The sequence below is a fragment of the Elaeis guineensis genome, chromosome 8 (assembly GCF_000442705.2).
Source record: "Elaeis guineensis isolate ETL-2024a chromosome 8, EG11, whole genome shotgun sequence".
In the NCBI taxonomy this organism is placed as follows: domain Eukaryota; kingdom Viridiplantae; phylum Streptophyta; class Magnoliopsida; order Arecales; family Arecaceae; genus Elaeis; species Elaeis guineensis.
This window is the reverse complement of record NC_026000.2, coordinates 12,981,628-13,053,716: the sequence shown is the minus strand read 5'-3', so window position 1 is coordinate 13,053,716 and position 72,089 is coordinate 12,981,628. Positions and strand designations below refer to the sequence as shown.

The 72,089-nt window shown below is 38.2% G+C and overlaps 3 protein-coding genes and 2 pseudogenes across 4 annotated transcripts; 4 read left to right on the top strand and 1 right to left on the bottom strand.

The window, feature by feature from the left end:
* The first annotated feature begins 8,143 nt into the window (after positions 1 to 8,143).
* LOC114914455 (zinc finger BED domain-containing protein RICESLEEPER 2-like) lies at positions 8,144 to 10,409 on the top strand (annotated as a pseudogene).
* Positions 10,410 to 14,919: 4,510 nt separating this feature from the next.
* LOC140851103 (zinc finger BED domain-containing protein RICESLEEPER 2-like) lies at positions 14,920 to 16,479 on the top strand (annotated as a pseudogene).
* An 18,407-nt stretch (positions 16,480 to 34,886) lies between these two features.
* LOC105050155 (cysteine proteinase mucunain) lies at positions 34,887 to 38,076 on the top strand. Of its 2 annotated transcripts, XM_010930064.4 has the most exons (5): positions 34,889 to 35,456; positions 35,942 to 36,177; positions 36,256 to 36,396; positions 37,244 to 37,693; positions 37,816 to 38,076. In XM_010930064.4, the coding sequence occupies exons 1-5, from the start codon at positions 34,970 to 34,972 to the stop codon at positions 37,897 to 37,899; spliced, it is 1,398 nt and encodes a 465-aa protein (XP_010928366.1). In that variant the 5' UTR covers positions 34,889 to 34,969; the 3' UTR covers positions 37,900 to 38,076. The 2 variants fall into 2 exon arrangements, with proteins under 2 accessions (XP_019708079.1, XP_010928366.1); XM_019852520.3 differs by having other exon boundaries at positions 34,887 to 35,456; positions 35,942 to 36,396.
* Positions 38,077 to 40,407: 2,331 nt separating this feature from the next.
* LOC105050154 (uncharacterized protein At4g06744) lies at positions 40,408 to 42,072 on the top strand. The gene has a single exon (XM_010930063.4). The coding sequence runs from the start codon at positions 40,549 to 40,551 to the stop codon at positions 41,920 to 41,922; it is 1,374 nt and encodes a 457-aa protein (XP_010928365.1). The 5' UTR covers positions 40,408 to 40,548; the 3' UTR covers positions 41,923 to 42,072.
* Positions 42,073 to 70,203: 28,131 nt separating this feature from the next.
* Positions 70,204 to 71,426, bottom strand: LOC105050153 (protein IRX15-LIKE). The gene has a single exon (XM_010930062.4). It carries the CDS (start codon positions 71,319 to 71,321, stop codon positions 70,356 to 70,358), a length of 966 nt encoding a protein of 321 aa, XP_010928364.1. The 5' UTR covers positions 71,322 to 71,426; the 3' UTR covers positions 70,204 to 70,355.
* Positions 71,427 to 72,089: the final 663 nt, after the last annotated feature.

Below are 72,089 nucleotides of genomic sequence, written 5' to 3'. Positions count from 1 at the left end.
GAGACCGGAACAAGAGGAGACAAGAGAGAGACCGGAGGAGATTGCATTGGAGAGGGTTAATCTCATTTAAAGGGAGTCATAAGTAGCTAAGAGAATATAGAACTATGATCAGTGGGTCATATGGACCTAACAAAGATAGAATCATCAATGTAGGTTGTACAAACTCAAGAAGAAAAAGAAAAAAGGGCTAGGGTAAGAGGATCTTTTAAGTCTCAAGTCTATGTGATTTATACACGAATATGGTTTCACCAATGACATGGATTCATGCCTATAAGTATGGCATTCTTGTTCTTTCATTTTATTTATTTTTGAAGATTAGAAGACTACTGATAGTATTTGGGCAAAAAACTTCTGTTAATAATATTTGTCTCTGTATTCGTTATGATAGCTAAGATCATAGGTAGTTGTAGAGCTTACAGGACTGGTAACTTAATTATGCAAGGTACGTAGTTTTCTACTTTTTCATGTATAGATTATAATTTAAAGTAATAAAGTATGGTAGTGCTGACGATGTATTTGTTAAAAACTTAAGCATTTAAATAAACTGACATATTGTATGTATTAGTATATATGAACTTCAAATATGAATAGAAGTCTCTTTTTTTTTTAAAAAAAAAAAACTATTGTCATTCAAAATCTAAGTCATTAAGAGAGAATAAACCTACTGAACACAATAGTACCCTCTCAAGTAAAATTCTTGACCCCACCCCTATTTGTAAGAGACAAAATATGCAAACTCTTACCTTGTTGGCATTATAATTGACATGGATATAGCCTAGCTACAATAGGAACAAAAGGAAGTTGGTCCCCTCCTTGACAGCGTGTCTAATATGAATTCAATGTCGCCAGTGCATGAGACGCTTCCAACCGAACCATCAGTAATTTCTCAACAAAGACGAGCCTCTAGTAGCAGTTGCAGGCCATGGATTTAATTCATAGAGTGAATGCTTTGATTTGTCTAACATAATTCTTACTAGCGCGAGGGAATCCCTGGGTACCGTTGCTGATAGCTACCATTAATTAAGCCCATCAGTCCATATGGCAAACAGGGATTGATGCAATGTTCAATCAAGTTCACCAATATTTATGGCATGGAGGTATTGGTGCAATATATTGGAGGCAGGCTGGTGTGATGAGGTGGGGTCCAATTTCAGTTCGACCGTTCCACGAGCAACGCGTCGGCACTGCAAGAACGAGGGATGAAGTGGAAGTCTCTGGCATTTTTCCCGGTGCAAGTAACCCAACATGGATGGATGCCCGCAGCAAGCTCATGGGGCCTTTGCCTCTTGAATAGGAGCGACAATTTTGATCGATAAACCGGATATCCAATCTGATTGGATCCAAATAGAATGAATTTTATTTGACCTGAAATCTGATATGGATATGAGTTATAAAAAAAACATTCAGAATGGATTGTAATATAGCAATTCAAATTTGATTTAATATAATCTTAATATATATCTTATTTTTAAAATTATAATAATTTTATATTATTTACATGTATCCGATCTGATCTGATCAACTTCTCTTATCTATTCGATCCGTATTTTTACTTGATCTAATCCGATTTGATCTGATCTGAAATGAATGCAATGCAAATGTGAATATGAAATTTTTATTTATGAAATGAGTATGGATGTAGATCGATCTGATCTATATTCGATCCGTTGCTATCTCTATTTTTTAATTTTTTTTTTTTATATTCATCATTTTGAGAATTCTTTTTGCATAAGAAGATAACCCTCCATCAAGTACTCTTTCTACTGGAGTCTTATCATGCGCCACCTGCCAAATACTCTTATCCAACTAGAGCCAACGGTTGAATAATCAAGGGGGATTATGTGCTACACCAGATGCATCATGTCAGCAGTATGATGTCAATCAAATTTGTCGTTCCTATGAACTTCATCCATCATGCGGTTTGTCTTGAATTGTTGCCCCCTGACCTCCTCTCAAATTGCTCCCATGCTGCACCGCTGATGTGGCGCACCTGGTGTAGCCTTGTAGGGTATAATATCTCGTGAATGCGTATGCTTCTGTGGTTCATCACTTTATTAGGGTGATCAAGATCTTGCAAGATAAAAGAAGCCATGCTTTTCAATGTCCACAAGCCTAGATTGTGCAATCAAGCTTGGTTTGATGTATTGGAGAGTGCATCGCATTATGTTTCAATTGCTTTGTTCGACTCCAAACTATTGGTAAAAGCATAAGAGATCCACATTGGACGTCGTTCTGTGTTTGTAATTCTCGCATTCATATATTGGGTCAGTGAACCAATACGATATTGGATTGTAATCTGGTTTTATTTTTTCGTACATTGGCTAAAATGATTTAAAAACCTGGCCAGGCACGCAAAATCCTCATCTCATTCTTTAACCAACTCTGAACCGGATTGCTTGCTACAACCACTATAAAATCTTTTCCTCCTTAAAATTGTTCTATGGAAGGGTTTTGTCAAGGCCATAGTTTCGTAATATTTTTATTCACAAAAGATTGCTGTGTTCAAACTGTCACGTTAAAGGGCAACCCTAGCCCAACTCAGACCCAGCCCATGGCCGGTTTATTGAATCCAACCCAAAAATATCTTAAAAATTAAAGCCCAACCCATCGCAATGCCCAGCTTTGAGAAGCTTGTTAGGCCACTTTGTAGTCATGGGTGGCATCTGAGAGTCCTACAGGGGACTACCGGATCTAGGCCCTAAAATCCAACAAGGAATATATAATAATTGTATAATTATCATGCCTTTTTTTTCTTTTTTTTTTTTTTCTGGAGAAAAGAGCAGGGGGAGGGGGGGCTAGATTTTTTGAAAAAGTGAAATAGAATCTTTTGATAAGCAGGTCAGTTTGGGGTCAACAAATATTTGATCTGTCGAACCGATTACCACCCCTAACCGAGGCCATCTTGCGAAATAAAATCCAGCACCCTATTTTTTTCAGATTTAAAAGCTCTCAGGAAGGCCAACTTATGCAAGTCTCCTCCACTTTCTTCTCTCTGGTTGCTGCCCTCTACCTCCCTTTTGGTCAAAGGGAAAGCTTCCTAAACCTGCATCCACGTAGGACAATATTTTTTTATTCCCATCCTCCGTCAATTATACATCATATTAATTTTTTTTTTTTAATGCGTTAACGTAGCAGAACTCGATTCTGTTTGATTCGGGGGCATAATGCAAAGCAACTTGCTTTTTGATCATTATAAGCATCTTTGATTCGGGACCATAATGCAAAGCAACTTGCTTTTTGATCATTACAAGCACCTGAATATATTAAATCACAAACGTTCCATAATTCCATCGCTAAACGAGCACACTTCGCGGAGCCACGGAGAAACCGCGTACGTTTTGTTCTGGCTGGCAAAAAGATAGCCTTTCCATTGCTCTTGCCACCGCTACCTTGTGACTTCTGACAAAAGTTCATAATACCAGTTCTCATTTCTAATACATAGAAACCACATCAGCACGTATCATCTTCCAACAAGTTTAAGCCATGGTTTAAGAACTTTTGTTTTCTTGTGTCCGGGATGCAATGTAATGCTCAAACTTCTAAATAGGGGTGAGCATGATCTAATTTGAATCGATTTTATATTCAAATCTAAGTTGAATCAGTCCTAAATAATTTGACATTTTTAGAAATCAAATCGGACCAATAAAAAATTGAAATCAAACAAAACTAACATGGTTTAAACAGTCCAACTTGATTTGATTTACCGGTTTATATTATTATTATTATTATTATTTTTATGATTTAAAAAAATTATTTTCTTTTCACGTAAGAATATCACTAAGAGAATTCATCAAATAAAATGATTTAAATTGACATAAGGCATTATCACTTAACAAAATAAAATTCTTAAACAAACATCATCATTAAGGATTAAAATAAAGATCTCCAATACATTACAAAAAAGATAAGCAATCCAGTGAGTAAGTCACTTAGGATTTAAGACTAATCAATAAAATTAAATTGATAAACAATACCATAAATTCAGAATTATTTTCTAATATATTAATACTTCAACATAAATAAAATTCTAATCAAAATGATGTCATTTTATTAAAGCCAGCCAAGTTCAGTTTGAGAACGATTTTATTTACTAATAAATCTGAACCAATCCAAATCTATTTTTTATATGTTAAAAATTAATCAAACTAAATCGAATAAAATTTTAAACCAAACCAAACCTGTGGTTTGGTTTGGTTTCACCAATTTGATTGGTTCAGATTTGATTTTTGCTCACCTCTGCTTCTAAATGCTGAGCTGCTACCTTGACCGAAACAATCTTGCCTAACACAATCTCTTTTTCAAAATTTTTGATAAATATTTTTTTATTCAAATATAATCAATATAATACTTTTTAAAGGGACCGACTCAAAAATCCTACGTATCTTATAAAAATCAATTTCTAAGCTCCGGATTATGGTTTAGCCGATTTTCTAAATACTTAATAGGGCAAATTCCTATTCAATTGTTCAAATGACTAGATGGCAGAATCCACCATCAGTCTCAATTATTGAGTATTAGGATGGCAAGAACTTCATAGGACTTAAAATTTTGAAAAACCTTGTCCTAAGCAACCCGAACAACTTTACGTTGTTGTTTGGATGGCAATTTCTTGCAATCCAAGTGGGCTATTGGGCCTCTTTTGCATGCATGAAGCAAGGAAAGGGATGGCATCAGACTGAGTTCAGGATGGATTTCTAACTACTCAAACTCAAACCTAGATATCTAATAAATTATCTAAACCCATCCCAAACACTATCAAGATTATTTTTTTTTTGTCCAAGCAATCGGATATCGAGTAATGCAGATTTATCTTGTAAGAACCCAATTGAATCACATTGAGCATTTTTTTTTTATTTCTATCAACTTTAAAGCCATACCATCATTTCATAAATCATATTTGCCTTAAACAAATAAAATTCAATAATACTTAGTTCAACAATACTTAATTCTATGTTTAATCAAAATAAAACTCAAATTGTCTTATGCAAATAAAATTCAACAATATTTAGTTCAACAACACTTAATTCTAACAGTTCCGAGGTAAACCAAGACCGTGTACACCCCCTGGGTTAATGAATGAATAAGTTAGGATTTAATAATTAGTAGATGATAATTAATAAAATATATTTAATATAATATATATATTTTTTAAAATAGTAAAATAGTTTGGACTAGATTTATGTCGAGTGCATAACTATCCAGTGCCGGTCCGAACCCAAAGTTAAGCATTCGAGTTTTTTCCAAATCCGACCTAATCCTAGTCAATACGTTGACTATCTGACCCAATCGGGTCGGGTCGGGTCTGGTCGGGTCGGGTCGGATACCCACGAGTTTAGATTTTGTTACCATCTCTAAGATGGAGTGACCATTTTATCTCGTGGACGTCAATTTTTGATTTTTGAATAGATTTTGAGCTCATCCACCCGTGGAACATATAGTCATCACATATATCTTATGTTTAAACACTATCATCTTGATCCGATAAAAAAAAAAGAAGATTTCTTTCAACCCACTCAGCTTGAATCATATCATCAGATTGATATATATTGTCTCTATTCATAATAGTGAGATTCATCCTTGCATAATTTGGATTGGATTCTTCTTCTTAATTTCTAAATAAATTACGGCCTCGAACAATTCAGATCTGATTGAACTTCCCAATTCTAGTGAAATTCTTTTAACTAAAATAAAAATATATAATAAAAATAATTTTTAAAAAATTAAAATTCTTCAGAAGGTAAATCTCGATTTCTACATTAACTCTGCCTTTTGTAGCTCCATCAGATTCTTTTTGAATTGGAAGCTATATTCAATCAAAGTTTTACCTGAATGAAAAATTTTTGGTTTAATTTAGCTATTCGGGCCCTAAACGAAAGAATTTGGACTCGATCACTAGGAATGTCATCTCTTGAATAGGGTGGTGTTACATTAGAGATTTCAAAAGATTATTATATTTTTTTTAAAAAAAATCATCGAAATCGGACATCATATGATTAAGTTATAGCCTTTGAAAGTTTGATTTGTGACTTATCCTCCCAATGTAGTGGATCTTGCTTCTAAATACTTTCCAGTCCAATTATAGTTGTCAAAATGGTCCATATCGAGGCGATGATCCTCCTAGATCATATTTTCGTTATACTAACAATTTGAATTCATTCAAATTTAATCATAAGTACCATAAATTTAATCAAAATACTATGATTAGCTCATAGTCAACTCAGATGAAGCAATACTCAATATCTTCTAATCCATATGAACCATGATCAAGTCTATTGTAATTCCACATGCAACAACCCAAAGTCCCACCAGAGAGGCTAGTTACAAGGTATTACTTAAGTTCCATGACTTTATATAATTACCCAAAATTTGCACATCATATAGTCAATGTAGGGCTAAATAAGTGCCCTTCTCGGTCATCACACTCGCATTATAAAATGAGGCATCTCGAGGACCAATGATAAGTGGCGATCACATGATTTTAGCAAAGAGTATGGCTTAACATTGGAATTGAATACATGATTGAATACAACCTTCAAAAAAATATTGGAACTAAATACCATATGTGGCGATCTTCCATGGAAATTAGAGAGTGGTGCACTAGGTCCTATATAGTGTTACCGAGAAAAGAGCCCAAGTCTTTGCAAATGGGTCGGGTTGATCCGTGATCCGATCTGATCCAATCTAGTTAGATCTAATCCGAACTCATTCAAAAGACCCATGGAATCAGATCGGGTTAAAAAATTGGACCCGTTCTCTTTTTTGGGTCAGATCTGGATTTTCTGAATTTGGACCCGACCCGATCCGTGAAGATTTTTGGATTAATTTGGATCTGAAGATATATGATCCGATTCAATCTGACCCGACCCGGATCCAAATATAGGACCCGAACCTAATTTAACTATTTAAGTGGCTCATCCAAAACCCTCTCAGAATTTTCTATGATCCCATAGTCTTCTTCTTCCCCGTTAAATCCTAAAGGTTTTAACTATTTAAGTGGCTCATCCAAAACCCTCACAGGATTTCACCGAATAGCCGATAGTCTTCCTCTTCCCCATTAAATTTCAAATTGTTCCCTTCTGTTCTCCGATCTCCATGGAAAATTTTTTTCTCAAATTTGTTCAAATCTTAGTTCTTCGGTCGGTGTCTCCCTCAATTTTTCTCTGATTCTCTCGATCTCGACATCTCCCTCAAGCTCTCTCCATCTCGGCATCTCTCTTGAGCTTCCGTCTCGATGTCTCTCAGGTATGAATTCCTCCCCACCGTCCTCCTCCCCACCATCCTCCTCCAACTCCGCTGCTGACCTATCGTGGCCTCCTCGCATTTGCCACGATCAGTCCACTACGCCTGGGCGGCCCCATCGCTTCTGTGGCCTCCCACCGCTGTCGTGGGCCGACACATCCCCACCGCCGGCGTCCGATCTGCGTGCATGCAACCCCCCTACCCCATCGCCGCAGACAACCCCCTACCCCCCCACCTCCCTCAGAACTCTTCCAACTCTCCTCTCCCAGGTCAACAAGGCGGCCAACGGCACAATGGAGAATGGCATCCCCAGCATCTAGGAGCCTTTTCTCAAAGTCCCCAAGCTCTCGGATAATGGTGCCACCGTGGACCAGCACCACCTCACTCTCCCTCTCCCTCTCCTTAATAGGGCTCCACCTTCCTCCCCCGTCGCTGCAGGCAACCCTACCCCCTTCCTCCTCCACCCTCGGAGACTGATGCCCTCACGCCCCCATCCAACTCCTCTGCCTTTCTCTTCCTCTGCTTGGACGCACCTCCCTTGGGGCTCTACCTTCCTCCTCCTCTGCCCTCAGACGCCCCTCTCTCTCCCGACAATACCCGTCGCTTGCACTCCTCCGATTCCAGCTGCTACTTCCTCGGCTTCGTCGCTACCCTCTCCCACTCCATTTGTGGCCGCAAGCTTTTAGACCCGATTGCAGTAGACTTTTAGTTTCATTTATTTAATTATTTTAGACTTTTAGTTTTCATGTTCTTTCAGATCCGGTTGTAGTAGACTTTTAGTTTCGTTTATTTTAGACCCACTCCCTCTCTCAAGATATATTTTAGATTTTTAGTTTCCATATTCTTTTATGTGCCTGAAGATATAGGTTGATATAGGTTTTGTTTCATTTTATATTTTTAATATAATTAGTTATAATTTATGCTTATTTATTTTTATTTAATTCTATGTGAAATAGATTTATGTCTGTGATGGGTAGCAATGAAAATACAGTTGAAGTTTCAAGTGCACTTGGTTATACTAGTTCGCAACCGGTAGAGCCCTCTAATATAGATAGCTCTAAAACGAGCAAAAAAAGGAGGTCGGAGATATGGAATCATTATTCTGAGATAGAAAACCAAAAAGACCAGGCTAAATGCAATTATTGCTATGTTATTTTTTCAGCTGATCTTAAAAATGGGACAAGTCATCTTCACAAACATACAAAGAACTGTAAGTCAAAAAAAAATCTTGATAAGAGACAGAAACAGTTAATAGGTAATATAACATCAAAAGATGGTGTTGCATTGAATGAGTTAACTCCTTATTTGATCAAGAGAAAAGCTGTGAGGACCTTGCAAGAATGATAATTCTACAAGAAATGCCATTTACAACAGTTGAACATCCAGCTTTTCGGATATTTGTTAAAAATCTTAGACCTGAATTTCATATTGTTTCAAGGATAACATTGGCGTCCGATTGCTTGAAAGCATATGAAAGGGAAAAAAGAAGACTATATGAGTTCTTTAAAGCAAATTGTGGAAGAATTAGCTTAACATCTGACATGTGGACATCAAATCAGACATTGGGATATATGTGTCTCACTGCACATTACATCACTAATGATTGAAAACTTAAAAAGCATATTATCAATTTTAAGATGGTGCCTTCACCACACACAGGCTTAGTCATTAGTGATTGTATTGCAAACTGCATTTCATCTTGGAATATTGAAAGAAGATTAGGTTCAATCACCCTTGATAATTTGTCAGCAAACACAGTTGTGGCCACAGAACTTCAAAGACAATTTAGAAGAGACTTACTTTTGGATGGTAGGTTCTTTCATGTGCGTTGTTGTGCATATATTCTTAATTTGATTGTGAAGGATGGGTTGAAGGTAGTGGAGGGTGCTATTGTTAGGATTCGAGAGGCTGTTAAATTTATAAAGTCATCTCAAGCAAGATTGAAAATATTTATGGGAATTGTCAAACAATTAAAAATGAATGGTAAGAAAAGGATATGTATAGATGTACCTACTCATTGGAATTCTACATATCTTATGCTAAATGATGCTATGCAATTCAAAAAAGTATTTATGCGACTTGAGGCTCGAGATCCTAATTTTAAAAATGCACCAATTGAAGAAGATTGATCTCAAGGTACCATTATTTGTAACTTTTTAAAGGTTTTCCATCACATAACTGAATTATTTTTACAAACAAAAAATACAACTGCAAATTTATATTTCTATGAGATTTGGAGAATACAAATACTTCTAATTCAAGAATCTAAGAGTTCAAATGCAGTTGTGATGATGATGACCTTAAAAATGCAAGAAAAATTTGACAAGTATTGGAAAGATTGCTCTCACATTCTTGCTGTTGGGATTGTTCTTGATCCAAAACATAAAATGAAGCTTATTAAATATTGCTTTCAAAAAATCTATAGTAATGGTGATCGTGCTTCAATTGAGATAAATAAGATACGTGATGTTATTCAAAGTCTTTATGATCATTATACAATTTTGTATGGTGCACATGGCTCTCATGTTCAAGTGGAGGAGATGGTGTCTACAATTCAAGATAAAGAAGATGAGAGTATTTTTATGCAAGATTATGAAGAATTTATTCAAGAAGAAGAAGTTGTCCAACCATCTAAGTCAGAATTAGAGATCTATTTAGAATAGAAGGTATTTTATGATCTCTAATTTATATATTTGTATTAAAATATAATTCAATATTGTTAATAAAATAACTTGCAATGTAATTTTTTTAAAAAACAGGTTCATCCTCTAGAGGATCAAAAATTTGACATTCTAGACTATTGGAGAATCAACGAATCAAAATATCCAATATTATCTAAGATGATTCGTGATATATTGGCTATTCCAGTGTCTACTGTTGCATCTGAGTCTGCCTTCAGCACTACTGAAAGGGTTTTGAATGATTTTCGTAGTAGCCTATCTCCCAATACAGTTGAGGCCTTAATATGCACTCAAGATTGGCTTCGAGACACCTCACCTTATATTGCAGGTTCAATTTCTAAAACATTCATAAACTTTATCATATACTATGATATTAAAATTTTATAATTTTTACTTTCATTATTTTTTTATACATAGATACAAAGTACAAGATTGAAGATTATGAAATGGCTGTTATCATTGATGCTGATGATTAGCTCATGCTGGTAACAATTAACTTTATTATTATATTTATATTGTTAATTTTTATCTTACAAGTACTTGCATATTTCTTTGCCTTCTATATATTTTTATGTTTTACTTTTCTTTGGTTGTAGCAGGTGCTACATCATCTTAGGAGATCTTATTTACAGTTAGAGTGTGGATATATCATTCTGATTCACTAATGTTTCTTTTAGTTTATCCTATATTTTCTCAAGCAAGATACTGTATTTTCATGATACTGTATCTAATTTTACTATATTGTTACAAGCTGGTGCCACACTCATATTGCTACCGCATTTTATCTAATTTGATTGTTGATTGCTCAAGTTTAGTTTATGAATATTTTTTTTCTAAGGTAAAAATGAACATTGTAGCTTGAGATAATCTTGAGAGCAATGGATGTTGATATTAAAGGATGCATTGTGATTCTTGATGAGAAAAATAATTTTGATTCTTGATATTAAAGGATGCCTTCTTGGATGATTGGATGCTATATTTTGAGAAAAATAATCATCCTTCCCATCTCCATTTTGCTGGTTTTGAGAAAAATAATCATCCTTCCGTTCTTTCGAAGTTCTAGCAGATCGAAATGGAATTCGAGGATCGATACCGGTCGGCTTGGACACCTAAATATGATTGCCTTCTCTTTGGTATGTATTCTGCTTTGATGTTTTGTTCTGAGACGTACTATTTGAGCAAAGCAAATATTTACCAACTCTATGCTTTGTAACGACATATAGATCTTGACGATACTCTGTACCCTTATAGCTCTGGCATAGCAACCGAGTGCCGCAAAAACATTGAAAGTGTGCATCACTTCTCTGAATTTTGTTGATAGTTCCTCTGTATCATATTTAAAGAGTTTACAGCGGGCACGTATGGCTCACAACTATTGCTATTATGTTCATATTATATGGTCGAGAAGCTAGAGATTAAGGAGAGCAAGATCCCAGACATGTGTAACGCACTGTACAAGCACTACGGGACAACCATGGCCGATCTAAGGGTACGATACATAATATTTTCTCCTATTCCCAATATCTGAAATTACTATTCTACTTGTTTCCAAAACAATATCTTATCTTTTATTTATTGGCCAACTTGTGTATTGTATGATAATCTCTAGCAAATTCATAATTCATCTAGCACATTATAAAGAAAATTTTTTTTTATTTTTTTTTATTTATTTTTTTATCTATATGAATAATTTTTTTGCTTTATAATGCGCTCCATTTAAAAACTAAACAGGATTGGATCCAAATCGGATCCGACCCGAATCGGATCCGTATTTCATGGATTGGGACTGGATTATATATGAACCCGACTCGATCCGAATGATCCGATGGATCAATAAATTTGGCCATGGACCCGATCCGATCCGATCCAATTTTTTATCAGGATAGGTATGGATCCAATATCAAGATCCAATCAAGAAATCAGATCGGATCGAAATCACTCAGGATCCGATCCGACCCGACCCATTTGCAGGTCTAATATTTATCTTCAACTTAAGGATTCTTCTTCCATTGCTCTGCACCTGGGCAATATCTTATTCATCGATGCTTGCAGATGTCTATTCCCACGTTTCACATGCGATATTTTGAATGGGACCAACAGGTAATATTTTGTTATAATGATGGGTAACATTATCTTTGTGCCACAACAGCTCCTTTAAAATGCTTAGCGCTTAGTTTCTTAATGGGATGCTTTATTTTAACTCATCCAGCATATTTAATTTCAAATGCGGTCCAATAATCTTTTTATGGTTGCTTTATTGAGCCCATTAACCATGGTAGAGCTCAGTCCAACCACCATAAGATATAAAATGAGGCGAAGATAAGGACTTGCATGATTCATCCTCAATGTGCATCTTTAGTATGTTTGAGATGCAACCAAGATGGCCTGAAACAAAATTTTACCACTAGGCTATGATTGTAGTACCACCAGGGGTGGCAATCTCATAGACCAAGTTAGATACAGATTGTAGATCAAATTAAAAATTTATGAATGCAAATTAGATCTTTTTATAAAGATAAATTCGACCTAATCAACTAACTTATTTATTAAATAGATCAAATCAGATTAAATAGATTAAATAGGTCAGATTAAGCAGGTCGGAAATATGTTAAGCAAATTTAAAAAGATTAATCCGACTTATTTTTTAAATGAATAAAAATTAGTTAAACAGATAAAAATCTAAACTTGAACTCAATATATTTAATAAATAGATTTAGACGGATTGATCCATTTATGATCCAAATCTACTTAAAATAGATTGCTCCCGGATTAGAACGATAGATCAGATCATAAATTGCTACTCCTAAAATCAAAAACAATTCTTTTGCCGGTAGTATTTCATAGATTCAAATACTACATGAACAGGCGCTTCAATAATGATCGTAATGACTTAACATTCATTATTGGATTCTTACCCAACAAAAAAAAAATCAAACAAACAAACATTATTGTACAGGCCTCAAAATTTGCACATCATATAGTCAATGTAGGGCTAAATAAGTGCCCTTCTCGGTCATCACACTCGCATTATAAAATGAGGCATCTCGAGGACCAATGATAAGTGGCGATCACATGATTTTAGCAAAGAGTATGGCTTAACATTGGAATTGAATACATGATTGAATACAACCTTCAAAAAAATATTGGAACTGAATACCGTATGTGGCAATCTTCTATGAAAATTAGAGAGTGGTGCACTAGGTCCTATATAGCGTTATCGAGAAAAGAGCCCAAGTCTTTGCAAATGGGTCGGATTGATCCATGATCCGACCCAATCTGACCCAGTTAGATTCAATCCGAACCCATTCAAAAGACCTATAGAATCGGATCGGATTAAAAAATTGGACTCGTTCTTTTTTTCGGGTCGGATCTAGATTTTCTGAATTTGGACCCGATCCGATCTGCGAAGATTTTTGAGTTAATTTGGATCTGAAGATATATGACCCGATTCAATCTGACCCGACTCGGATCCAAATATAGGATCTGAACCTAATTTAACTATTTGAGTGGTTCACCCAAAATCCTCTCAGAATTTTCTATGATCCCATAGTCTTCCTCTTCCCCGTTAAATCCCAAAGGTTTTAACTATTTAAGTAGCTCACCCAAAACCCTCACAGGATTCGCCGAATAGCCGATAGTCTTCCTCTTTTTCATTAAATTCCAAATTGTTCCCTTTTGTTCTCCGGTCTCCACGGAAAAATTTTTTCTCAAATTTGTTCAAATCTTAGTTCTTCGATCGGTGTCTCCCTCAATTTTTCTCTGATTCTCTCGATCTCGACATCTCCCTCAAGCTTTCTCTCCATCTCGGCATCTCTCTCGGGCTTCCGTCTCGACGTCTCTCAGGTATGAATTCCTCCCCACCGTCCTCCTCCAACTCCGCTGCTGACCTATCGTGGCCTCCTCGCATCTGCCATGATTAGTCCACTGCGCCTGGGTGGCCCCATCGCTTCCGTGGCCTCCCGCCGCTATCGTGGGCCGACACATCCCCACCGCCGGCGTTCGATCTGCACGCATGCAACCCCCTACCCCATCGCCGCAGGCAACCCCCTACCCCCCAACCTCCCTCAAAACTCTTCCAACTCGCCTCTCCCAGGTCAACAAGGAGGCTAACGGCACAATGGAGAATGGCATCCCCAGCATCTAGGAGTCCTTTCTCAAAGTCCCCAAGCTCTCGGATAATGGTGCCACCGTGGACCAGCACCACCTCACTCTCCCTCTCCCTCTCCTTAACATGGCTCCACCTTCCTCCTCCGTCGCCGCAGGCAACCCTACCCCCTTCCTCCTCCACCCTCGGAGATTGATGCCCTCACGCCCCCATCCAACTCCTCTGCCTTCCTCTTCCTCTGCTTGGACGCACCCCCCTTGGGGCTCCACCTTCCTCCTCCTCCGCCCTTAGATGCCCCTCTCTCTACCGACAATACCCGTCGCTTGCACTCCTCCGATTCCAGCTGCCACTTCCTCGGCTTCGTCGCTACCCTCTCCCACTCCATTTGTGGCCGCAAGCTTTTAGACCCGATTGCAGTAGGCTTTTAGTTCCATTTATTTAATTATTTTAGACTTTTAGTTTTCATATTCTTTCAGATCCGGTTGTAGTAGACTTTTAGTTTCGTTTATTTTAGACCCACTCCCTCTCTCAAGATATATTTTAGACTTTTAGTTTCCATGTTCTTTTATGTGCCTGAAGATATAGGTTGATATAGGTTTTGTTTCATTTTATATTTCTAATATAATTAGTTATAATTTATGCTTATTTATTTTTATTTAATTCTATGTGAAATAGGTTTATGTTTGTGATGGGTAGCAATGAAAATACAGTTGAAGTTTCAAGTGCACTTGGTTATACTAGTTCGCAATCGGTAGAGCCCTCTAATATAGATAGCTCTAAAATGAGCAAAAAAAGGAGGTCAGAGATATGGAATCATTATTCTGAGATAGAAAACCAAAAAGATAAGGCTAAATGCAATTATTGCCATGTTATTTTTTCAGCTGATCCTAAAAATGGGACAAGTCATCTTCACAAACATACAAATAAATGTAAGTTAAAAAAAAGTCTTGATAAGAGACAGAAACAGTTAATAGGTAATATAACATCAAAAGATGGTGTTGCATTGAATGAGTTAACTCCTTATTCATTTGATCAAGAGAAAAGCCGTGAGGACCTTGCAAGATTGATAATTCTACAAGAGATGCCATTTACAACAGTTGAACATCCGGCTTTTTGGATGTTTGTTAGAAATCTTAGACCTGAATTTCATATTGTTTCAAGGACAACATTGGCATCCGATTGCTTGAAAGCATATGAAAGGAAAAAAAGAAGACTATATGAGTTGTTTAAAGTAAATTGTGGAAGAATTAGCTTAACATCTGACATATGGACATCAAATCAGACATTGGGATATATGTGTCTCACTGCACATTACATCACTAATGATTGGAAACTTAAAAAGCATATTATCAATTTTAAGATGGTGCCTTCACCACACACAGGCTTAGTCATTAGTGATTGTATTGCAAACTGTATTTCATCTTGGAATATTGAAAGAAGATTAGGTTCAATCACCCTTGATAATTTGTCAGCAAACACAGTTGTGGCTACAGAACTTCAAAGATAATTTAGAAGAGACTTACTTTTGGATGGTAGGTTCTTTCATGTGCGTTGTTGTGCACATATTCTTAATTTGATTGTGAAGGATGGGTTGAAGGTAGTGGAGGGTGCTATTGTTAGGATTCGAGAGGCTATTAAATTTATAAAGTCATCTCAAGCAAGATTGAAAATATTTATGGGAATTGTCAAACAATTAAAAATGAATGGTAAGAAAAGGATATGCATAGATGTACCTACTCATTGGAATTCTACATATCTTATGCTAAATAATGCTATACAATTCAAAAAAGTATTTATGCGACTTGAGGCTCGAGATCCTAATTTTAAAAATGCACCAACTGAAGAAGATTGGTCTCAAGGTACCATTATTTGCAACTTTTTAAAGGTTTTCCATCACATAACTGAATTATTTTTACAAACAAAAAATACAACTACAAATTTATATTTCTATGAGATTTGAAGAATACAAATACTTCTAATTCAAGAATCTAGGAGTTCAAATGCAGTTGTGATGATGATGATCTTAAAAATGCAAGAAAAATTTGACAAGTATTGAAAAGATTGCTATCATATTTTTGCTGTTGGGGTTGTTCTTGATCCAAGACATAAGATGAAGCTTATTAAGTATTGCTTTCAAAAAATCTATAGTAATGGTGATCGTGCTTCAATTGAAATCAATAAGGTACATGATGTTATTCAAAGTCTTTATGATCATTATACAATTTTATATGGTGCACATGGCTCTCATGTTCAAGTGGAGGAGATGGTGTCTACAATTCAAGATAAAGGAGATGAGAGTATTTTCATGCAAGATTATGAAGAATTTATTCAAGAAGAAGAAGTTGCCCAACCATCTAAGTCAGAATTAGAGATCTATTTAGAAGAGAAGGTATTTTATGATCTCTAATTTATATATTTGTATTAAAATATAATTCAATATTGCTAATAAAATAACTTGCAATGTAATTTTTTTAAAAAACATGTTCATCCTCTAGGGGATCAAAATTTTGATATTCTAGACTACTGGAGAATCAACGAATCAAAATATCCAATATTGTCTAAGATGATTTGTGATATATTGGCTATTTCAGTGTCTATTGTTGCATCTGAGTCTGCCTTCAGCACTACTGAAAGGGTTTTGAATGATTTTCGTAGTAGCCTATCTCCCAATACAGTTAAGGTCTTAATATGCACTCAAGATTGGCTTCGAGACACCTAAAACATTCATAAACTTTATCATATACTATGGTATTAAAATTTTATAATTTTTACTTTCATTATTTTTTTATACATAGATACAAAGTACAAGATTGAAGATTATGAAATGGCTGTTATCATTGATGCTTATGATTAGCTCATGTTGGTAACAATTAACTTTATTATTATGTTTATATTGTTAATTTTTATCTTAAAAGTACTTGCATATTTCTTTGCCTTCTATATATTTTTATGTTTTACTTTTCTTTGGTTGTAGCAGGTGCTACATCATCTTAGGAGATCTTATTTACAGCTAGAGTGTGGATATATCATTCTGATTCACTAATGTTTCTTTTAGTTTATCCTATATTTTCTCAAGCAAGATACTGTATTTTCATGATATTGTATCTAATTTTACTATATTGTTACAAGCTGGTGCCACACTCATATTGCTACCGCATTTTATCTAATTTGATTGTTGAATGCTCGAGTTTAGTTTATGAATATTTTTTTCTAAGGTAAAAATGAACATTGTAGCTTGATACAATCTTGAGAGCAATGGATGCTGATATTAAAGGATGCATTGTGATTCTTGATGAGAAAAATAATTTTGATTCTTGATATTAAAGGATGCCTTCTTGGATGATTGGATGCTATATTTTGAGAAAAATAATCATCATTCCCATCTCCATTTTGCTGGTTTTGAGAAACATAATCATCCTTCCATTCTTTTGAAGTTCTAGCAGATCGAAATGGAATTTGAGGATCGATACCGGTCGGCTTGGATACCTAAATATGATTGCCTTCTCTTTGGTATGTATTCTGCTTTAATGTTTTGTTCTGAGACATACTATTTGAGCAAAGCAAATATTTATCAACTCTATGCTTTGTAACGACATATAGATCTCGACGATACTCTGTACCTTTGTAGCTCTGGCATAGCAATCGAGTGCCGCAAAAACATTGAAAGTGTGCATTCACTTCTCTGAATTTTGTTGATAGTTCCTCTGTATCATATTTAAAGAGTTTACAGCGGACACGTATGGCTCACAACTATTGCTATTATGTTCATATTATATGGTCGAGAAGCTAAGGATTAAGGAGAGCAAGATCCCAGACATGTGTAATGCACTGTACAAGCACTACGGGACAACCATGGCCGATCTAAGGGTACGATACATAATATTTTCTCCTGTTCCCAATATCTGAAATTACTATTCTGCTTGTTTCCAAAACAATATCTTATCTTTTATTTATTGGCCAACTTGTGTATTGTATGATAATCTCTAGCAAATTTATAATTCATCTAACACATTATAAAGAAAGGATTTTTTTATTTTTTTTATTTTTTTTATTTTTATTTATTTATTTTTTATCTATATGAATAATTTTTTTGCTTTATAATGCGCTCCATTTAAAAACTAAATAGGATTGGATCCAAATCGGATCCGACCCGAACCGGATCCGTATTTCATGGATTGGGACTGGGTTATATATGAACCCGAACCGATTCGAATGATCCGATGAATCAATAAATTTGGCCATGGATCCGATCCGATCCGATCTGATTTTTTATCAGGATGGGTATGGATCCAATATCAAGATCCGATTAAAAAATTGGATCGGGTTGGGATCACTCAGGAACCGATCTGACCCGACCCATTTGCAGGCCTAATATTTGTCTTCAACCTAGGGATTCTTCTTCCATTGCTCTGCACCTGGGCAATATCTTATTCATCGATGCTTGCAGATGTCTATTCCCACGTTTCACATGCGATATTTTGAATGGGACCAACAGGTAATATTTTGTTATAATGATGGGTAACATTATCTTTGTGCCACAACAGCTCCCTTAAAATGCTTAGCGCTTAGTTTCTTAATGGGATGCTTTATTAACCCATCCAGCATATTTAATTTCAAATGCGGTCCAATAATCTTTTTATGGTTTCTTTATTGAGCCCATTAACCATGGTAGAGCTCAGTCCAACCACCATAAGATATAAAATGAGGCGAAGATAAGGACTTGCATGATTCATCCTCAATGTGCATCTTTAGTATGTTTGAGATGCAACCAAGATGGCCTGAAACAAAATTTTACCACTAGGCTATGATTGTAGTACCACCGGGGGTGGCAATCTCATAGACCAAGTTAGATACGGATTGTAGATCAAATTAAAAATTTATGAATGCAAATTAGATCTTTTTATAAAGATAAATTCGATCTAATCAACTAACTTATTTATTAAATAGATCAAATCAGATTAAATAGATTAAATAGGTCAGATTAAACAGGTCGGAAATATGTTAAGCAAATTTAAAAAGATTAATCCGACTTATTTTTTAAATGAATAAAAATTAGTTAAATAGATAAAAATCTAAACTTGAACTCAATATATTTAATAAATAGATTTAGACGGATTGATCCATTTATGATCCAAATCTGCTTAAAATAGATTGCTCACGGATTAGAACGACGGATCGGACCATAAATTGCTGCTCTTAAAATCAAAAACAATTCTTTTGCCGGTAATATTTTATAGATTCAAATACTACATGAACAGGCGCTTCAATAATGATTGTAATGACTTAGCATTCATTATTGGATTCTTATTCAAAAAAAAAAAAAAAACAAACAAACATTATTGAACAGGCCTCAAGTCTATTCATTCATGACCTTCGTTCATGACCGTTACCATTGCACCAATGATGGACGAACATGATTTAGCGAAGCAGCCTTTCCTATTCAATCCAAGCTGGAGAGCATCCCGTGTAGGGATCAATGGCACCATACGAATTCACCTATGATTTTTACTGTGACGGTGGCTTTCACAAACCCGCACATGCATCAACTACTCATGGAGTTAGAGGATGTTATGTGTGGGACAATAAACACCTTGCATTAGATGCCCATGATTGCCCAAATGTCTTCAAAATGTAAATTTAACAATATTATATTTATCACAAGGACAAGCGAAGGCATTGTTAATTAGAAAAGGTGGCTTCCGACATAAACAAAGACGGCCCCTATACTCAGCTGTAAAAGAAGTTAGAACATGAATTCACTGATTGACCTTTTACCCCTTAACGATTAAGTGTGCAACAAACGTCAAAGAGACGACGACCTTTTCCTTAACGGATAAAGACATGGTGGTGTTACTTGCCACCATCTCCACTTCCGTACAGAATAAATAAACTTTAAGCACAGCTCTTTATCCCTGACATTGAACCCTCACCATCCAAAAGACGAGATTCTCTCTTGTAAATCATTTGATGGTCCCGATCTATCAAATCGGCTTGATTAGAATCTTGATCAGCCAATAATTGATAAAGATCCTGGAAAGGAGGGATAATCGAATAATTTATAGAAAAAAAAATTATTGTTTGGATCAAATCCATCGTTGAGTTGGTAGATCGTTTATTCACTAAGATGGACAAAAAGAAAAGAGCATGATACATATGTGTTTGTGCTTGCTGCTTTACACGTAGATTGCTCCACCAATTCAATGATAGACTTGATCCAACTAAAAGTTTCAAGAAAAGGAGAGGTGATCAACCGAAAGAGTCGATGGCCACTTCATGATGTAGCATTTTTTTTCTTTTTTTTTTTTTCTTTTTCTTTTCATAAAAATAGTGCGTCTTCATTTATTTGGAAAAAAAATTCCAAACCTTTAGGCCAGCCATCTGATTCTCGCCGCATGGAACCATGATAGTCCCAAACTTGATTACGAATCATGCAGGTTGGAATTTGAAAATAGAAATAATCGGGTAAAGAATAAAGTTGTGTGGAATTTTTTTTTGGATGAGATTAGAGTGATAAAATAATTAATGATGGATCTGCCATCCGGGATAAACTATTAACACCCTCGGAAAAGACTTGCCGTCTTGCCAAGAATTCTATTTCCGGCGTCTGTAGGAATCGAGTCACCAAGCATCATAGTTAATAAGACATGATCATGGGACTTCATTAGATGCATAAAAGCACGAAATTTTGTGATTCAATCTTTGTTTTCTAAAGAGTGACTCTATTTCTTTAGACCGTGTTTGGATCGTGGAATCGGAACGGAATAAGCCAGTTATTCCATTCTATTTCTCCAAACACCAAAATTGGGAGGGACAGGTTTATCCTACGGTAGAGGATAAATCTCTGCCACATGATATAACCTATTTTGAATAAAGATGCAATTCATTAGGGGCCCTCTGATCTCCTGATTATTATTTGGCCTCTCTCGCCCGCCTCGTCGGTGAGAAACCCTCTCTCCCTTCCCCAAATTGTCTAGTTTTATAATTAATTATTTACTCAATAGATAATATTATTTATTATTAAAAATATGGATGTGATCTTGTTACATACGTTATCTCCACATATGGATGGAAATTTTTTTTTATAGTATTACTATTATTTTTATTTAATCATTAAAAAAATAATATTACTAGAATTATATAAATTATATATTATTTACTATGATGACTAATATAATATTAATTTATTATATAATTATAAAATAAAATATGTTTATATGTAATTTGAAAATGTAATTAATTTTAATATAATTTCTATAAATAAAATAAAAATATTATTATAATTAAATACTATTAATATTTTTATGTTTTTATATTACTATTATTTTTTATTGAAAAGATGAGGGTGTCGTGTGAGGTGCACCTTTTAAATCATTTACTCTGACACAACGGTATCGCATGAGAGTTAGTTCTAAACTTATCCATCCAATCAAACGCACGGAACTGTTATTGTATAAAATAATTTTACTCTTTCGAATTTATGCAAACAATTTTTTCTTCCTCCTCCAAACCCTATTGCTTAACCAGCTGCGGCCATACGTCAGCCTCCTAATGTTGGTCATCATTATCCACGAATCCCAGCTTTACAATCTCCTCTATAATCACGCAATTAGGCATTATCCCCGTTCAAATTTGAAGAGCGGAGTAAAACTATCGGCACCTGTTTTTTCCAATGAGACGACGGCCTTTTTACCCTTCTGGATAAAAATTTTTAGGCACAGCTTGACAACTAACCCTCACCACCCATGAGCCGATTAGAATCTTGATCGATTGGTAATTAATAGGGGCCGTGAAGGAGAGGATTAGATCAACCGGAAGAGTCGGAGACTATGTAGTGCTTCTCTCTTTTATATATATATATATATATATATATATATAATTTAATAAAAATAGTGCTACTTTTTTTTGTTTGGGGAAAAGAGTCGCAACTCTTCATGCCAGCTATTCGTTTTTCGCCGTGTGGAACCATCACAGTCCATCGAAACTCCAACTGTTGAGTGCCTGAGTTTCAAACTTATCTATGAATCATGCAAGTTAAAATTTTGAAATAGAAATAATATAGAGATTAAAATTGTGAGATTTTTTTTTTTTTTTTTGGGTGAGGTACGGGGATGGATTAGCGAGGTAGAAGAATAGACTATGGACCCACTATTCAGGATACACTGGAGATTTTTATATCTAGCGTCCCTGGGAATTGAATCGCCAACGGTCAAGGCTAATAATGTACAATCAAAAAATTTCATCTTCAGCAAATTTGGTCAGAGAAAATCAGATTTTGAAATGACAATAATTAATTTTATCCTAAGTATTTGATTGAGAAGAGTTCCATTTATATTTCAAGGAAAACCGAAAAATCTCCAAAATCCGATCTGAACTATCACTTAGTATTTAAATCTTATTCTGAAATCTATTTCGATTCTAGTCACGAATCAAATGTATCAAAAAAAATAAATATTTCATTCACATTCCAATATATTCTGATTTTAATTTCCCTATTTGTATAAATATATGAAATTTTATGGTGTAATCTTTCTTCCTGAAGAGTGGATCTATTTCTTTAAACCATGTTTGGATGGTGGAATAGGAACGAAATAAGCTAGTTATTCCATTCTGTTTATCCAAATGCCAAATATAGGATGAGGGATAGGTTTATTCTATGGCAGGGATTTACCCTTGCCACATGGTATAACCTACTTTGAGGAAGGGCACAGAATTGTTGAAAAACCTCCCTCCATTTCCCAAAAATTTTCAATTATTGTTTTATGATTAACTTTTTACTCAATAGGTAATCTTATTTATTGTTAAAAATGTGTATATAACCTAGTTATATATATTATCTCCTTATAGAGCACATATTGTTAACAATATTATATAAATTATACATTATTTACTACAATAAATAAGATAATACTAATTTTATTATATCAGTATCAAATAAAATATATTTATACTTAATTTGACAATATAATTATTTTTTAATGTTATATATGTTATGGGGGTTATTCCACCTTAGCTTATCATAAAATCGATCTTAACTTTGGTCACCAAAAATCTGATCTGATTAGAAGACCGAGGTCATTAGAAAGTCGATCTGAATTGGAGGCTGAGTTCATATAAAGTCAATCTGAATAAGAAAGTAAGCTCATAAGGAAGCTAATCTGAACCAGAGGTTAAGTTTATATAAAGTCGATCTGAATTGGAGGCTGAGTTCATATAAAGTCGACCTGAATTGAAAGCTGAATGTCGATATGAATTGGAGGCTGAATACTGATCTGACTCATCTCAGCTCATATAAATACTGGCCTGAGTTATCTGAATTGACTTATGATGAAGTATTATGATCAGCTCATATATATACCGATCCGACTTATCTTAGGTCATATAAGTACCAATCTGATTCATTTCAGCTCATATAAATACCGATATGAAATAGAGTATACATATATCTGAGATGTTCAGGGTCTCATATGATACTTGATTTCATCCTGATATTTTATCGAGGTGAACTATTACATTGATAACCATAGTCATCCTATTAAAGCCTGCTATAATCTTTACAACTAAGCTATAATTAGCCACGATCTCACTTACAGTTGTGCTACAATTCATCCCCAACTAGCACATACAGCTAAGTATGACCTCATTTTCAGCTAATATATACAGCTATGCTCTAGCTCATTTACAGCTAACCTTCAACAGCCTAACAAACTCGACAGCTAGCCTTTAACGGTCTAACAAACTCTTCCAACGATCTCATCAATCTCTCTATAAATAGAGAGCCAGGGGATCCTCCAGATAAGTTCTGACTCTCAAGTTCCAAGCTCAAACTAGAGAGAGACTCTGCTGCTGGGGCTCTAGCTCCTACGAAGTTATAAACTCTCTAGCTTCTCACTAACCCTCCTGCTCTCTATTCTTCTATTTTTCCATCTTCTGTTCTCGAGGCTCAAATTGACTTAAGCATCGGAGGATCAAGAACCAGAGAATCTCCATCCGATTTTTTGAATTATTTTGCAAGATTTCTCGAAGGAGACTCGAATTGGATCACCATAGCCATTCCAGCATGACTTAATATAATCTCTCCACTTGAGATTTTGAGCCTCGCAGCAACAGATTGACGTTAGAAGGAGGGTCTGAACCTCCATTGTCAAAAAAATTTTATAAAAAAATGATGAATCAGAGAGCACAAAATGACTCTCTATCTTCCCGCCTCCCCTGAGAGATATGCCAGAAGCAATTTCACCTCCATTCTGATGGAGATTGGGGGGCAGATGAAAGCTCTTCCCCGAAAGGGCAGTACTCTGCAATAAGCCTTTAGTGATATTTTCTTTAATATCTCAATTCTTATCTACAGGAGATCAGATTCCTTTGTGTAGTCTTATCAGGTCACATCACTTCACTATACCATGCTTAAACCCTTAAGTTACCAACTCATGGCATTATTGGAGATGGCCCCCATGTATTGTGAAGTGATATCACTCACCAATTCAAAAAGCAAAAGAGCCAGGCTCGGTGCTCGAAAACATGACAAGGGCAAGAATGTTATTTTTGGTCTCCTCTTCTTCTAAGACCCTCAAATAAAACTCATGATTTCTATGGTGATAAACTCTCAAACTCCATCTATTATTATATTTTTTTCTTGCAGGTCAACGAGTTCTTGAGCATGTGAGCCGGCCTTGGATACAGTCGAAGTTTCCTGTAAGCAATCTTCCATGACTTGATCCTCCCGCACCCACTGGATACAATGAGGCCTGTTGCATCATTCTACAGGTAACATAACCACATAAAAAAAAAGAGAGGATATAGTCCTTGTGTATCTGACCTCAGATATGGTCGAGATCATCTGTGACTAGCCTTTCACTATTTGGCTTTCCTGTATCAAACAAATACAACGATGCTCTTCACGTCACCTAACAGGTGACATATAATTAAAAAAAAAAAAAAAGAAGAAGGAAAAGAAAAGAAAGAAAAGAGAGGCGTGAAGGACAAAGGAGGTTGGTTTCCCCCATTCAAGATCTCATATACACCCGTGCGACCCCCGGTGACCAAGACGCCGTCCGATCGGCAATCCTCCACGCCCATGAGCCTTTTGGCATTTCGACAAGATACTGACGTCCAAGCACCACCCCGCATCCGAGAGCTTCCTGATGTCCGAACGTCGCCCAATCAGCGACCTCTCAACATCCAAGGGCCTCCAGGCATCCAAGCACCGCCCGATCAGGTGACCTCTCCACGCCCACTCATCTCCTGGCATTGATTCTTTTGGATCGGAGGCATCCTGATGGTGGACTACGTTGGATTGACGACCCCTGAGACTCTAGATCTCTCCTCCGCACCTACGTGCACTCCTGTGCACCTCTCAGTGCCTAACTCTGGTGGCCCAGTGGCCTCCTGATGTCAACTCTTCCAGATCGACATCACCCCAGAGCCAAGCACCTCCGGACTGGCCTTCTCTGATGTTGCCTGCATTGAATGTGCCATCCGATGCCAAACCACCCAGGTCGGTAGTTTTCTGGCCTTAAAGCTCCCTCAAACCCAGTTAGGTCAGCATTCTTCGAGCTCCCGCGCACTTGTGTGAGTTCTCGGGGCCAAGCACCGCTAGGTCAGTAATCCGTCAGCCTCAAAGCTCTGCATGTCAGTGGCCCTGCTCCTGTATGTTTCCCGACAAAAAACTCAATCAGCCCAATCGATGACTTTCCAACACCGGCACAACTCGATCAATAATCTCCCATCACCAAACCCTCTTAGATCGGCCTTTGTGTGCGGCACCCTCGGACCCTTTCAGGGATTTATCAGAGTGAAATATTGCTGTCAATGACAGCGGGGGAAGGCTTTGGCCTAGAGAGGATTAATGGTGGAGAGATATTATCTGACGCAAATGAACGTGGCTTTCTCCCCGAACCTTAAGTGGCACCATCACCTCTCACCGCTCACCTCTCTCTCCTCTACTCCTCTCCGTCCTTCCTTATGCTCCACCATCTTCTACCACTGCACTGGTGGAGCAATAGATAGAGCCCTCGCCATCCGATTCATGACCTCTGCTTCTTTTAGTTCAAGGCTGAAGGAGTTTGTTAAGAAGACGATCTCGGAAAACCCCATCATTATCAACTCCCAGGCCTGGTGCTCATATTTGATGGAGGTGAGGTCATTCAAGAGGATTGGGATGGGGCCTCTTGTCACAGAGCTGGATCAGCTTGGTCCCCACAGGCCCCAATTGCAAAAGGTATTGGAAAGATTGACAGGACAATACACAGTTTCAAATATTTTATTATGAAAAGTGCCAGAAGGAATGACTTCAGGTTGAAAAACAAGGAGAAATTCTTGGACAGTAGTCCACCGACCTAACACAAAATGTCTATGTATGCATTTAACCCCAAGCAACTCTAAGGTGATCTATGGGCATCTCCAAAGTCCAGATCAAAACTGATCAAAAAAAGAGAGAGAGAGAGAAAGAGAGAGAAAAAAAATTAAAAAAAAAGAAAGGGAGAGAGCTTGATCTCCATCTAAAATTAAAATGATTCAAAGCACAGATCAAGCCTGAGCCGAACAACAAGGAGTCAACCAGAATTAGCGAGCTCTCAAACAAGAACCTATGGTAAAAGACTCCTAAGCTTTTACTTGTTATTTTCTCTCTTTTCCTTCTTACAGGATCAAAGGAGAAAAATATGACCAAGTCAGAATCAAAATTACGATCGAACCAAAGTCAAAGCCAAGCCAACATAAAGTCAAAACAAGTCCTAGCCAGGATAGAAAATAAGGAGTCTACAAAACCAAGAGGCTCTCAAACAGAATGCACAACCTCCATGGTAATAGACTCTCAAGCCCCATCTACTATTCTATTCCTTTCTTACAGGATGATAGGTTCTTGAGTATATCAGTTGAAACAAAAGAGTATCAAACCCAAAGATAAGAAAAATATTAACCAGAGGCTCATCAAAAAGTTTAGCTCATCAAAAAGTTAACCTCATTAGAAGGGTGAAGGCTGAGCTTATAAAAAAATCGATCTTATCAAGAGGTCGAGCTCATCAAAAGATCAGAGAAGGACCGACTTCATCAGAAGGTCGAGATCATCAAAAATTCAATCTTCAGATGGGTAAAGCCCCGAGAGGTCAAAATGAAAATGAGATCTTCCTAAAATCCATTCTCTAGATTGGTAGAGCCTCGAGAGGCATAATGGAGATAAGATCTCCCAAATATCGATCTCAGGGTCAAAGTTATCTTGATATTCCATCAAATATCGATCTGAAGATCGAGGTTATCTATCAATACCGATCTGAAGGTCGAGGTTATCTTTCAGCTCTATAAAATATTGATGTTAAGATCAAGGTTATACCAATCTCAGGGTCGAAGTTATTTTGAATTTCTATCAAATACCGACATGAAGGTTGAGATTATCTTTCAGTTTCATAAAATATCAATCTGAAAGTCGAGATTTTCATTCAGTTTTATCAAATATCGATTTGAAGGTCGAGGTTATCATTTAATTCTATCAAATACAGATTTGAAGGTCAAGACTATCTTTTAATTCTATGAAATACTGATCTGAAGGTCGAGATTATCTTTCAGCTATATAAAATACCAACCTTAGGATTGAGGTTATACCGACCTCAAGGTTGAGGTTATACTGACCTCAGGGTCGAAGTTATCTTGAATTTTTATTAAATATCGATCTGAAGATCGAGGTTATCATTCAGTTCTATCAAATACGGATCTAAAGATCAAAGTTATCTTTCAATTCTATGAAATACTAATCTGAAGGTCAATGTTATAATTTAGTTCTATCAAATACTGACCTAAAGATCGAGATTATCTTTCAGTTCTATAAAATATCGATTTGAAGATTGAGATTATTTTTTAGTTCTATCAAATATAGATCTAAAGATCGAGATTATCTTGAATTTCTACCAGATATCAACCTCAAGATCAAGATTATATTTCAGCTCATATAAATACCGACCTCACGGTCGAAGTTATTTTTTCAAATCTATAAAATACCGACCTCTAGATCATGATCATACCGACCTCAGGATTGAGATTATCCTATAAAATATTGATATCTAGATTGAGGATATCTTTTGATCTACACAAGGTTGTGAGCAATTCATTTGAAAAATCAAATGGTTCAAAATTGCCACCTCGAACAAGTTGAGAACTTATTTCTTAGACTACTTCTTTCATCCAAAATAAATTTTTGAGACTCAAAAATAGGGGCCAAGTGTTATGGAGGTTATCCCATCTCAACTCATCATAAAATTGACCTCAACTTGAAGTCACTAAAAATCCAATCTAATTAGAAGGCCAAGGTCACTAGAAAGCCGATCTAAATTAAAGGCTAAGTTCATATAAAGCAGACCTAAACAAGAGACTGAGCTCATAATGAAGCCAATCTAAACCAGAAGCTGAGTTCATATAAAGCTGATCTGAATTGAAGGTTGAGTTCATATAAAGCCAACCTGAATTGGAGGCTGAGTTCATATAAAGCCGACCTGAATTAGAGACTGAGTGCCGATCTGAATTAGAGGCTGAATGTAGATCTGACTCATCTCAGCTCATATAAATACCAACTTGAGCTACTTAAATTGACTTCTGATAAAGTATTATGATCAGCTCATATATATATCGATCTGACTCATCTCAGCTCATATAAGTACCGACCTGATTTATTTCAGCTCACATAAATATTGACCTGAAGTAGAGTATTATATATATCCAAGACGTTCAGGATCTCATATGATATTTGATTTCATCCCGATATTTTATCGAGGTGAACTATTACATTGACGGCCATAGTCATCTTATTAAAGCCTGCCATGATCTCTACAACTAAGCTATAATTGATCACAATCTCACATATAGCTGTGCTACAATTCATCTCCAACTGGCACATATAGCTAAGTATGACCTCATTTCCAGCTAATATATACAGCTATGCTCTATTTTACTTATAGCTAACCTTCAATGGCTTAACAAACTCTACAACTAGCCTATAACGATCTAACAAACTCTTCCAACGGTCTCATCAGTCCCTCTATAAATAGAGAGCCAGAGGATCCTTCAGGTAAGTTCTGACTCCCAAATCTCAAGCTCAAATTAGAGGGAGACTCTGTAGTTAGAACTTTAGCTCTCACGAAGTCATAAACTCTCTAGCTCCTCACTAACCCTCTTGCTCTCTATTCTTCTAATTTTTCACCTCCTATTCTCGAGGCTCAAATTGACTTAAGCATCGGAGGGTTAAGAACCAGAGGATTCTCATCCAATTTCTTAACTTATTTTGCAAGATTTCTCGAAGGAGACTCGAATTGGATCACCACAGCCATTCCAGCATGGCTCAATCTAATCTCTCCATCTGAGATTTTGAGTCTTGCAGTAATAATATATTATAAATAAAATAAAATATAATACTAAATTATAATTAATTATTTTAAAATATGATATCAATCGATACGAGGAAAAAGATGTGGGTGAAGTGGCAGATGCTCCTTTTAAAGCATTTACTTCTTCCATAAAATATTGTCACAAGAGAATAGTCCTAAACTTATCCATTCAATCAAACACATAATTTTTTCAAAAAAAAAAATCAAACACATAAAACTTTTAGTCCATGAAAGAATTTTATTCTTTCAAATTTATCCAGAAAATTTTTTCTTCTATCTTCAAAATTTATTCCTTGACTAGCAGCAATTAGGGATGAAAATAGATTAGATAATATCCATGCGAATCTATTTACGTATTTGAATCTAGTCGGATATGGATAAAAATTTGAACATTTAACTAATGTCTATATCCATATCCATATTCGTTAAAGAAAGATATGGATAGGCAAATATCCGATTCTGATTCTATTTATAATTGGAGGTACAATCGAGTTGAGCCAAGTTGAATAATTGAAAGTTTGAACTCGACTCGACTCAAAATACTCAGATTCAAAACTTGGCTCGAGATCGACTGAATCTTAATATCTCAAATTCGAGCTCAGTTCGATGAAGCATGGTAGGTGATGTGCATGCATTTTTAAAATTTTACAGCGGAGCATATGTAGATTAAACAATTTAATCTATAAAGCATGCTTAGATCAAATCTAAATCACCATATAGGATCTATGACATGAACTAATATGCATATATGTATATCTGAAATCTAAAATCAGCATATACTGAACATATCTAAGTGTAATTAGATCATATCTAATTCATATTTAGATTACATCTAAAAATTAATTTAGATCAAAATCTCATACCTGAGTATGGGTAGCAGATCATCGCATCTAAAATTTATGGTAGATGGTTCTTCATGATGCTTGACAGCAACACACACATCCGATCTCTACGGATATCCACACGAAGTCCTCGTGCTAATTGATCTCTCCGAGAGTGCTAGCTCACGAAGACACCATCCATTGATTGATTTGAGAGGAACATGATGGAATTGAAGAATAAGGAGACCCTCTCTTTTTCTTTCTGGATCTATGCATCTGATCTCTACAATAGAGATCAAGAGAAGAACCCTTTCTTCTCAATTTTTCATGTATAAGAGAGAACCTTTTTCTCTTTCTTTCACGTCCTTGAGAAGAACTTTTCTTCTCTAATTTTCTATGATAAAAATCAAATCTAATCTGATTTCTCATATTAAAAATCATATAAAATCTTGAGATCCAGAAAAATTCAAAAGAAGAATCCAAGAGAAGAACGGTTCTTCTCCCTTTTTCTTCTTGATTAAGAACTCAAGAAAGCCCCAAACGTCCAATCAGATTTTTTTGATATTTCTTCTCCAAATTCTCATGTTAAAAATCAGATTATATTTAATTTTTATTTTAAAAAAAAATCTAAAAAAAAAACTTCTTCAAGACTGCGCGCAAGAAAGAAGACCCATCTTTTTTCTTGATCTAAAACTTCAAGAAGCCTCAAAATCAAACCAGATTTTTTTTTGATATTTTTTTTCTAAATCTACATATTAAAAATCAGATCTAATCTAATTTTTATCTAAAAAAAATAAAAAAAAAAAATTTGAAAGAAGAACTCCTTCTTCTTCAAGGCTGCACGCAAGAAAAAAGACCCTTCTTCTTTCTTGATCTTTCTCTCCTTGGGAAGAACTTTTCTTCTCTAATTTTCTACTGTATAACCAGCAGAAAAGCCTCTCTTTGATGTCTAAAAATTAGCAAGAAAAAGATTAGAAAATATACCAATAAGAAGAGTAGAAACGGTTCTTGGCGTGTGGAATGTTGGGGCGTCCAACCCTTGGACGCCCCCTTCCTTATTTCTTTTTCTTTTGGGGCGGCAATCAAGAGGAGATTGGGGCACCTCCTTTTCCACGGGAGGAAGAGAAGAGATGGGGCGGTGCATCATAATAGGGCGTGAGGTATTTTTCACCGCATGAAAAGAGATGGGACACGTAAATAAATATCACATGGGGTTTGGGTTTAGTCCTATTCCCTAATAGGATTCAAGATCTTGTTCTACCTTTAACTAATCCTTGGTTCCAATCCTAATCAATTTAGGAATTAGTTATAACAAACTAACTAATTGGATCCTAGTCCAATGAGGCCCCAACCCAATTGGGAATTAGTTAGATTAAAACTCTATTGATCTAGGGATGGAGATCAGGTGCTTCATTTGATATTAGGGCTTGATCCAATCAAGCCTATTATTTAATAGGATTAGATCCAATCCAAGCCTATATAAAACTAATTGAATTATATTCAATTTAAAATAATTTCAAATTCATGCATCTCTGAAATCAATTGGAATAAGCCCTGTTATTCAATAGGGCTGCATCCAATTAATCCAAAGCCAATCTAATTGAATCCAATTCAATTAGATCTAATCCAATCTCCATTGCTCAATCAAATTGAGTCAATAAATAATCATATTGTTAATTAATTATTTCTCTAATTTACTAACTATTAGTAAACAATTTATTACAATCTTTGCATAAGATTAATCATCAATCAAATTGATAATTAAACCTTTCAACAATTCATAATTGTTGAAAAGCCATTTGATCAGACAAGTACTTCTATGTGTGTGACCTCATAGGTTCGAACTTAAACTGATAGCACAAGAATAATTCTTGTACTAATCGATGTAACCATCTAGCAATGGGATCCGACGTCCGGATAGGACGAATGTATGCCTAGCAACACTCTAGAACCCATGTGGATATAGTTACTGTATAATTCATCCCTTTGACACTTGATGCTCAAGGACGACTAAGGGTAAACTATCAATCCAGAAAGAGTGATCTACATTATGTCTCAACCTCAAAAATTCTGTGATTCTTCACTAGGACTATTTTGACCAAAGTTTTATTGAATTGAAACACAATGATGCATCATCTCTAATTTTACTTGGAGTGGTTAATCCCATCTTGACTCGCACTCAGACTTCACAAGTACTTGACTGTACCCAAAAATCTTTCATCATCGAATTAAAAATTCGAATAGCCCGATACTAAAATATAGTGAGTTGCTTGTAAGTCATCGAGACAGTCTTAGGTCCGAGGGACACATATACTCATATCCCATCAGAGCAATCCTTGACAGCAGAATGCTCCGAAAGTAGTCACGCTCAGTGAAATATACTCCCACACATCACCCGTATGCTATACCCATATCACCATACATCTTGGTTAAGAAGACAACCAACTAATATGGTATACAACAACCTACACTTGATACAATTATTATTTTTGTAATAATTGTATCATTTAATCGCGAGCAAGATTTAAAAACCACATGATAAATCCTCCTTTATCATTTTGAAAGTAGTTCTAAGGACTTCATCATAACATATGAGTTCTATTTTAGAAGATATATTCTTTATGATGAATCTACCAGATCATATTTATCATTCTATAATTTATATACTTATATGAAGTATAATCATCTACAACCTAGATGATTGACTTTATGACACATTTTTCAACAGTATCCATATTCGTTAAAGAAAGATATGGATAGACAACTATCTGATTCTGATTTTATTTATAATTGAGGGTGCAATCGAGTTGAGCCGAGTCGAATAATTGAAAGTTTGAACTCGACTCGACTCAAAATACTCGGACTCAAAATTTGGCTCGAGATCGATTGAATCTTAATATCTCAAATTCGAGCTCAATTCGATGAAAAATAGATAAAATTCGAGATTGACTTGAATATCAATCGAGCCATGGTCGAGCTCGAAATCAAGCTTAATCTACTAATAATATATATATTATATATTATAAGTAAAAATAATATTATTACAAATATGTATAAATTTGAGTAGGCTTACAAGCTTTCGAGCCGAATATTTTGCTACTCGAATTCGACTCAAAAAATTATTCAAGTTACTCGAGCTTGATAATATCCAAATCGAATCAAGCTTGGACTCGAATCGAGCTTGAGTAACTCACGAGCGGCTCAACTCTTTTGCACCCCTAGTCGTAATCCTATGTAATTTTATATAGTACTCATGATTTTTTAAAAAAAATAAATGATTATATAATTATATTATAAATTTGATTTATCATCCACTTAAGATGCATTTAGTTATATTTTTTGATTTTTAATTTTTAAAAAATATTTTTTATTTTTTTTATTTTTGCTATTGAGTAAAAGTAGAAAAGCAAAAAGTATGTTTGGTAACTATGTTGCTATAAAGCAAAAAGCAACATTTGGAGATTGCAGGTGAAGAGCTTGACGAGGGAGAAAGGTTCGAAAAGGAAGGAAAAAGAGGGTGGAGAGGTGAAGAGTTTGACAAGGGAGAAAAGTTCGGACTCTTTACTTTTTGATTTGACGTTTCAGATGTGGGGAAGTAAAAAAAATTGAAAAATAAATTTTGAAAAGTAAAAAATTTTTACTTTACATATAAAGTAATTATTTTAATTTTTTTAATTTTTACTTTTCATGTTGTTATCAAACATTACTTTTTAATTTTTTTTTTTAAAAATTAAAAAATAAAAAATATTTTTTTAATGACTAACCAAATACACCGTTAGTTATATCTTTGATTTGATGACTATAAAATTTAATCATCTTATTTGAATCATATTTATATCTATATTATTTTAAAATAAATATAATTATAATTTTTACAGTTGATTAATATTTATATCCATATTTGATGCCGATGTATTAGTATCAATCCGTTCTCAGCCCTGGCTGCAGTTTTGGAACGACATCCTCCTGCTGGTCACGATTATCCACGCGTGAATCCCGGCTTTACCGTCTCTTCTATAATGACGCATTACGCACCATCTGCGTTAAAGTTTGAGGAGCGGAGTAAAGCTCTTTGTGCCAGTTTTTCCTTTTTTTTTTTTTTTTGGTAGGGGGTGAAATACTATCTCTCCGGCGAAAAAAGCGTTAAAATCTGAAGAAACGGAGCACAACTCTTTCAAGCTGTTTTCTCCCTTGTTTTGGTGAAACACTGCGTGCTTGGAAAAAGGAAAGTTGCGGACACGAGATCACCGTGGAAAACGCACTGGACGGCGATCTATATTCCGGCATGTAGATATTACGTGCGACAGAGCATCCGTACATGATGCATCTCGCCTACACGGCAGCGGGTAAAAGCCGTAGAGTTGACCGGTCAACGAGTCGCCCAGCGTTACCTCGTGCCACGAGTGGCGGAGAAACGATTCCAGTAGTCCTCCCCGCTTTGACGGGTAGCTTTGGTTGGCCCAGATCTCACCGACTCCTATTCCAACCCTACTTATTCCACTTATCCCGCCTCCCAATAAGCAAATCCGAGTTGTTTTACAGATAGTTCACCAGCCTTGATTATTATTCCCACGGACTAATTATCGAGGATATTCCCTTTTTCCGTTTATTCGCAACTAGAGTCCTGGCTCATCCATACCTCCTCTCCTCCGCCTATAAAACTCCGTCCGGGCCCCTCCCTGAGAGAAAGAACAAAAAAAAAACCCCACGTTTTCTTTTCCTTCCTTTCTCCCCCCTGCACTAGGATCTACGAGTATGGTTTCGAAGGCCGTCGCCGCCGCGCTCCTCCTCTTTTGCCTGGCCGCGGCCGCCGTGGCCGCGCCGGACATGTCGATCATCAGCTACGACGAGGCCCACGGAGTGCAGGGGCTGGAGCGGAGCGAAGAGGAGATGCGGCTCCTCTACGAGGGGTGGCTCGCGAAGCACGGGCGGGCGGACAACGCGCTCGGGGAGAAAGAGCGGAGGTTTGAGATCTTCAAGGACAACGTCCGTTTCATCGACGCCCACAACGCCGCCGCCGACTCCGGCCACCGCTCCTTCCGCCTCGGCCTCAACCGCTTCGCCGACATGACCAACGAAGAGTACCGCGCCGTCTACCTCGGCACCCGCCCCGCCAGCCACCGCCGTAGGGCCCGCTTGGGGAGCGATCGCTACCGCTACAACGCCGGGGAGGAGCTGCCGGAGTCCGTCGACTGGAGGGACAAGGGCGCCGTCACCACCGTCAAGGACCAGGGCAGCTGCGGTCAGTTCCCCTAACCCCTCCAATTATTCCCCTTAATCTCCTCTTCATTCCGGCCAAATAATATAAATTTACTATTTTACACTTGGCTGGTTCGCGGTGATTTTTTACTTGTACCTACCTTGTTGAGGGTATTTTGGTCTTTTTAACCCTCCCTGTTGGTCTTTTGTTTTCCTTGGGGTCTCTGTCTCGCGGATTCTCTGGACAGAGTCGATGGTACAGGATTGTTGTTCCCTCGGAACAGTTTAATCGATTAGTTACAGGCTTCGGATAAATCGCCGGATTTCTTGAATCTGTCTTTATCTTGTGCCGAATTTATCGGGCATATAATATATTATCTTTCAAATAGAAAATTTTGTCTCCTGCTAATTAAGATCAATTTTAAAAAATTTGCTTTTATTGGGAAGATTGCCATCTGTGGTTGATCGTAAAACTTTTAATCCATTATTGGGAAGTGGGTTCTGATGGACCATGTATGATTCTTGAAGGGAGTTGCTGGGCGTTCTCCACCATTGCTGCCGTGGAAGGGATTAACAAGATCGTGACAGGCGATCTGATATCCCTTTCTGAGCAGGAGTTGGTGGACTGCGACAATGGCCAAAACCAAGGCTGCAACGGTGGCCTCATGGACTATGCCTTTGAGTTCATCATCAATAATGGCGGTATTGACACCGAGGAGGACTACCCCTACAAGGCTCGTGATGGCAAGTGCGACCAGTACAGAGTGCGTCTCTTGGTCATTCTCTGTAAGAAATCGGTGCTTGGTTTGGCTCTGATTGATTTCAGTGTATTCTTTGTGCAGAAGAACGCCAAGGTTGTCTCCATTGATGGGTACGAAGATGTTCCTGTGAATGATGAGAAGGCCCTGCAGAAGGCTGTCGCAAACCAGCCTGTCAGCGTCGCTATTGAAGCTGGTGGCCGGGAGTTCCAGCTATACCATTCGGTGAGGCTCTGGTTATATCGCTTGATGAGTGTTGATGGGCTTTGGTGCTATCTTTTTTAATTGAGTCTTATTTGATTGAAATCTTCCCTGTTATGATTTAGGCTTAGAATTCTGGTGGTGGGCCCAAGAATGATTTTGGGCATCCTTTTAAATTAGTGGGTGTTGATTTGATTACATTCATAATTGGCCGGTTGCTGGATCTAGTTTTCCTAGATAATTATAAAAAAATATTCGTTGCAACGGTGATATCATGTCAAATTTGTAACAAACCAATGAAAGCCTTTATATTTCATCGATTGCTATGTATTACATCGATTCCCATGGATAATACCCTACATTACCCTGTGTATTCCCAATTTTTCATTGGTTTGTTACAACGGTGACGGAGTATCACCGTTGCAACGAATATTTTCTCGATAATTATGAAGTTGAGCATCTCTTATATCGGAGACCCTTGATTACATTCATCTTGGAGTATTTTGCTGTTGAGATTATACATGAAAATGAGAATTAAAGCATATGTATGTACAAATCCAACATATACCTTGGATTTTGTTCTCTTTGAATGTATCAGTGTTATATGCCTCAAACTGCTAGAAGCACACCTTTTCTTATCAGAAAACTGGAATATAAAGGATATTTGTGGTGGTTTCCAACTTTTCTGATGATACTGATCAAATGGCTTCATTCTGCTTTGACTGATTCATTTGCATTTGATTGGTCACTTTTAAAAGCTTAAAGTCTATTACACAAGGATACAATTATGTCCAACAGATGAAAGTCATATTCTCATAAGAAACTAATAGAGGACATAAGCATGTTAAACTCTTTTTTTGTTTATTATTAGGGAATTTTCACTGGAAGATGCGGGACTGATCTTGACCATGGTGTTGTTGCGGTTGGCTATGGCACTGAGAATGGCAAAGACTACTGGATTGTCAGGAACTCATGGGGTGGTGACTGGGGAGAGTCTGGGTATATCAGGATGGAGCGCAATGTCAACGCATCCACCGGCAAGTGTGGGATCGCCATGGAGTCGTCTTACCCTACTAAGAAGGGCCAGAACCCACCCAACCCTGGTCCATCCCCTCCTTCTCCTGTGAATCACCCTGCCGTTTGTGACAACTACTACTCTTGCCCATCTGGCACCACCTGCTGCTGTGTCTATGAGTTTGGCCGCCGCTGCTTTGCCTGGGGATGCTGCCCTCTTGAGGGGGCCACCTGCTGTGAAGATCGCTACAGCTGCTGCCCTCATGATTACCCAGTTTGCAATGTCAAGGCTGGAACTTGTCAACTGGTAAGCGTCTCTTCTTCACAAAATCATTATGTGAAAACGCTTGTGAAGCATTATATCCTGATATTGGTTCTGAATTTTGTTTTGTGACTGATTTTTTTTGGTTGCTTGATGTGAATAAACAGAGCAAGGACAATCCACTTGGAGTGAAGGCTCTGGTTCGCATCCCTGCCAAAGCTCATTGGGCATTCTCCGGCACTGATGCATGATAAGTCCACTGATTGTTGATGAGGAGAGGATGAAGGGTTCTTTTGTTGAATACCCCACCATTCCTCTCCTTTAAGAACTTGAAGCATAGCTTGTTATCGATCTCCTGTAAATAGCTATCAAATTCAGAAGTCAGATAAATGAAATGATATTGAACTCAGCTTTCTTATTTATGTAAATATTGATTTGCTTTGCATGCAGATGACTTTTAGTTTATAAAAAATCCAAACACAGTTGTCCATCTGCATACCATGGCCTACTTCAGTATTCACAATCTAAAACCATGCAGTTGCACTAATAACTGATGGTGATTGACTTATTGCCTTGTCTGTCTTGTACGTTCACGTATGGCCTAATGCTTCAGCTACTTGGAATGCCTCGCCGATCATAACTTGTGTGCCTATATAAGGCCAACGTCTTTTTTTTTTTTTGGGGGGCTCTCAGGAAGGTTCCACTTGTTTGTCTCCTTTGTTATTTGTGTTTTTATTGTTTCTATTTGTATTAGAACATTATTTGTCAAAGTGTCAGCATGAAGCTTAATTGACCCAGATCGCCTTCTGCTTCTGAAAGCTCGAATACAGGACAGACAGAGTCCTGGGAATCAAACATGCAATTTGTTGCTGCTAGAATCTGAATTGAGAAGCTAAGGTCAGCTAAAAGCCAGGTGAAGAGAAAGAGGTTGGTATTGAGGTTTTGAGCTTGGAAGTTTGGTTGAGTTTTAGCTGAAAGACACATATTTGAGCTCAAGCATAATGATTTACCTAGTACTGACTGATCTGAAAATATGAGAAAAACATCCCCTTGCCGGAATTTATTCAATACGGAATCTTTTGATGCTTAAATCAGCTAGATCCAAACCATCATGGTTAAGCCATTAATTGTCATGAACTGCTTTTGAATTGGAAATACATCGCTCTTCTCCATTGTTCAATTAGACCAAATTGGCACTTTGACCAATACCAAGATAAAATTGACTTCGACCTTTACCGAGGCTAGGATGGCTTCGGTTAATATCAGGGTCAGGTTGACAAACATACACCACATCACAATTCGCTTCTCTTCTAGTTCTTTGAATAGAAAAGGTACATCGCACAAACGACGGGCGACATATGATTAGCCCTGGAGTGAACCGACCAGCCATATTAGCTCTTGTCGCTTCTACATGGTCACAGTGAAAGTTGTAGTGTTCCAAATTTGGCCATATTAATCTGAGAAACCCCAAATTGATGATCTAAAGTTGCGTAATGAAACAGAGGCTTTTGCCGCTACATTTCCCTACATATTTTCTGCATTCCAAGGGACAACCGATTCTCTAACTTAGACAAAGGAAAAGAGCCCTTTGAGTAGAATGAAGAACTGGGAGACGGTTGAGTACAAAGAGTTACATGCTATTGGAATTATTCTCCTCTGTATTTTTTTTTTGATATAAGGAATTATTCCCCTCTGTATCCTCTACGTATGGTATGCCAATAAAATATATCCGCGATACTTCGTGCATTGTTTGGAGTTTTCAAACGTAGCTTCTCTAGGCTGGTACGGTGGAAGAGGAGCTTAAAACGACGACAAAGGTGATCTCATGTTTGGCTAAAAGTCCACTATAAGAGACCAATGAAGTAGACAAGTGGGTGGATGGGAAAATGAAAGATTTGAAAACACATCTACTGGGGTCTGCGAATCATGGGCTCTCGGAACCATGTGGCCGTCGCCCTCGACTATCCGGTCGAGTTGCTCGCACGTGGCATTTTAAGGTAGAAGGCTTCAAGCCCCCCACCTCTGTCAAATTTGTGACCTCAATTAACCGACGCACTCCTCGTGACGAAGACGGCACCACTGCCTTTCTTTTTTTTTTTTGCAATCCAAGGATTAGTGCGGCATATAGACCACCCCACCCCAAAACCTGAACGGTTTGAAAACGGGCACTGTTCCATCATCCGAAACTTTGCCCAACTAGCTTAATGGACCACTTTTTCCACTGCATCCTAACTAATTATCTTAAGCTGAAAAAATTGACTAGAGTGCCTGCCTCGGGTTAAAAGAGCTAATAAGCATCTAACAACCTACACTGCAAGACCTGCAGCACGGTATAGAATGGGTTACATACATTACGTCGACTGCATCACAACCGAGTCAATACGTATCACACATCAACTCCAACAGACGCCTCTTGTTGACTTTGATCTCTTATGAAGATTTTGTTTTCATATGGCAAACAGTAGGTGACACTACATTGGACTTGATTCAGGAATGAAGTGGAAGTTACCTGCCAAGAAAAGGAGATACAGAGGGCTATATGGTTTTCATTCAACCATCCGGACAAAATTGGTGCCCAACAGCCAGGCCTGGAAACTGGTCAGCAACCATCAATCATCTTGGCCGCCTCTTTCACCGGGACCCCCCAGCCGAGACCACCACCACAATATCATTCCCATTTTATTTTTTTTTAAAGCATTGTTGGATTCGCGTATCGCCAGCTTGCGCCCCCGCTATTTATTCGTCCCACTCTCCCTCCCCTCCCACCATCGCCACTCCTCTAATCATTCCTCTTCTTCCGGTTATAATCTAGAACAAAGAGCTAGCCTTTCATCAGCTCCTCTTCCACCTTCTTTATTAATTCCTTTCCACAATTAGTTATCAAGCAAAGAAAAAGTACGATGGCAACTGGGGAAAGCTGCTGCTACTGTGTAAAACTCCTCGTCCTCCTCATTACATTCCTCCATAGATCTTCCTTCCTCCATGCCCACTCCAACACTTCACTCCTAGCCCCACAAAGAGAGACCATAGAAATCGGCGTCGGCACCGGCTCTGGCACCGATATCGGCATCGGAGGTGGCGGTGGCGGCGAGGGCTCGGCGCCTCCCCTGTCGACGTGCGGCTGCGAACCCCAGCCATCTGACTTCCTCAACCTCAAGCAATACTACGCCTACATAGTAATCCAGCTCTTCAAGAAGACCATCACCTGCGACCCCAACAACGTGACCCAGACCTGGGTCGGCTACCGCCCCTGCACCTACCAAGGCTTCTACTGCGAGGCCCCACCGGACTCCCCGGACACCCCGACCATCGCCTCCATCGACTTCAACGGCTTCCACCTCTGCGCCCCGACCATCGCCGGCTTCATCGACAAGCTCCCCGACCTCGCCCTTTTCCATGCCAACTCCAACAACTTCACCGGCACCATCCCCGACCTCACCGGCCTCCAATACTTCTACGAGCTCGACGTCAGCAACAACAACATGTCCGGCCCCTTCCCCAACGACGTCCTCCCCCTCGCCAACCTCACCTTCCTCGACCTCCGCTTCAACCTCTTTGCCGGCGCCGTGCCACCCTCCATCTTCAGTCTCGATCTCGACGTCCTTTTCCTCAACAACAACTTCTTCAACCAGTCCCTGCCGTTCAACCTCGGCAGCACGCAGGTGGCCTATCTAACCTTGGCCAACAACGGCTTCACCGGCCCCATCCCGAGATCCATATCCAACGCTGGGAGCACTCTTCGCGAGGTGCTCTTCCTCAACAACCGCTTATCGGGCTGCCTGCCGTACGAGATCGGGCTTCTAAGCGAAGCGACGGTGTTCGATGCCGGGTTTAATCAGATAACGGGGCCGATACCGCTTTCTTTCGGATGCCTGCAGAAGGTGGAGCAGCTCAATCTGGCAGGCAATCTTCTCTATGGGAACGTGCCGGACGTGGTGTGCCGGCTGGCGAAGACGGGCCAGTTGGCGAACTTGTCGCTCTCGGGGAATTACTTTACGTCGATCGGGTACAGCTGCTGGGAACTGATAAAGAGCGGGGTGCTGGACGTGCGGCAGAACTGCATACCGGGATTCCCCGACCAGCGGCGGCCGGACGAATGCTGGTGGTTCTTCACGCATCCCAGGCACTATTTCTGCCCCTTCTTTCATTACATTCCTTGCAAGTGCCCCGTCGCGCCGGCAACGCCTGCGACGACGAAGGCCATGCAGCGGCCGGCGGTGGCGTCGCCGCCATACATGGCCTACAAGGCGCTTCACCAGCGGCATGGCAAGTGATATGAGTGTGCTCTGTTGGGATTATTTTCTCTATTATCCTCATGGTGGTGTGCTTAACTGTCAATAAGGTGGTAGATTGGTGTAACTAAGAAGAGAGAATAAGAGAGGAAGCGCCAATGCGAGATATTCTGTGCTTAATTTGTTTCATTTCATTTGGAACCGTTACAGGTTTGTCGCCGTCTGTTTGTGTGGAAGGGGAATGCAGGAAAGAAAAAGAATGTTTGTAATTTTATATGCTAGAACGAAGATAAAAAAACCCATAAAAAAAATACACACGGGATTGTGTAGGTGGGTGCATGAGGATTGCTGCAATTGGTCGAATCAGGCTCATGTGATTGGAACCCGTATGACGTGAAGAAGGTGTTGGTGGGTGCTTGAGGATTGCTGCAATCGGTCAAGTCGGGCTCATGGGATTGAAATCCTGTCTAACTTGACGTGAAGATATTGTTCATTTTGAAGATCCATCGGGACGTATTTCGAATGGCGTAGATGACCCTCATGACTTTGTCTTCTTGAGACATGCTGAAGCGATCGAATCCAAAAAATATCTTCACGTAGAAAGAAGGGAAAAAGATATCGGATCTAATAAGATAAGATTGTCTAACTGAATAGCCAATATGAGACTAAAGTCCGCACCCCCTGCAACAGTGACCCCTTAGTCAAGAAATCGCAGTACACATGGGAGGAGGGCATCCGAACCTAATAAGACAAGATTTCTGATTGAACAATCGATGTAGGACTCAAGTCCGTACCCCCTACAATAGTACCCCCCAGTTAGGGAATCGTAGTCTACTTTGAACGAATTTCGTCTTTCAGCTTGAGCCTTTTTGAGAAGACACTGTATATTGGGAGACCTGTATGGACCATCAATGTTGCGGTCGGTCAAGCCAGGCTCATGAGGTCGGAATCCGTGTCTAACCTGATGTGAAGATATTGTCCATTTTGAAGACCCATTGGGACGTACCTTATGTGGCATGGGTGACCTCTCATGACTTTGTCCTCTTGAGCCGTGCCAAAGTGATCGGATCCAAAAAGCACCTTCATATAGGAGGGGAATGTCCGGATCTAATAAGATAAGATTGTCTGACTGAATAATCGATATGAGATTAAAATCTGCATCCCTTGCAATAAGATCAAAGAAGTGCTTGACGTGCATGACTTAAGAATCACGAAAGATACAAGACTAATCATTCTTGATGTGAACTGTGACAATGTGTCGGATTCGCAGCCGTTGGTTGGTTTGATTTGGATAGGGGATTTGACCAATCTATTTGCAGGCGAGTTTGCTTATCAATATGCAGAGAGAAGATAGGGAAAACGAAGAAAAGAATGAAAGATTGGATAGGAAAAGTAAAAGAAAAGAGAAAGGTAAATTAAAGAAAGAAAAGCAGGGAGGAAAAGAAAGAAAGAAAAGAAAGGAAAGAAAAGAGAAAGGAGTATAAAAGAAAAAAAAAGTAAGAAAAAAAAAGTAAAAAAAAAAGAAAGAGAAAAAAAATGGAGAGGAGCATAAAAAAAATTAAAAAATAAAAATAAAAATAAAAAAATAAAAATAAATAAATAAATAAATAAAAAGATGAAGGATATTTATCTAGATACATGATTAGAAACTCTCATAAACTTAAAATTTTGATTTGAAGTATAATTTTGTCAATCCAGAATTTTGTTGAATCCAATAATTTATACTGACAACTTTGTTCCAGTGATTTTGGAAAGGTAACCGTCAATGGTGTTGGCTACTTAATTTGAGTTTGGATGATATGATCTCCTGTTATTTAAGAGGAAGAACAGGAATTAGATTCCAGAGGATGGGCACCTGTGTACCCGCGGCTTCGGGCCAAATAATGGAGAGGATGGGTACAAATTAAAGGGTGGGAATAGGACCTCTCCCAGACCAGTCTCAAAAATAAAGAATCAGACGTTACTAAAAGCAACCCACCACGCACCACTCTCATCCAATCAAGCATACTCTAACTTTTTGAGGTGTGTGAACTATAGCTTAATTTGAGAATTTGATTTCAGTTGCTTGTTTTACATGAAATTGATGCACATATAGAAAAATCACCATTGAGTCGTTTTTATTCTATGCATCATGTAAACGTTATTTAAATAGCTCACATACAATAAGGAAGTAAATAGAAAAAATTAAAATGAATTCTCTTACGCATTCGGAACCGGATCTCAGAGACTACCTTTCCATGTCAAATTTGATCTTTTTGGATGAATTGAGAATTTTGTTTTAGGTGTACGGGCTCAATTAGAGCAAACAAGTAAATGAAAGCGCTCCATTTGAATTGATCCTGAGTTCAGACCCCTCAATTAGGAGAAACTAAATAGCTAGCTTTTTGTGAATCATTTATTCATTGAAGCTTTTGTTTACAACGTGAAATAGAACAAGTTGGGTGGATGGAAGCGCGTTTGGAGGACCAACAAGCAACTTGGGAAAGCACGTCTGCTCGACACCACAACCACAATGGGGTGAGGGAAAATCCTTCATACGGTAAGCGCACCGTGCACTCCCACTTCTGATGAAATATGTTTATGCCATTGGGATGGTGCAAAACTAGACATGTATCCATGACTTTTGAGAGATTCAAATCAGAGAGCTTTTTTGAGCGAATGATTAATTATGATCGTCTCGTGACTCGGATGCCTTCAGGAGCACTTGCTGGTGCTTGTGGTGGGCGATGAAGATGCCTAGCTAGGGATGATGGATCCTCCACTTCTCTGGAAAGCTTTCCACTGGGTCGTAATGCATACACATCAACATCAGAATTGGTATCAACAGCTCGATGGAGTCTTGAAGGTTCCACGAGGTATTGAATTTAACGAAGAGTAGTCCTAGCACGCAGTAATTTCTCCTTTCCACTGCGTGCCAAAGACAACCGCATAAATATGATGCACACTAGTTTCGTTTTCTATTGAAAAACTTATATTATCTCTGATACCTCCTTCATGTGAGAGAATTCTTGCATCTTCCCCCCCCCCCTCTCTCTCTCTCTCTCTCTCTCTCTCTGTGTTTGTGAAAGAGAGAGAGAGAGAGTTCATGCCAAGGTTTTTAACTACAGGCATCTGGGAAGCTCACCGATGCTAAGATGGACATCCCGATTCATCTCGGGTGACAAAGGAGTCCAGGACCAAAATGGAAAACGAGACTTTGGAAATCTCAGCGGATATTTAAAAAAAGATTTCCGAGGTCTTGATTATTATGAATTGTTAACTATCGTATTTAGTTATTGATTTAAATAATTAATAATTAAAATTTAATTTAAAAATTCTAAAAGGTGGATTAGCAAATATTAGATGATATTTTTAATATAATATTGGCCATATATCGGGCTACATCGTTTTCTATTCGTGGATATAATTATGGCCTATGTGTATATTACATCGTATCGATACGAACCAATATATCTACCAACATATTGAACGAGATAAAAACCAGATGAAATATATGATAGCTTTGATACACAAGCCAAAAAAATGCAAGCCTTTTCTCAGGTGAAAAAAATCCAAAGCCAAACTCTTCCCTTGTCATCCGGAAATGCAGTGCTTTGCACTACTTATTAGTGTCGGGCCCAGTATACCATTCCAGTTTTGTCACCCAACTTTTCATGCCGAGCTCAGTAGGCCCGATCGAACGACCTTTATGCTTAACCTGATCCCAGATATCAATTCCTGATCCGGGGCCGATTTTTTTTTTTTTTTTTTTTCGTTTTATTCGTTCGGATTGTTTCTTGCCATTTATTCTCTCGTGCGGACACTTCCTTCCCCCCTCAGCTCAGCTTGGCTAAGGCCAGAGGGAGAGAGTTTGGCGCGAAGCCACCGCGGCGTCCTCCTCCTGGGCCGCTCGAGAGAGAGAGAGTGGGCCATGGAAGTCGTGGGTTGCACGAGGTGGGGCCTGCAATCGCGGTGAAATCCATGCCGGAGAGGCTGGGCCGTTTGGGCGCAAGGTTCACTCGCAACATCAGTGCGATGTAGTAGGATTTGAGGGATCCATGGTGGCTACGTCTCGTATGGATGCGTATGCCCACTCTCCCACCGGAGTATTTGGACCGGACCAGTGGCGGAGCCTCATCAAATGTTGGAAATGCAAAATAATAATTTATTAATATTTTTTTCAATAAAATATTTTATAATAAATAATAAAATAAAGATATATATATATATATATATATATATATATATATATATATATATATATATATATATATATATATATATATATATATATATCCAAAAATATTATAAAAATATTAATAAATATTTAATTTTATATATAAATAAAGATAAGTAAAAAATATTATCTTATATCATGTGCAAAATGATGACTGCTACCATCCATTTAGGTCTAATTATTATTTGGACCAGGTCTAATGGACCACGCCAAATCCCATGGTGGGTAACACGTCACATTATCACCGATTCCTGATTACACATTATCCATCGTGCATATGCTCCAAGGTCCATGCAAGATTTCTCAAGCAAAGGGGTGCCACCAGAAGCTATTACTCTTTCGAGGCATTATCGATTATACCTCTGCTGACTGCGATATATATCCAGAATGCATGGAGAATTATCAGCACATTATAATTGAATGTATATTTGCCAAACAATGTTTGATCCTTTTAAACCAGAATTATGGTTGTTCATTACCATTCTTTTTGATGATGCTTCTAATTTCTCTTGCTAGCTCTTCTATAGATAAGATGGAAAAAGCTTTATTGGCGTATATGGCCTCGCTCATATGACAGGTGAGAAATGAGAGAACTTTTTAGGATAAATTTTTGCAACCTTTTGATCTTCTGCAACGATGCATGTGTTTCTACGCTAATCTATGCCTACCATCATCGTCATCTCTTCCTAATTTGAGCTCCTGGTTAAGGAACTGGGGTCCCTCTAAGCTGAGTAATCAGCTTAATTTATACTTCTTCTAACTTAATTTCTTAGAGATCTCCTCCTCTTGGGATACTTATAATAAATTTTGATAGTATGGTGAGAGCCAATTGCCCTGCTGCTAGTTTTGTTATTAGAAATCATATCATCAAGGTCTTATATTGGCTGTTGGAGGTAAATGCTTGGCCCAATCTTCGGTCCCACATGTTGAGATGATTGGGGCGTGGTTAGGCCTCCAATATCTTATTACACACTTTGACACAAGGAGGGCATGCCTTCAAGGTGACTATGCTACTGTTCTTAATTGGCTGCAACGGCTTTCTTCAAATCGCATCACTGGATGAAAGATATAAGCCGGTGGCTATTTTCTCACCAACATTACACTTTGTCTCATATATGTAGAGAGGGGAATCAAGCTGCTGATTGGGTTGTAAATCAGATCCTCATAGGAGATGTTACTATTTTGCCAGACCAGTTGCCTATGCACCCCTTACTTGCTCGTATCCTACTTGCTCATGCTTACTCTGTGGGTTTTCCTGGACATGGTGGATACGGTAAAGAGCGTAGTTACTGGCTATTGTATATCCTTTTTGTGTGTTTTTGCTCCTAGTTACACTGCTTCCTCCGATTTATCTTATTTCACTCTTTAGCATATGGCGACCAAGCTCACGGACTACAACTATGGCTGATAGCTTAAACAAGAATGATCTTAAGGTTCGTTTGGTTGGGATACGTCAGATTACAGGATAATTTGATAATTATAGAGAGTCGTTTATCTTAAAAAAATAATTGCTAGAGAAAATAATTTTTATTATGTTTGGTTGATGAAAAAATTATTCTGAAAAATAATACTAAAAAAAGATTACTATGTTTGATTGGAGATAAATCTATATAGGAATATGATCAAATTTATAAATATATCCTCTAATATAAAATATTTTTTAATATTAAGATAGTATTGTTATCTCCAATTAATTTTTGTATAATGACTATAATCACGTAGCCCCTTATATAATGTCATCTCTATCTTAATTGTTTTATAAAAGCTCTCTATTGAATGAATTTTAAAAAATATCAAACAAATTTAATAATTATATAGCAACTTTATTGAATTATTATCGCTTGGAAATATACCAAATACCAATCCTCTATGATATTTGTTTTACTTTCTCTTGTTGAGAAATAAGCATGGAGCTCACTATTTTTTTACCATCTCTCTCTCTTCTCTTTTTCATACCAAATATGGTAATCTGATATGGGATTTATTTTTTCACGATAGATTACCTCCAACCAAATGGAAGGAAAAAAAAACAAAGAAAAATGTGGGGAGCTGGAAAAAAGAAAAAATAGTATTACAAAAGGAGGAGATGAATATTCCAAAGAAAAAAAGAAAAAGGAAAAAACTGAGAGAAAAGGAAAAAATAGAAAAAATGGTGTGATTTCTCTAACTGTTTTTGTAGGGTGGCCTTTCTTCCATATCAAGTCATTGTTTCAACATTCAACATCTATTACTCACGCATTCTACAACCTGAGATCCGACCATTTACTCTTCGTTACTTCAACGGGGTTCTAATGCTAATTGCTATATTTGGAGTTCTAATTCTTATTCTGCTGCTGTACATCTGCCATTTCAATGTAATGTTTTACCTGCTCTTTTCTGGATCACCTTCACAGGATTTGGGAGTTGTAGTTGGGAATGCGCCAATTGTCATGTTTTTATTAGAATGATGATGATATACCTCCTAGCCCATTTTTTCGGCATATATCAATCTGTTGGGTCCAGTTTTCTTTCACAACCGTTATGCATCACAGGTTACAAGTTCTATGGGTGTCACATCAGTTCCTACACTGCTACCATGCATAGCATCTCCAAAGGTTGCCAGTTCACCTACAATATCTGCTGCTGTTTACATTTCTCTCTGTTGGTTTTCTACTGCATCAGCCTTTATTTTCCATGTTCTACTCTCAATGCTCTTTCTCTACTGAAACTTAAACCATCTAATCTAAGGGGAGTATCTGAAGATGTGTTGGACTTACGGCCCCTGCTGACTGTTTTACATGGTTTTATGCTCTCATTGTCCTGTGTAGCTGGTTACAATTAAGATTCTGTTCTATTGTATGCAACTGTTTTTTACTTACTGATGTTGGGCTTGACATTGAACAAATCAGCTGCCATTTTATACAAGACTCATTATTCAAGACCCTATATCCGATACTCTCTCAAGATTATGGTTTAGCTGCTTCAAATTGTCAATTCCCTTCTTTATGCTGCTGTTCTACATGGCTTTTATGTCTCACTGCTGTGGTTATAACGATACAGATCTCTTACAGACTTTATCTCATCTTTCAAGATCTCAGCTGATACACCATTTTCTCATGTTTTCCATAATTCTACAGATGATGTGTGATAGCCCAACCAAGTTCAGCCCAGCCAGCAGATCAAAGCCCAAAAAAAAAAAAAAAAACAAAACAGGGGATGCAAAACCGGGAAGAAGACTCCCGATAGGAGTCTTCTTCTCCGGCGAAACCCAAGAAAATCAGGACTCCTAGGACCCCTCGGAGTCCTAGGGTCCTCTATAAGAATACCCCCTCCCTCTTGAGACCGATCATTGGCCTCCTCCCCCTCTTTTCCTTTCCGATTTCCTCGAATTAGAGCCGCGGACACCGTCCGATTTCTCGCCGTATTGCTCGCCGGCGAGGTCTCCGGAGGCTGAAGTAAGTTTCCCTCTTCCTCCCCTCTTTCTTCTCCTTCCTCCCCGTGCATTGTGCGCGCTGCCGGCGACGAGAGTCGCCAATTTCCGGTCGGGGAAAGAGACCTCTGTTTTGGTCTCTTTCCCATGGATTTTTTCCGGCACCGGCGATCGAAATCGATCGCCGGCCCCGCCCCTCCGTGACCGGGGGAGTGGCCCCTGTCGGCCGCCGGCCTCCGCCGCGGCGGCCGTGGCCCGAACGGCCGGTCAAGGCCGGAGGACGCCGGTCCTCTGTTCCGGCACGGGAAGAACCAAGAAAAAGAAAAAAAAAAAAGAAAAAGAAGAAAAAGAAAAGAGAAAGAAGGAAAAAGAGAAAAAGAAAAGGAAAAAAAAAAAGAAGAAGAAAAAAAAAAAGAAAAGAAGAAAAAGAAAAGAAAAGAAAATAATAATAATAAAAATAATAATAATAAATATATATATATATATATATATATATATATTTATATATATATATATATATATGAACAAATAAGTAAGTAAATAAATAAAAAAAATTGAAATTGATGAGAGAGAGAGTTTCTCTCTCTTCTCTCTCTTCTTTCAGACTGAACCCTGATTTTCTCTCTCTACTTTCTCTCTCTAGAATTTTCTCTCTCTAGCTTGTTTCTCTCTCTCTTGATGGATTTTTCTCTCTAAAATTATCCTTCTAGGATTAGCATAGGGGAAGGCTTCATCTGATGATTCTGATCGAGTTTAGAGACGAGTCTGATTTTAAGCGAGATTTTAATTTTGGGATTTGTTAGATTTAATTTTGAATTAAATTAATGTAAAAATATAATTTTGGATAATAGGCACGGAAGAATCTCCTAGAAGTTAGTCGATCTATTCATTCAGTACTCCGTGAAAGGTAAGTAATGAATCATCTTCTCGAGATATTCTATATTTATTCTGAAAATAAATAATTATTCTCTGAAAATTATGCATGATTTATGAAATTATGTTTTGAAAGAAAAGTGCTTTTCAAATATTTTGGTATGTCGATTTATGCACATGTTCAGTGAAATATTTAGTATTTTGATACAGATCGGATTTATGCTCTCGACCTAACTATGTTTCAGTGGGCCCCACCAATGGGGATTATACGTTGGTATTTGTGGACCCTGCCAGTGAGGATTATGCGCTGGTGTTTGTGGACCCTGCCAGTGGGGGTTGTGCGCTGGTATTTTGGACCCTGCCAGTGGGGATTGTGCGCTGGTATTCTGTGGACCCCGCCAATGGGGGTTAAACGTTGGTCATAGTCAAGGCTGTTGAGTTACGAGTGTTTTGAATCGAATCGGATTTATGATTATATTATATGTGAATATTTGAAAATATTTGATCAGCATAAAATATACTCTTATGTTTATTTGCAGCATTATTCTTGAGAATTAGATAATATCTGAAATATCTGGTAGAGATATTTGTTACTTACTGGGCTGTCTAGCTCATTATCTTTCTTTCTATTTTTCAGATTCAAATAATTAATTTCAAGCGTGGAAAGAAATATTGGGACAGAGCTTTAGAGGCGAGATTTAACATTGTCAACTTCATTGAACTTAGATTTATTTTTTAGCAAAAAAAATTTTTATTGGATGTAAGACATTTGATTTAATTACTTGAATTACAGTTGAATAATAATTATTTGAATTTTTTCCGCTGCGATGCATTGATATCGTGATGAGATGCCTTGCATGCTTATGGAGAGAGTTCTTCATGAGTATGCGGCGGTTGCTGCGACCCTCGATTCACAATCTCGGATCGGGGGCGTGACATGATGCCCTTCAAATTTCACTGCTGCTACTACAAAATTCGATATTGCAGATATCAGTCTCCAGATATATGGGATAATTGGTCCTACGGACATGCTCTTCTGCATACAATATCTTTGTGGCTTCACCAGCAGATTATGATGAGCGTTGGGATTTGCTGGATTTGTTTGATGGTCTACTGCTTTAGGGGGGCTTCTGTGATGCATGTGCTTCACTATCGGGCTCTGAAGGATCTGCTGCAGTGCTTGCTCCCAATAAATTTCGATACAGTTTTAGAACAGTTGCAAACTTTTAACAAGCTCACTGTCGACTTTTCTAGGTTGCTGCCCACTACCTCTCAATGTGCTGTCCATGAATTCTGGTTCTTGGTCTCTAAAAATCTGCTGTTTCTCTGTACCTCTCTCACTGTACTAGGCCGGTGGATGGTGATTGCTTGTCCCCCCCAGGCCCACTTTTTGTTTAGTACTGTGTATTACTCTGTTTGATATGAATAATTTCTTCTTACCAAAAAAAAAAAAGGGGGGGTGCTGCCGGCTCTATCGCCACGGCGCACCATACCCGGGCGTGTGCGCGTGACGACGTCACCAATCCCCTGACGCCGGGTATGGTCACGTTGTCTCGCATGCGGGCGGATTGGCCCCGCCTCAAGAGGCCTGCACATTCCCGGCGACGCAGATCCATCACCAGGGTGTATATAAATGAAGTATTGTCAAAAAAAATAATTATTATTATTTGGATCACATCTCTGATATTTTTGCAATGTTTCTTCTTATCACCGCATAATAGATATTTATCTTAGAATGTGTTTATTGGAGAAAGATTACTATTTATTCTTTATATATTTATGTTTATTTCTGAAGAGAAGCATAGGAAAGTAGGGAGCAATCTAGTAGTAGGTTTAGGGATGGCAGTCGGATGAGTTTTTTCAGATATCCGATCTGTCTCAAATCTTAATAGGATCCGTTTAACATATCTTATTAGGATTTGGAACTGGTTTGGGTTTTAAAATTAAAATCCGTTCAAATTTGAGATGGATTTGAGATTTATCTCTCAGATATCTGCTGCCCAAATACGTTTAGATATAAATATAAACCCTAGCATCTAGCCAACATCTAAGCTTCTTTATTGGCCGCTCCAAGCCTCCCACCTAATTAAGACTCCTGTGGACAAAAAAAAAAAAAAGGGGGAACCCAGGGGAAAACAAAAAAAATATCAAAGAAAAAAAAAAGAAAAGGTGGAAAATCTAAAGGCAAAGTCTTTCCCATATGAATTGATGAATTTTTTTTGTCTTTTTTTTTTGCTTTCATTCTCTTTCTTCGAAAATCCATGGGAAAGAAAAGCACTTGATGGAGATGGGAGGAGTTTCTTAGGTTTCAAGGAAAAATTAAGGAAAACAAGAAAAAATGGAAAAAACTAAAAGATAAGACCTTTTGCCATATATATTGATTTTTTTTTTCTTTTCATTTTTTTTTCTTTTCATTTCGTTCTCTTTCTTCGGAGATATGTGGGAAAGGAGAGTACCTGAGGGAGATTGGAGGGGTATTTTATGAGATTTGTGGCAGTGGGAGTTGGTCCCTTAAGGTTTTGAGAGGTTGATCTTGGTAGAAGCATGATATTTTGCAACATTTGAAAAATTTTGATCCAAAAGATTCTTTTTTGGTTGCAAAATTTTTGATTTATCAAGTGGGTTCGAGTACCCGATGGTTGTACCAATTTTAAATGGGATGGGTTTGAGATTTATGGTTGATTTTTTAATCAGATTTGGGATGGATTCGAATAGTTAGATTTTAAATGGACTCGGATATAGGTAGAGCAAATTTTGTGGGTATCCTACCCATTGCCATCCCTACATAGGTTTCTGATTATCTGTGATCCATTTGTATTTACTCTCATAAAAATTATGATTATTTTATATTATTTTATATTTATTGTATCAAAATTTTATTTATCCTCTATTGTTACTATTTATTGTGAGTCCTAATATAATCAAAGATGAAAGATTGTGCTTTTATTTATTTCTATGATGTTTCTATTTATTAATAATAATTATCCTAAAAAATAATTATTATTCTAAATCTATGATATTTTTATTTATTAATAATAATATTTTTATTTATTAATAATAATTATTTATCTCGAATGTTCCTCAGAGATAGAGGCATGGAGCTTCCGACTGACTACCCGATCTATAGGATAGAGGAGAAGTTGATGGAGCATGCCCTGTTTCGGTGTCCGAGAGTGTGCTTGATTTGGAGGATAGTGGGTGGTCAGTCTTGGAGGACAACTGATGGTTCCTGACTATTATCCATCTTCTTGGATGCAATCTGCCAAAATACGTCTGAAGACCAACTTTCCGGCAGTAGAATGGTGTATGTCGCATTTCAAATTTGGCTGTCCAAGAACAGCTTGATCTTCGATGCCGAAGTGGTGCCTGCGCATCGAATACTAGAGAGATCCTGCTATTTTGATGAGGAGTACTGTTGTTGTGATGCCGTTGGATAGTCTTTTATTATCCTGAGTTCTTGGGACTCCTGCATATGCAGCAATCCGGAGGATTCTTTTGATTTCTTGAGAGCCCCCACTCTTAAGATTTGTCAAGATCAACTTCGATGGTAGCATTGGGGTAGTAGAGGTGATAAAGATTATATCATTCGAGGCCCGAATGCCAAGATGCTGGCTACTAAAGGCTCACCCCTTTTTAAGCCATTAGTCCCCGGTGTGGAGCTCTATGCCATCTGGGCAGGCAATATCTATGGCTATGAGGAGTTGCGGGCGGAAAAGATTTTCGTTAGGGGCAACTTAGCCACGGTCATTGGCTAGATCCCTGACAAGATGAAGCATTTCAATGTTCATCCGTTGCTTCATGGCATCTGGAGATCCCTCAGTCTTTCGACCGTGATGATTGTTCGACACATGTTTCGGAAGGCGAACAGTGTCACAGATTAATTTGCTTTCTTCGTGGCTAACCATATTGGAGATTGGACCTGACGACAAGGTGACGACTGTCCTGAGGCCCTGTGTGATATTTTATACTCTGATCACATGGGCTGCACTCGCACTAGATTAGTGTGGTCATCCGCTTGTACCTCTCTATATATAGAGAGAGAGGTAGATTAGGCTCCGATCGATAGGATCCCAGCCAATATCCGATCGACTCTCCAGTCATTGGATCGGCGCATATCTTCAAAACTCTTCTAAAAAGTAAATAGAGGACTTCTCTTGCCCGTTAGCTGTTCTGGTATGTTTTAAAAAAAAGAGAGAGAGACATGATGGAGATGGAGAGAAAACGTGCATTTATTGTGACGTAATGCCACCCCACACGCATCCCTCCCACCGCAGTTTATATTTATTATTTAGAGTTTGTGTTGATCCTTCGATATTTTATATTTATTTCCACAGGATCCTACGATCAATCAATTTTTGAATCCGAGTTTATGTTTATCCTAAAAAAATTTTATTTATCGATAAAATTTATATTTATTATTCACAGTTTCTGTTTATCTATATAGAGTTTGTATTTATTATTCATAATTTTTTTTTATTATTTAGATTTTATATTTATTCTTCAATAGTTTGTATTTATTTCTGCAGGACTTAGTATTTATCCTCCTTCCTCTCTTATTGTTTATCATAGGAGGATTACTTAATTTTTGAACGATGAATTTGTGTTTATTCTAGGGAGCTTCTATTTATCGGTACAAAGTTTATATTTATTATTTACAGTTTCTATTTATTATTCGAAGTTTATATTTATTATTCATAATTTTTGTTTATTATTTTAAGTTTGTGTTTATCTTCTGATAATTTATGTTTATTTAGAGGACTTAGTGTTTATCATCTTCTTTTGCATTTTATCCTAAGTATATTATTGGATCACTCAACTTTTGAACTCTGAGTTTATGTTTTATCCTAAAAATTTTTTGTTTATCGGTATAAAGTTTGCGTTTATTATTCACAGTTTCTGTTTATCTGCATAGAACTTGTATTTATTATTTACAGTTTCTGTTTATTATTTGAAGTTTATGTTTATCTTCCAATAGTTTGTGTTTATTTCTACAGGACTTAGTATTTATCCTCCTCACTTGTTGTTATTTATCATGGGTGGATCTAGGATCACTCAATTTTTGAATCTCCAATTTATATTTATCCTAAAAAATTTATATTTATCGGTACAGAGTTTGTATTTATTATTCACAGTTTCTATTTATTTATACAGAGTTTATATTTATTATTCACAGTTTTTGTTTACTATTTAGAGTTTGTGTTTATTCTTTCATAGTTTATATTTATTTTCGCAGAACTTAGTGTTTATTCTCTTCTCTTATTGTTTATCGTGGGTAGACCTAGGATTACTCAACTTTTGAACCACGAGTTTGTATTTATCCTTGAAAGTTTCTATTTATCGGTACAAATCTGTTTGTGTTTATTATTCATAATTTCTGTTTATTATTCGCAGTTCTATTTATCGATCCCAAAATGGTCTGCCTTTCTTGCCCGCAAATTGTTATCAGCCTTTCTTGCCCGCAAACTACTATCATCTATTGTGATCTCTTCATCATGAATGAAGGCACATTTATGATAGATTTCAGAGAGCTTTCAGAGCTGTGCATGGATGATTTAATTCATGTAAAGAAAGATTAATCCTTTTTTTCACGTGAAAAATATAATCTTCATCCATCTTCATGAAAGCTGAAAGTGCCTTCAGTCTAGTCGATAGATAAATGCTTGATGTAGGCGCCTTCAGCCTTCATGAAGGTCCCTTCAGCCTTCCTGAAGGTGCTTTCATAAAGACCCTTTAGGAAGGTGCCTGCATGAAGGCTGAAGGCGCCTTCAGGAAGGCTCATGAAGGTGCCTTCATGAAGGCTGGAAATGGGAGCAAGAGATTTTGAGAGGAACGAAATCGTGGGAAGAGAAAGAAGATGAATAAGAGGAGCTAGGATGTTGATTTTAAGTCAAAATTTCAAACTTTGATGAACTTGGTGAAGCGAAAATTTAGTGCAGGGGCAAAATGGTAATTTTAAAATTTTTTCAAAATTACTATTTTACAGTGAAATTATTAATTAATCTCATTAATTAATACTAATTAACCCTACACTAGGATCTAAATATGATACAACAGCATGCATTTAAATTTGAAATTCAAATTTGAATCAGTAAATATTTTACAGTGCTGTGTTCAGAACACATCACCTTTTGCGGGTAGTCGATCACCGCAATCTGATCACCATCGGGGAGCTCTGATCGTCATATCGCAGCCACATAAATGTCTGGCCTCTGCGGATCATCCACACGAAGCTCCCGTCTGATCAGCTCCTCACGAATGCTAGTTCGTGATTTCACCCTTTTGATGGCAGATGTTGATCGAACTCCTTCGATCGATGTGTGCCGACTTCTCGGATGCTCCGGATCGTCTGCACAGTTACTTGAGAGGCTGATGGATCTCTTCCTAAAATTTGGTGGACTCACGACACTCGTGGCACACCAATCTCACTTTCCGAACCCTAGGTAGAAATCCTAGGGTACACACCAAAAACCCTGCACCCAATTTTCTCTCTTTTCTTTCTTTTTCTCTCGAAACGTTTTGGACCTTCACCTTATGCAGAAGCCTTCCTCACGCCCCAAAGTTTCTCTCCTAAAATTTTTACGCACGTCCCACCTTTCTCCTCTTTTTAAAACAACGTCGAACGTGTCTTATCCGCGTGAGAGGATAAAGACAAGAGGTTACACATTTGAATTCAAATCAAATTTGAATTCAAACGAAAATCAACTTATCCCTATCCTTTTGGGCGTGAGAAGAGAAGGGGCGTGGCTCTTTGTGCATGAAAAATATTTCACGAGAAACCTTTTCTCGTGTAAGTAATGTGGCGCACAAAATGGATAAGGATGAAAGGGCAAGTGATAAGTTATCCATTCAAATTCAAACATGCTTTGAATTTGAATGGCTAACTAATTATTTTATCCATCCATATGGCGCACAAATGAGGGCGTGGGGAAGGGTTTTGCATGAGAAAAATTTTACGAGAAGTTTCTTCTCGTGAATTCAAATGGGTGCAAGGAAGTTGGGTGTCGCAGGAAATTTAAAACAAGGTGGTTTGATTCAAATTGAGCCAACCTAGTTTAAAATAGGTTAAGCACAATTAGACCAGATTAAACCCAACATAATTAGGCTCAATAAAATTTTAATCAAATCAGGAATTAACTAAACCTAACCCCTGATCAAATCAGGGACAAACCATCTTAGCGATTAGGTCAACATTTAACCTAATCGGGTCAATCCAAACTGAATCCAATTCAATTGGACTTGATCCAAAAATAATTACTCAATCAAATTGAGTTAATTAGTGATTAAATCACTAATTAAACCTCTCATAAATATTGAGTCCAAATCCGATGGGCAATCAGGCATCAGAGACCATCGATATGAAACCCTGATCAAAGAGTTCAAATTTCAAATTCAAAATTTGAAATTCAAAATTTTGACCCCGGTACCCAAAATGTGTGGAACTCATGATTAGAGAATCCTAATTCTCAATCATAGAGTCCCAGATAGATAAGACTCATAATCAGCCATCAGATCAGAAAGGAACCTCTAATGTGTGTGATCCCACAGGTTCGAACCTAAACCGGTAGCACAGGAACCAATTCCTGTACTAATCGAAGTGACCATCTAGCAATGGTACCCGACGATCGGATAGGTCGAATAATCACAATCGCAACATTCAGAACCTACGTGAATATGGTTACCGTATAATTCATCCCTTTTGACCCCTGTGTTTAGGATGACTCAGGGTTAAACTGTCAACCCTGATGATATCATCCGAATCGTGCTCAACTCAATTAGTCCTGTGACTCCTCACTAGGACTATCCTGGCCAAGGTTTTGCTAAATTGAAACACGACTATACACAGCTCCTAAACTGGAGTGATCAATCCCATCTTGACACACGCACCGACAAGTCAAGTACTTGACTACACCCAGCAACCTTCCGTCACTGAATTAGAAATTCAGGTAGTCCAGTGCCTAAGTGCAGTGAGTTGCTTGCAAGTCACCGTGGCGGTCTCGGGTCGGAGGGATATTTATACCCATATCCCATCAGAGCAAATCTTGACAGCAAAATTAGCTCCGAAGTTGGTCACGTTCAGTGCAGATGTACCATTACATCTCACCTGTATGCCATACCAGTGTCTCCACACTCTTTGGTTATGAGGACAACCAACCCATATGGCACACAACGACCTATGCTCGATAAACGTTGTCGTCCTTGGCAACAACGTATCATTTGATCGCGAACATGTTTAAGGACTAAGCGACAAATCCTCCTTTGTCGAGTCTAAATAGTCCTAAGAACTTCACCACAACACAGGAGTTCATTAGAAGATGAAACATTTGTGATGAAAAAATATCAAAATAACTTTTATTTATTTATAATTCATGTACTAATACAAAAAAGGAGCACAACCGTCAACAGGCTGATGATTGGCTTTGGGACACTATTCCCAATAATCTCCCACTTGTCCTAAAGCCTATCGGTGCAGTATCTAATACCCATCTTCGACTTGTAGTCGTTGAACTCCTTCACTGCAATGGCTTTAGTGAATGGGTCAGTCAGGTTCTCCTTCCCGTCGATCTTCTGAAGGTCGGCATCACCTTGATCCACGATCTCTCGGATGAGATGGTAGCGGCGCAGAATATGCTTCGTTCGCTGGTGTGCCTTTGGTTCCTTCGCCTGAGCAATGGCTCCAGAGCTGTCGCAGTAGAGCAGAACTGGACCAATAAGGGAGGGTGCAACTCCGAGCTCGGTGATGAATTTTCTCAGCCACACCGCTTCTTTGGCAGCATCTGATGCAGCAATATACTCCGCCTCGCATACTGAATCAGCCACAGTATGCTGCTTGGAACTCTTCCAGCAAACAGCTCCACCATTAAGGGTAAAAATAAATCCTGACACACTCTTGCTATCATCGCGATCAAACTGGAAACTAGAGTCTGTAAACCCTATAAGTCTCAAGTCCGATTCACCATATATAAGCCACTGGTCCTTAGTATTTCTTAAATACTTCAGGATAGTTTTAACAACCTTCCAGTAATTCTCTCCTGGATCAAATTGGTATCTACTCACTACCCCTAGTGAGTATGCCACATCTGGTCGTGTACATGTCATGGCGTACATGATAGATCTCACTGTCGAAGCATATGGAATCCTACCCATACGCTCTCTCTCTTGAGGTGTTGTCGGACAATCCCTCTTCGAGAGAAAAATTTCATGGTCTATCGGTAGATAGCCTTTCTTGGAATTTTCCATGCTGAACCTTTTCAGCATAGTATCAATGTACGTGGACTGGGATAAGTCAAGCAACTTTTTGGATCTATCCCTATAGATCCTCATCCCTAGGATGTAGGAAGCTTCTCCCAGATCCTTCATGGAGAACTGTGACGATAGCCAAATCTTTATTCCCTGTAATGCAGGGACATCATTCCCGATTAAGAGAATGTCATCCACATACAATACAAGAAATACTACTACTGGACCATTAGCCCACTTATAAATGCAGGGCTCTTCTCCGTTCTTAACGAAGCCATACGTTTTGATCGTCCTATCAAAACGTATGTTCCAACTCCGAGATGCCTGCTTAAGTCCATAAATGGACCTCTGTAGCTTGCACACCTTAGACTCATCTGTGGATGTGAACCCTTCAGGTTGTATCATATACACCTCTTCGTCCAGTTCTCCGTTTAGAAAAGCTGTCTTCACATCCATCTGCCAGATTTCATAGTCCAGATGGGCAGCTATCGCAAGCATAATCCGAATGGATTTGAGCATTGCCACAGGAGAAAACGTCTCGTCATAGTCTATACCATAACGTTGACGATATCCCTTGGCAACCAGATGGGCTTTATAGATCTCCACCTTTCCGTCTGCGCCCCTCTTCTTTTTGAAGACCCACTTACACCCTATGGGTTTTACTCCTTCGGGTGGGTCAACCAATGTCCACACATCGTTGACCTTCATGGACTCCATTTCGAATTTCATGGCCTCTAGCCATTTCTCAGAGTTAGGTCTCTGCATTGCATCCATGTAGGTGATCGGATCCTCATCGTTTTCATCAAGTTCGACAGGATCACCATCCCGGACCAAGAAACCATAGTATCTGTCCGGTTGATGTGGTACTCTACCAGACCGCCTTAAGGGTGCATAATCAATGGGCTCCGGATCTGATCTAATCAAATCCGGTTCAGGTTCAGTAACATGTATCAGTTTTTCCACCTGTCGAACTTTGTCAAGTTCGACTTTAGAGGCAACAGTTCCTTCACTAAGGAACTCCTTTTCTAAAAAGATTGCCTTAAGGCTGACAAACACCTTTTGCTCATCAGCAATGTAGAAATAATATCCTTTGGTCTCTTTTGGGTACCCTATAAAATTATACTTGTCAGACCTAGGTCCAAGCTTGTCTGTAATTAAACGTTTAACATAAGCCGGACACCTCCAAACCCTAAGGTGCGAGAGTACTGGCTTACGTCCTATCCATATCTCATATGGCGTTTTGGCTACAGACTTACTCGGAACTCTATTTAGAAGGTAACAAGTCGATTCGAGTGCATATCCCCAGAGAGAGATCGACAGACCAGCAAACCCCATCATGGATCGAACCATGTCTAACAGGGTCTGATTCCTCCTTTCAGACACACCATTATGCTGTGGTGTTCCAGGAGGAGTCCACTGAGAGAGAATCCCATTCTTCCCTAGATACGTCAGAAACTCATTGGAAAGGTATTCACCTCCTCGATCAGATCGAAGAGTTTTAATACACTTTCTAGTTTGTTTTTCTACCTCATTTCGGAATAGTTTGAACATTTCAAATGATTCCGACTTATGCTTCATTAAATAGACATACCCATACCTAGATAGGTCGTCTGTGAAGGTTATGAAGTAGAAAAATCTACCTCTTGCACTTGAGCTCATGGGTCCACATACATCAGAATGTACCAGACCTAAGAGTTCACTGGCTCGCTCACCTTTTTCAGTAAAAGGTGACTTGGTCATCTTCCCAAGAAGACAAGACTCACAGGTTGGAAGTGATTCACAATCACTAACTTCAAGAATTCCTTCTTGAGCCAACCTGTTTATCCTGTTCTTATTGATATGACCTAGCCTACAGTGCCAAAGGTAGACTTCTGACACATTATCTATTCTAGAGCGTTTACCGAATTTTTGAACCACATTAACAGGCTGTGATAGTAAGTAAATTTCATTATTTAATTATCCAACAAATATTGTAACACCATTCAAAATGATATTGTAAATATTTTTTTTATTAAAAAATCATAACCGTACATGGCCAAAAGGCCTACAGAAATAATATTTAATAAAAAACTTAGACAATAGTGACATTCACTCAGAATTATATTACGAGAATTGATTACAAGACTCATGATTCCTAAAGCTAGAACTGAAACTTTGCTTCCATCTCCAACATTCAGGAACCTCTCGCCTTCATCAAATCTCCTACTGACCTGCAGACCCTGCATCGAATTACAAATATGATAAGGGCTTCCGGTATCCAATACCCAGGCAGTAGTATCACAAATCGAAAAGTTGCAAGGAGTTATCATATAATTACCTTGCTTTTTCTTTGGCCTGTTCGGGTCCAGGGAGGCAATGTATTGAGGACAGTTCCTCTTCCAATGCCCATGCTTCTTGCAAAAGAAGCACTCCGCCTGGCTCTGGTCGTGCTTGCGCTTCTTGGTCTGACCCCGTGCTACTGTCCCAGCATGAGATTGCACCTTCTTATTTTTTTTCTTCTTGTTCTTCTTCCCCTTCCCAAAGGGTTGACGACGAGAAGAAGACCCTCCCACTATATTCACCGACTCCTTATGGAGTTGGTGATCCTTCTCAAAGTTCTGCAGCAACCCCAACAATCCGTGGTAGTTTACTGCAGGCTTTGTCATTCGAAAATGAGTAAGGAATGGGAGGAAGGACTTGGGCAAGGAATTAAGGATCGCATCCTTACCGAGCTGCTCGTGCAGAGGAAAGCCCAATTTGCTTAGGCGCTCAATCATCTCGATCATGTACAGTACATGATTAGTGACTGAGGCCCCATCCCTCATCCGAGCATTGAAAATGGTACAACTAGTTTTGTGCCTTTCAATATCGTCAGGCGTGCCAAAGGAGTCGTTCAACATTTGAAGCATCTCCTGTGGCTGGGCGTTCTCAAACCTTCGGTTGAACTCGTCATTCATTGCTGCCAGCATAATATATCGAACGGTGGTGCGGTCATTGAGCCACTTCAAGTAAGTGTCTCGGATCGCCTTACTAGCGTTCGGAGCTGGCTCCTCAGGTGCTGGATCCGTTACTACATAAAGGATCTGCTCATGCTCAAAGACGATTTTCAATTTTCGATACCAGCTATCGAAATTGGGTCCCATGAGCTTGTCATTATCTAATAATGACCGGAGCGACAGGGTAGTGGCCATAGCTGCTTAAAGAAAAATGAGACCTCTATTAGTACATAAATTAATACTAAAGACTTGAATTTTAGTCTAAAGTTTTTCTCAATATTTTTACGAACTGGTAGCCTCATCCTCCAATTCGAGGAATTACTTTAATTCCTTAATGGGTACTAGAATCCACACAGACTACACACGAGCCCAACTTTGGTTGGTCAACCCATGTGCATCTATGGGTAGGTTCTTAACCGGTTGTTTCTCTAAACAACTTCTAGTAATTGATTTTGCCCCAGAACCTAATCAGTAGGCTTTGGCCTCCACTGAAAAGATCTGGTTAGTTCCAACCATTAACATGACTTAATTTAGTGAATCGGACCAATAAATGATCAGGCCCGACTTTGGCCGGCCAACCTAACCACCATCAGAAAGACTCAATCAAATTATCATATTATGAATAATAATTCCATTAGCCAATGAGCACCAGGCCTTTGGGCCTCCAATGATCATTGAACTAATGGACTCATTATCACTCACTTAATGGGAGGCTATGACTTAGTTATCATTATAACTTAATCATTTTAGGGACCTAATAATTTTGAAGATTTTATTAAAGAATAGTAGAGAAGAAATCATCTAGCCAATTTCAATCCTCCCACTGACTTCACCAAGTCAGATTAAAAAAAAATTAATTAAAGCTGGCATTAGGAGCACCTAAATCAGTCACACTGATTTACCTAATGACATGGGTGAGCTCTAATCACCAAGTGATCTAATCAAAATCTAACTTACCAGATTGGCCAGGTAAGTGAGATCAGTGGTGGGGATTTGCCATTAACTTGTCAATGATCGAATCAATGCGAGTAGCTCCCGCTTAAGAACCACTGGTCAAAACCGCCGAACTTACCTTAGACACCAACCGGTTCATTAGTTTTAATTTTGATCAACTTAGTAAATAGGGCTCCACCGCGTAGCCATGAATTAAGTCCATCTTGGTCTAGTTAAAGACATGGACCCATTCAACTACAACTATTGAAGTTGAGTCTAGAGTATCCTTGACCTAATCTAATTCAACTTTTGATTAGATTTGACCAATTACTCCATTTAGTCCATTTTTTTAAACTAACCTTAGGTCTAACCCAATTATGGACCTAATTCATCTAACCCATTGACCCACAAGTTTATGCAATTGTCTTAGATCTTAATTCATAATTCTAGACCTACTAGACAACGCTTAATTCTTTTAATTAAGTACTTGGGCTGATGGGTCAGGGTTTGGTATTTTGAAAATAATTTTTAAATTTGAAAGATTTTATTTTCTGTTCACCAAATGTGTTAACTCATTTCACAAACGGGTCAGCACATTTCATAAACAGCAATTCTATTGCTCATTTCATAACAGAAAATAACTCAAAATAAATCATAAATTTTTTTTTAGATCTAATCTAACACATTCATGATAAATTTCTTAATTAAGTCCTTTCGCTGCTTCATCGGCATGGGATATAATTGCATCGGCACCCCTACCGCCATAGGAGACCCCATCGAATGGGAAGAGAGGGCCTTTAAACCCTACTTTTCTCCTATGACCGGACGGCCATGGCAACCAACCCAATTAGATTACTTGCTACTTGGATCAACTATATCTAAATATACCAATTTCAAAATTTAAAATTTGAATTTCAAATTTCAAATTTCAAATTTCAAATTTTAAATTTTAAATTTTAAATTTGAGATTTCAACCAAATTTCAAATTTCGAATTTCCAATCTTTGAATTTTAAATTTTGAATTTTAAATTTCAAATTTTAAATTTTAAATTTGAGATTTCAACCAAATTTCAAATTTCAAATTTTGAATTTTGAATTTTGAATTTTAAATTTCGAATTTCAAATTTCAAATTTCAAATTTGAGATTTCAACCAAATTTCAAATTTCAAATTCTGAATTTTAAATTTTGAATTTTAAATTTGAAACTTCTAACAAATTTTAAATTTTAAATTTCAAATCTTTTTGAATTTTGAATTTTGAATTTTGAATTTCAAATTTAAACTTGTAGATTACACCTTAATCTACGCATGCATATGTATATCATATTCTAGAACCATGCTCTGATACCATTTGAAGCGAAAATTTAGTGCAGGGGCAAAATAGTAATTTTAAAACTTTTTTAAAATTATTATTTTACAGCAGAATTATTAATTAATCTCATTAATTAATACTAATTAACCCTACACTATGATCTAAATATGATACAACAGCATGCATTTAAATTTGAAATTCAAATTTGAATCAGTAAACATTTTACAGTGCTGTATTCAGAACACATCACCTTTTGCGGGTAGTCGATCGCCGCAATCTGATCACCGTCGGGGGACTCTGATCGTCACGTCGCAGCCACACAAATATCTGACCTCTGCGGATCGTCCACATGAAGCTCCCGTCTGATCAGCTCCTCACGAATGCTAGTTCGTGATTTCACCCTTTTGATGGCAGATGTTGATCGAACTCCTTCGATCGATGTGTGCCGACTTCTCGGATACTCTGGATCATCTGCACAGTTGCTTGAGAGGCTGATGGATCTCTCCCTAAAATTTGGTGGACTCACGACACTCGTGGCACACCAATCTCACTTCCCGAACCCTAGGTAGAAACCCTAGGGTACACACCAAAAATCCTGCGCCCAATTTTCTCTCTTTTTTTTCTTTTTCTCTCGGAAGGTTTTGGACCTTCACCTTATGCAGAAGCCTTCCTCACGCCCCAAAGTTTCTCTCTTAAAATTTCTACGCACGTCCCACATTTCTCCTCTTTTTAAAACAACGTCGAACGTGTCTTATCCGCGTGAGAGGATAAAGACAAGAGGTTACACATTTGAATTCAAATCAAATTTGAATTCAAACGAAAACCAACTTATCCCTATCCTTTTGGGCTTGAGAAGAGAAGGGGCGTGGCTCTTTGTGCGTGGAAAATGTTTCACGAGAAACCTTTTCTCGTGTAAGTAATGTGGCGCACAAAATGGATAAGGATGAAAGGGCAAGTGATAAGTTATCCATTCAAATTCAAACATGCTTTGAATTTGAATGGCTAACTAATTATTTTATCCATCCATATAGTGCACAAATGAGGGTGTGGGGAAGGGTTTTGCATGAGAAAAATTTCACGAGAAGTTTCTTCTCGTGAATTCAAATGGGTGCAAGGAAGTTGGGTGTCGCAGGGAATTTAAAACAAGGTGGTTTGATTCAAATTGAACCAACCTAGTTTAAAATAGGTTAAGCATAATTAGACCAGATTAAACCCAACATAATTAGACTTAATTAGGCTCAATAAAATCTTAATCAAATCAGAAATTAACTAAACCTAACTCCTGATCAAATCAGGGACTAAACCACCTTAGCGATTAGGTCAACATTTAACCTAATCGGGTCAATCCAAACTGAATCCAATTCAATTGGACTTGATCCAAAAATAATTACTCAATCAAATTGAGTTAATTAGTGATTAAATCACTAATTAAACCTCTCATAAATATTGAGTCCAAATCGATGGACAATCAGGCATCAGAGACCATCGATATGAAACCCTGATCAAAGAGTTCAAATTTCAAATTCAAAATTTGAAATTCAAAATTTTGACCCCGATACCCAAAATATGTGGAACTCATGATTAGAGAATCCTAATTCTCAATCATAGAGTCCCAGATAGATAAGACTCATAATCAGCCATCAGATCAGAAAGGAACCTCTAATGTGTGTGACCCCGCAGGTTCGAACCTAAACCGGTAGCACAGAAACCAATTCCTGTACTAATCGAAGTGACCATCTAGCAATGATACCCGACGATCGGATAGGTCGAATAATCGCAATCGCAATATTCAGAACCTACGTGAATATGGTTACCGTATAATTCATCCCTTTTGACCCCTGTGTTTAGGACGACTCAGGGTTAAACTGTCAACCCTGATGATATCATCCGAATCGTGCTCAACTCAATTAGTCCTGTGACTCCTCACTAGGACTATCCTGACCAAGGTTTTGCTAAATTGAAACACGACTATACACAGCTCCTAAACTGGAGTGGTCAATCCCATCTTGACACACGCACCGACAAGTCAAGTACTTGACTACACTCAGCAACCTTCCGTCACTGAATTAGAAATTCAAGTAGTCCAGTGCCTAAGTGCAGTGAGTTGCTTGCAAGTCACCATGGCGGTCTCAGATCGGAGGGACATTTATACCCATATCCCATCAAAGCAAATCTTGACAGCAGAAATAGCTCCGAAGTTGGTCACGTTCAGTGCAGATGTACCATTACATCTCACCTGTATGCCATACCAGTGTCTCCACACTCTTTGGTTATGAGGACAACCAACCCATATGGCACACAACGACCTATGCTCGATAAACGTTGTCATCCTTGGTAACAACGTATCATTTGGTCGCGAACATGTTTAAGGACTAAGCGACAAATCCTCCTTTGTCGAGTCTAAATAGTCCTAAGGACTCACCACAACACAGGAGTTCATTAGAAGATGAAACATTTGTGATGAAAAAATATCAAAATAACTTTTATTTATTTATAATTTATGTACTAATACAAAAAAGGAGCACAACCGTCAACAGGCTGACGATTGACTTTGGGACACTATTCCCAACACTTGGATCTGGTCGAATGGAACAAATCAATCTGAAACTATGCACCAAAGGCACCTTGATAAACATGGAAGGAAGATGCCTACATGAAACATGTAGGCGCCTACGTGCTTCATGTAGGCATCTGATTTTTTTGTCAACTATTCGTCAACCATTATGATTCATGAAGGCACCTTTATACATTTCCATTGGGCGCCTTTAGCACTATAGCTCAAGAATTGTGGGAGGATTTAGTCACGACCCAGCACTATAGTATTTGGGTTCGGAGAGGGTTCTAGGAGGGTTTGAGTTCAAGAAGGCCCTTCAGCCTTCAGCCTTCTCTCCGTTGTGTTTTTTTTTTTTTTTTAACACACCAGGAGAGAAGGCTGAAGGTGCCTTCAGTCTTCATGAAGGCTAAAGACACCTTCATGAAGGGCCTTCCTGAAGGCGTCTTCAGCCTTCATGAAGGCATATAAAGATTATTTTTTTCACGTGAAACAAAGATTAGTCTTTTTTTGCACGAATTAAGTTGCCCATGCACACCTCTGAAAGCTCTCCGGAATCCATCATAAAGACGTCTTCATTCATGGTGAAGAGATAACAATAGATGACAGCAATTTACAGATAAAAAAGGACAGCAAACCGTTCTGGAGCAATAAATAGAAACTGTGAATAATAAACACAAACAGATCTCCATCGCATCTCTCTGTTTTTTTTTTTTTTTACATGCCAGATAAGCTAATAGGTGAGAAAAATCTTCCATTTGCTTTTTTGGGGAGTTTTGAAGATGCGCACCGATCCAACGATCAAAGAGTCGATCGAATATAGGCTGGGATCCGATCGATTCGAATCTAATCTATTTATATATATATATATATATAATTAGTATTTATTATTTAAATATTTTTATTTATTTTTATGTGGGAGCATGGATTTTTTTATATTAGTGGCTGGTTTGTATTTACGGCTAGAAACTAATTAAGTGGGCTCCTATAAGTAGTAAATTGGTCAGTGCTTTTTTTTGAATGATAGTACCCGGGCACAAATGGGGAAAACATGTCCCATCCCATTAATGCTTCTCTTTTTTCACTTATTAGTGGCTTCCGTTTATGCCATGTTAGGTGTGGCCCTTCCTGTATTGATGGGGGATTGAACGGCTCCGGAGATGATCAAATTTGTCTCCCAATGTCATGGATTGAAGCATTATCAATCTCTATCTTCTTCTTCTTCCTCCTCCTCCTCCTCCTCTTCCTCCTCCTCCTCTTCTTCTTTTTACATACGAATGACCACATTATTAACATAAAAATAATTTAAAAAATCAGCATATAAAAATTTTCACAAAGCCCATGAGATATTTCTCTTTATGTATATAGAGAGACTATACTTGATTCGAATGGATCTGAAAATAAATTTAATTATTTTTGAAGCCTTTCGATTTAGTATCAATCTTGAAGCAATGGCTCCAATCAATAGGTTAGCGAGAGTAACTAAGGGAAAAAAAAAAAAAAAAGAAGAAGAAGGCATCAGGATGCATTACATGTGAGGGTTTTTTTTTTTTAAATGTGGTGCTACTGAAATAGTGGAAGGATGAGATTACATGATGCTTATTTTTTTCATACAAACTAGCCACTTCATTAATTACTAAAAATTATTTTATTAATTTTTATAAATAAATATAAACTAAGTTTGGATAAACAGAATTTGCATTCCTATGCAGAAATAAATAAAAATATATAAGAATAAATATTAACCCCCAAGAATAAATATAAATTCTCAAATAAATATCTAATCTTTATCGATAAATAAAAATACTATAAAAAAATATTAACTCGGCCCGCTTTGCCCTACCTTTAATGATGTCAGGATGTATTTATGATAAATAGCAAGAATGGAGGATAAACATAAAATTCAGGTGTATTAAATACAAATCTTACAAGAGTACACATAAAGGAGCCATAAATAAATAAAAATATACAAGATTTTTGCTACTCCCCTGTGCTCTCCTTCAAAAATAAACAGAAATATCCAAAGAACAAACATTAATCCATCATCAATGAACATAAATATTCTATGATAAATATCTAGTTTGTAGTGATAAACAGAAATATTTCATGAATATCAAAAAAATGGATCCTAATAATTAATAAAGTATATTTTTTAAAAAAAATTAAAACTTTTATCCTCGAAACGTAGCACCGCTGTAATGGAGTGCAAGAGAGAGTGTACGAATGGCTAATCGATTCTCTCTTTTTTCCTTAGCATTAACCATCATCCTCATTACTTTAGAATTGGTGCGAGATGGTATGGGTCGCATAGCCCATATCTCTTTCTATATATACAAACACACGTATTATATGTATGTATTTGCACGGATATATATGATTCAAATCCAAACCAGTTTATTGGATTTGTTTTCCGTACCAGATCTTACAATGCATTTAACCGACGGCAGTAGAGCAAAGTGAAGGAAAAATAAACAAAAGTCGCATAAAGCTAGAGGAACAAAGAACAGGAGAACCGGTGAAACGTAACAGTCGAAGACAAAAATTAAATCCCAGATGTAGAAAAGTGGATTGTCGATGCTTGGTGGGTTACCGGCTCCAGACATTTTTACTGCAATCTCGAGTTTGACAATCGAAGTCGAATTCGGATTATTGCTGGTTCTTAGTGATCCATATCTTTGTGTGAGAATCTGAGGACTTACTACAGTTCACACTTCTTTCTAAACCGTTTTTGTGAATTTTAATTAATTAATTAATGATCAACCACAAAAAATTTCAGGCATCAAATTCCCTGGTGGTCAGAAGCATTAGAACTTCTGGACTTGATAAGAAGACGGTGCGCTGCTGGTAACAAAATATGTTTCAATAAATTAAGATCGGAAAAAGGATACAAAAAGGGCAAAAAAAAAAGGAAAAAAAGAAAGAGAAAGAAAGAGGTAAATTATCTAAACATAGGCCTCCGCCCACCTCCTCCTAGGAGGTGGCGGAGGTGCGGTTCTTGCAGAACCCTCCGCCACCGGCGTCGCGGCCACGATGGATGACGAAGTGAGCCAGATTCCCGGCGGAGCCCACCATGTTCTCCTGGCAGAGAAATTCCTCGCTGCACACCTTCTCCACCTCCCTGTCGTGATCGTGGACCATCACATCCGTCGTCCCCTCTCCGCCGACGGACCTCGCCAGCACCGCCGCCGTGAAGATGGCCGCGGCCCTCCCCGGCGCGTCCGGGTGGTAGCCCGGGGGCCCGTCGACGAAGACGACGTCCCAGGCGAGGCGGAAGAGATGGTTGGGGAGGTCGGAGAGCGCGAGGGGGCAATCGGAGAATAGGAGGTCCTGGACGGGGCGGCAGCGCCCGCGGGGGCTCGCCTCCTCGGGGCGGACGGCGGCGAGAAGGGGGTGGAGGTCGGAGACGCGGGTGGGGAAGGCGGTGGCATAGACCTCGAGGCCCGGGAGGCCGGGGCGCTGGTCCTCGAAGCGGGAGGCGCGGAGGTCGCTGTGGTCGACGAAGACGGTGTGGCCACCGTGGTTGAGGGCGAGCCATAGGGGGGACTCGTGGCCGAGGCCGAAGACGAGGAGGTTGCAGGGCGCGCGGCTGCGGAGGACGGCGGCGGCGGCGCGGACGTCCGTGTCGGCCATGCGGCCGGGGGTGGAGGAGGAGGTAGCGTAGAAGAGGAGCGCGTCGAAGATGGGGGCCGGGAGGGAAGGATGACGGGAGGCGGCGGCGGCCGGGGCGGAGGTGGAGGAGGAGAGATTTGGAGGTGGGATGGTGGTGGTGGTGGTGGAGGAGAAGGGGTGGAGGGAGAGGAGGGACGCGAAGGTGAAGAAAGAAAGAAGAGCGGACGCGAGGCAGAGGCGGTTACGGGCTCCCAACAGAGAGAGTGTCGGCTTGTGGGGTGAGGATTGAAGGAAGAAAAGCTTGGTGTTGTTGGTATTCTTCTTCATATCTCTGTGTCAACAGAGGGAGAAAGATAGAGGACGAGAAAATATGTATGATGCTCTCCATTTCCGCTTTTATAAGGAGGAAGAACAAGTGATGCGAATGATATTTACAATGATAGCGTCAAGAGTGTGAATACGTGGAATATGATGCAATCATGATGTATGATGTCCTGTAATTCTATTCGCAAACCATGTTTAGTAATGTACCAAAATAATAATAATAATAATAATAACGTTTAACAAGAGCAGGAGTAATGCTTAATGCACCCACTTTTCAGTGCACTCCAAGGTGCAACCTCTCAATGAGGCCGCGTAGGGTGGGTGGCGCATGGGTGAGATTTTAGGGTCCCTCCCAAAAAAAGGGTAAAGGTTGCGTGTATATGTTCTTTATGCATCCACTTATCAGTAATCAAAACTAGCAGCCTCGCATACAATTCAAATCCAGTTTAATGATTGGTCTATTGGGCTCGTTTGGTATTACGGTATTGCTGTAATATGTATATTTTTATTTATCTATAAATAAGTAAAATATGTTGGAGATAGCATGGGTATATATATAACTTTTGCCCAGACATGCTTTTATTTTTATTATAAAAAAAATAATGGATGTTTATTGTGCATGATTGGAGTCTACTTCAACTTTGTCCGGGGTTTCTTCAAAAAAGTTTAAGACAGAAAGCAGAGACAATAACAAGCAGGCGCTTTTTTAACTTGAATAAAATCAATCAAAGAGCAGCATTTTAATTTGCAATTAGAGTGATTATGATTTTT

Bases quoted from the DNA above. Each gene is read 5' to 3' on its own strand.
- LOC105050155 (XM_019852520.3), top strand. From the start codon at position 34,970: ATGGTTTCGAAGGCCGTCGCCGCCGCGCTCCTCCTCTTTTGCCTGGCC. The intron at 35,457-35,941 runs GTCAGTTCCCCT...TGATTCTTGAAG, and splicing joins CAAGGACCAGGGCAGCTGCG to GGAGTTGCTGGGCGTTCTCC. The intron at 36,397-37,243 runs GTGAGGCTCTGG...GTTTATTATTAG, and splicing joins AGTTCCAGCTATACCATTCG to GGAATTTTCACTGGAAGATG.
- LOC105050154 (XM_010930063.4), top strand. From the start codon at position 40,549: ATGGCAACTGGGGAAAGCTGCTGCTACTGTGTAAAACTCCTCGTCCTC.
- LOC105050153 (XM_010930062.4), bottom strand. From the start codon at position 71,321: ATGAAGAAGAATACCAACAACACCAAGCTTTTCTTCCTTCAATCCTCA.